Consider the following 72,089-nt stretch of genomic DNA (forward strand, 5'->3'; position numbering starts at 1 on the left):
TGCACTAAAGGATTGTGACACGGGCTGACTTTGTGATGCCAGAGTCTTCTGTGCCATCACAGCGCAACTGTATGACATCCCAGAGTGATAGAGCAGCACTGGCTCTGTGACATCACAAGGGGGATTTGTGAGATCTCAGGGTGGGCTGTGACATCCCAGGAGGCAGTGTGACATCTCAGGGGCTCTGTGACCTTACTGGGGAGGTCACTTCAAGCCAGCTCCCACTCACAGTTCCTCCCAGAGAAGTCCAAAGCTGCTCGTGCCCGGTGGCATCCCGTGTCCCTCTGGGTCCCCCTGCCCCTGGCGCTGCAGCCTCCCGCTGAGGATGTTCGAGGAGATCAAGCCCAGAGCCTGACACGGGGACAGGGGCTCAGGGCCGTCACAGTTGGAACAGGGAGACAGGGACCCCCTAGCAGCATCCCTGTGCCCCCAGGGCCAGAGCTTGGCCAGGGCTCCTTCACCCTCTTATGAAGGAGGGCTTGAGAGCACTTTAAAAATCCCCAGCAGGGGAGTAGCATAAAACAGCTTTAAGATTAAGTGACAGCACCACAGAGTTCCTTGGCAAGAGTCACTCTGCTCCTGACTGGACACTTCAGGAACACCAAGGAAACAAAGCAACAACAAAACCAAACAAAATCCAGGCAATCAAACCAAAAAGGAGTCAAGAACTGTCCCGGTGTCTGTGTGTCTCTGTGTGTTTGTGTGTGTGTGTGTGCATGTGGGTGTGTGTGTGTGTGTGTGTGTGTGACGAAAGGACAGTGAGGGCAAGGATAAAAGGAATACAGCCTAAAAGCTAAACAGAGCTGTGGAATAACACTTAACAATATTCAACTTTGCTTATAACTTCTATTAAGCTTCACAAATTAGCAAAAGAACAACTCTTAGCAGCATTTAACTTTGCTTACAGCTTGTGACTTTGTCGCTATAAGACACGTGAAAGCACGACGCGAGCCACCTGCTATTTTCAAGGTAAAGAGAAAAGTTTATTCTCTGACTCAAACTTTTATACTTTCCCAAAGGTGACATTGGATTGGAGAATGAATGGGCCACCTGTCCAAAGACATTGGACAAAGCACTAGTACATCAAGTTTGTCCAGCCCCATAAAAGATTGTAAACAATATGTTGTTGACAGAAATTGTGTGGGAAGGTTCTCCAACAGAATGGAAACTCAGAAGGCTTTAGAAAATCTTAAGAATCAGGGTGACATGACTTAACCTTACTTCCAGGCCTGACTGGCTCAGCTATCCAAGGCAATCAAAGCCCTCAGAGAGCAGCATTTCTGCCACATTTCCCTGAGCACAGGCACTCCTGTGTGCACACAGACACAAAGAGTCACTACAAGGCACCTCTGAGAAATTCCCCTGAGCAAAGGGAAATGTTCCCTGTGGAGGCTTTGGCATCTCCCCAGGGGATGAAGGGTTGAGCCTGGAGCAGACAGTGTCTGTGATGAGCTCCAGAGGAGCTGAGCCCAGGGGCTGCTGGCCAAGGCCCTGGCCCAGTGAGCATTTCTCAGCTGGCAGGGCGGCCTGAGAAGGGAAGAGGGGAATGCACCAGACCAGGAACCATGGAACCAAGGGACCATTGTTACACTGTGGGGCCATGTGAGAAGAAGTGACCATTGGGACACTGTGGGGCCTTGTGAGACCAAGGGACCATTGGGACACTGTGGGACCATGTGAGATCAAGGGACCATTGGGATACTGTGAGTCCTCATGGATTCATGGACACCACTGTGACACTGCTGGGCCTCATGGAAGCAAGGGGACCCTAGTGACGCCGTGTGCCTCAGTGGAATGTAGGCGTCATTGTGACACTGTGAGGCCCCATCCAGCCAAGGCTCCATTGGGACACTGCGAGACCCCACGGAAACAAAGCTCCAGGGTAACACAGAGAGGCTGCCTGTAATCAGTGCTCCATTGTGACACTGTGGAGCCAAAGGAGAGCGTTGTGACACTGCAAAGCCCCATGGTCCATTGGTCCAAATGTCCATTGTGACATTGCAGGACTCATGGAACAGAGGAGTCACATGACACTGTGGGGCCTGTGGAACCATGGAGAACATTGTGACACTGCAAGGCCTCAAGGAATCATTAGGACTGTTATATGTCTATAGGATAATTCGTGCAAATAAAATTGTCGTCTCTTTTATAGTTATGTTCTGTTAAATTATACTCTTATAGGAAGTTTTTAAATCGCACAAGCCAGCAACAGCGACTGCAACACCATGTCAAAGCCACCTGGACGAGAGAGGGAGGACTTTATTTACAAGCGAACGAAAGTGGCCAGCCCAGAGAGGGATCATGCATCAAGGTTGTCCGAGAAACACCCGGACGATAAATACACGATAAATATCCGAGACCGAGATAGTCAGAGCCATCAGGGAGGTACATCTCAAATCCAAATTCCGGGACTGCAAACACAGGTGTTCATCACTCTCCGGACACGTATTGTTCAACTTGCCACAGAGAAAAGAACTCCACATGAATACATGCACTTTGAAAAGGAAGAAAGGGGACTCTGGCTCAGGCAAGGAAAATCGTATAAAAATGGGTCAGACAGGACGGTCGGTGTGAAGCATAGAGGACCCTCTGCTGCAGCTGTCCAACCTGTGTCTCACCCGGTGGCAATCCCGGGCTCCACATTGACCTTTTTTTATAGTGGCTTTTTTTCATTTTTCTCAAAGTTTATATTTGGTACACTTAATAACTTTTATTAAATTAATAATGAATAACTTGGAGCCTTGCATTTCTAACATGTTTATCACATTCGGTTTCTCATGATAAGCCTATCTACTTCTGCTAATTCTGAGATGGGGAAAATGAACTGTCATGATTCCCGCTTCCACTAGAGGATTGTGACACGGGCTGACTTTGTGATGCCAGAGTCTTCTGTGCCATCACAGCGCAACTGTATGACATCCCAGAGTGCTAGAGCAGCACTGGCTCTGTGACATCACAAGGGGGATTTGTGAGATCTCAGGGTGGGCTGTGACATCCCAGGAGGCAGTGTGACATCTCAGGGGCTCTGTGACCTTACTGGGGAGGTCACTTCAAGCCAGCTCCCACTCACAGTTCCTCCCAGAGAAGTCCAAAGCTGCTCGTGCCCGGTGGCATCCCGTGTCCCTCTGGGTCCCCCTGCCCCTGGCGCTGCAGCCTCCCGCTGAGGATGTTCGAGGAGATCAAGCCCAGAGCCTGACACGGGGACAGGGGCTCAGGGCCGTCACAGTTGGAACAGGGAGACAGGGACCCCCTAGCAGCATCCCTGTGCCCCCAGGGCCAGAGCTTGGCCAGGGCTCCTTCACCCTCTTATGAAGGAGGGCTTGAGAGCACTTTAAAAATCCCCAGCAGGGGAGTAGCATAAAACAGCTTTAATATTAAGTGACAGCACCACAGAGTTCCTTGGCAAGAGTCACTCTGCTCCTGACTGGACACTTCAGGCACACCAAGGAAACAAAGCAACAACAAAATCAAACAAAATCCAGGCAATCAAACCAAAAAGGAGTCAAGAACTGTCCCGGTGTCTGTGTGTCTCTGTGTGTTTGTGTGTGTGTGTGTGTGTGTGTGTGTGTGTGTGTGTGTGTGTGTGTGACGAAAGGACAGTGAGGGCAAGGATAAAAGGAATACAGCCTAAAAGCTAAACAGAGCTGTGGAATAACACTTAACAATATTCAACTTTGCTTATAACTTCTATTAAGCTTCACAAATTAGCAAAAGAACAACTCTTAGCAGCATTTAACTTTGCTTACAGCTTGTGACTTTGTCGCTATAAGACACGTGAAAGCACGACGCGAGCGACCTACTATTTTCAAGGTAAAGCGAAAAGTTTATTCTCCGACACCAACTTTTATACTTTCCCAAAGGTGACATTGGATTGGAGAGTGAATGGGCCACCTGTCCAAAGACATTGGACAAAGCACTAGTACATCAAGTTTTTCCAGCCCCATAAAAGATTGTAAACAATATGTTGTTGAGTGAAATTGTGTGGGAAGGTTCTCCAACAGAATGGAAACTCAGAAGGCTTTAGAAAATCTTAAGAATCAGGGTGACATGACTTAACCTTACTTCCAGGCCTGACTGGCTCAGCTATCCAAGGCAATCAAAGCCCTCAGAGAGCAGCATTTCTGCCACATTTCCCTGAGCACAGGCACTCCTGTGTGCACACAGACCCAAAGAGTCACTACAAGGCACCTGTGAGAAATTCCCCTGAGCAAAGGGAAATGTTCCCTGTGGAGGCTTTGGCATCTCCCCAGGAAATGAAGGGTTGAGCCTGGAGCAGACAGTGTCTGTGATGAGCTCCAGAGGAGCTGAGCCCAGGGGCTGCTGGCCAAGGCCCTGGCCCAGTGAGCATTTCTCAGCTGGCAGGGCAGCCTGAGAAGGGGAGAGGGGAATGCACCAGACCAGGAACCATGGAACCAAGGGACCATTGTTACACTGTGGGGCCATGTGAGAAGAAGTGACCATTGGGACACTGTGGGGCCTTGTGAGACCAAGGGACCATTGGGACACTGTGGGACCATGTGAGATCAAGAGACCATTGGGATACTGTGAGTCCTCATGGATTCATGGACACCACTGTGACATTGCTGGGCCTCATGGAAGCAAGGGGACCCTAGTGACGCCGTGTGCCTCAGTGGAATGTAGGCATCATTGTGACACTGTGAGGCCCCATCCAGCCAAGGCTCCATTGGGACACTGCGAGACCCCACGGAAACAAAGCTCCAGGGTAACACAGAGAGGCTGCCTGTAATCAGTGCTCCATTGTGACCCTGTGGAGCCAAAGGAGAGCATTGTGACACTGCAAAGCCCCATGGTTCATTGGTCCAAAGGTCCATTGTGACATTGCAGGACTCATGGAACAGAGGAGTCACATGACACTGTGGGGCCTGTGGAACCATGGAGAACATTGTGACACTGCAAGGCCTCAAGGAATCATTAGGACTGTTATATGTCTATAGGATAATTCGTGCAAATAAAATTGTCGTCTATTTTATAGTTATGTGCTGTTAAATTATACTCTTATAAGAAGTTTTTAAATCGCACAAGCCAGCAACAGCGACTGCAACACCATGTCAAAGCCACCTGGACGAGAGAGGGAGGACTTTATTTACAAGCGAACGAAAGTGGCCAGCCCAGAGAGGGATCATGCATCAAGGTTGTCCGAGAAACACCCGGACGATAAATACACGATAAATATCCGAGACCGAGATAGTCAGAGCCATCAGGGAGGTACATCTCAAATCCGAATTCCGGGACTGCAAACACAGGTGTTCATCACTCTCCGGACACGTATTGTTCAACTTGCCACAGAGAAAAGAACTCCACATGAATACATGCACTTTGAAAAGGAAGAAAGGGGACTCTGGCTCAGGCAAGGAAAATCGTATAAAAATGGGTCAGACAGGACGGTCGGTGTGAAGCATAGAGGACCCTCTGCTGCAGCTGTCCAACCTGTGTCTCACCCGGTGGCAATCCCGGGCTCCACATTGACCTCTTTTTATAGTGGCTTTTTTTCATTTTTCTCAAAGTTTATATTTGGTACACTTAATAACTTTTATTAAATTAAAAATTAATAACTTGGAACCTTGCATTTCTAACATGTTCATCACATTCGGTTTCTCATGATAAGCCTATCTACTTCTGCTAATTCTGAGATGGGGAAAATGAACTGTCATGATTCCCGCTTCCACTAGAGGATTGTGACATGGGCTGACTTTGTGATGCCAGAGTCTTCTGTGCCATCACAGCGCAACTGTATGACATCCCAGAGTGCTAGAGCAGCACTGGCTCTGTGACATCACAAGGGGGATTTGTGAGATCTCAGGGTGGGCTGTGACATCCCAGGAGGCAGTGTGACATCTCAGGGGCTCTGTGACCTTACTGTGGAGGTCACTTCAAGCCAGCTCCCACTCACAGTTCCTCCCAGAGAAGTCCAAAGCTGCTCGTGCCCGGTGGCATCCCGTGTCCCTCTGGGTCCCCCTGCCCCTGGCGCTGCAGCCTCCCCCTGAGGATGTTCAAGGAGATCAAGCCCAGAGCCTGACATGGGGACAGGGGCTCAGGGCCGTCAAAGTTGGAACAGGGAGACAGGGACCCCCTAGCAGCATCCCTGTGCCCCCAGGGCCAGAGCTTGGCCAGGGCTCCTTCACCCTCTTATGAAGGAGGGCTTGAGAGCACTTTAAAAATCCCCAGCAGGGGAGTAGCATAAAACAGCTTTAATATTAAGTGACAGCACCACAGAGTTCCTTGGCAAGAGTCACTCTGCTCCTGACTGGACACTTCAGGCACACCAAGGAAACAAAGCAACAACAAAACCAAACAAAATCCAGGCAATCAAACCAAAAAGGAGTCAAGAACTGTCCCGGTGTCTGTGTGTCTCTGTGTGTTTGTGTGTGTGTGGGGGTGTGGGTGTGGGTGTGTGTGTGTGTGTGTGTGTGACGAAAGGACAGTGAGGGCAAGGATAAAAGGAATACAGCCTAAAAGCTAAAGAGAGCTGTGGAATAACACTTAACAATATTCAACTTTGCTTATAACTTCTATTAAGCTTCACAAATTAGCAAAAGAACAACTCTTAGCAGCATTTAACTTTGCTTACAGCTTGTGACTTTGTCGCTATAAGACACGTGAAAGCACGATGCGAGCCACCTGCTATTTTCAAGGTAAAGCGAAAACTTTATTCTCTGACTCCAACTTTTATACTTTCCCAAAGGTGACATTGGATTGGAGAGTGAATGGGCCACCTGTCCAAAGACATTGGACAAAGCACTAGTACATCAAGTTTTTCCAGCCCCATAAAAGATTGTAAACAATATGTTGTTGAGTGAAATTGTGTGGGAAGGTTCTCCAACAGAATGGAAACTCAGAAGGCTTTAGAAAATCTTAAGAATCAGGGTGACATGACTTAACCTTACTTCCAGGCCTGACTGGCTCAGCTATCCAAGGCAATCAAAGCCCTCAGAGAGCAGCATTTCTGCCACATTTCCCTGAGCACAGGCACTCCTGTGTGCACACAGACACAAAGAGTCACTACAAGGCACCTGTGAGAAATTCCCCTGAGCAAAGGGAAATGTTCCCTGTGGAGGCTTTGGCATCTCCCCAGGAAATGAAGGGTTGAGCCTGGAGCAGACAGTGTCTGTGATGAGCTCCAGAGGAGCTGAGCCCAGGGGCTGCTGGCCAAGGCCCTGGCCCAGTGAGCATTTCTCAGCTGGCAGGGCGGCCTGAGAAGGGGAAAGGGGAATGCACCAGACCAGGAACCATGGAACCAAGGGACCATTGTTACACTGTGGGGCCATGTGAGAAGAAGTGACCATTGGGACACTGTGGGGCCTTGTGAGACCAAGGGACCATTGGGACACTGTGGGACCATGTGAGATCAAGGGACCATTGGGATACTGTGAGTCCTCATGGATTCATGGACACCACTGTGACATTGCTGGGCCTCATGGAAGCAAGGGGACCCTAGTGACGCCGTGTGCCTCAGTGGAATGTAGGCATCATTGTGACACTGTGAGGCCCCATCCAACCAAGGCTCCATTGGGACACTGCGAGACCCCACGGAAACAAAGCTCCAGGGTAACACAGAGAGGCTGCCTGTAATCAGTGCTCCATTGTGACACTGTGGAGCCAAAGGAGAGCGTTGTGACACTGCAAAGCCCCATGGTCCATTGGTCCAAAGGTCCACTCTGACATTGCAGGACTCATGGAACAGAGGAGTCACATGACACTGTGGGGTCTGTGGAACCATGGAGAACATTGTGACACTGCAAGGCCTCAAGGAATCATTAGGACTGTTATATGTCTATAGGATAATTCGTGCAAATAAAATTGTCGTCTCTTTTATAGTTATGTGCTGTTAAATTATACTCTTATAAGAAGTTTTTAAATCGCACAAGCCAGCAACAGCGACTGCAACACCATGTCAAAGCCACCTGGACGAGAGAGGGAGGACTTTATTTACAAGCGAACGAAAGTGGCCAGCCCAGAGAGGGATCATGCATCAAGGTTGTCCGAGAAACACCCGGACGATAAATACACGATAAATATCCGAGACCGAGATAGTCAGAGCCATCAGGGAGGTACATCTCAAATCCGAATTCCGGGACTGCAAACACAGGTGTTCATCACTCTCCGGACACGTATTGTTCAACTTGCCACAGAGAAAAGAACTCCACATGAATACATGCACTTTGAAAAGGAAGAAAGGGGACTCTGGCTCAGGCAAGGAAAATCGTATAAAAATGGGTCAGACAGGACGGTCGGTGTGAAGCATAGAGGACCCTCTGCTGCAGCTGTCAAACCTGTGTCTCACCTGGTGGCAATCCCGGGCTCCACATTGACCTTTTTTTATAGTGGCTTTTTTTCATTTTTCTCAAAGTTTATATTTGGTACACTTAATAACTTTTATTAAATTAAAAATTAATAACTTGGAACCTTGCATTTCTAACATGTTCATCACATTCGGTTTCTCATGATAAGCCTATCTACTTCTGCTAATTCTGAGATGGGGAAAATGAACTGTCATGATTCCCGCTTCCACTAGAGGATTGTGACATGGGCTGACTTTGTGATGCCAGAGTCTTCTGTGCCATCACAGCGCAACTGTATGACATCCCAGAGTGCTAGAGCAGCACTGGCTCTGTGACATCACAAGGGGGATTTGTGAGATCTCAGGGTGGGCTGTGACATCCCAGGAGGCAGTGTGACATCTCAGGGGCTCTGTGACCTTACTGGGGAGGTCACTTCAAGCCAGCTCCCACTCACAGTTCCTCCCAGAGAAGTCCAAAGCTGCTCGTGCCCGGTGGCATCCCGTGTCCCTCTGGGTCCCCCTGCCCCTGGCGCTGCAGCCTCCCCCTGAGGATGTTCAAGGAGATCAAGCCCAGAGCCTGACATGGGGACAGGGGCTCAGGGCCGTCAAAGTTGGAACAGGGAGACAGGGACCCCCTAGCAGCATCCCTGTGCCCCCAGGGCCAGAGCTTGGCCAGGGCTCCTTCACCCTCTTATGAAGGAGGGCTTGAGAGCACTTTAAAAATCCCCAGCAGGGGAGTAGCATAAAACAGCTTTAATATTAAGTGACAGCACCACAGAGTTCCTTGGCAAGAGTCACTCTGCTCCTGACTGGACACTTCAGGCACACCAAGGAAACAAAGCAACAACAAAACCAAACAAAATCCAGGCAATCAAACCAAAAAGGAGTCAAGAACTGTCCCGGTGTCTGTGTGTCTCTGTGTGTTTGTCTGTGTGTGGGGGTGTGGGTGTGGGTGTGTGTGTGTGTGTGTGTGTGACGAAAGGACAGTGAGGGCAAGGATAAAAGGAATACAGCCTAAAAGCTAAAGAGAGCTGTGGAATAACACTTAACAATATTCAACTTTGCTTATAACTTCTATTAAGCTTCACAAATTAGCAAAGAACAACTCTTAGCAGCATTTAACTTTGCTTACAGCTTGTGACTTTGTCGCTATAAGACACGTGAAAGCACGATGCGAGCCACCTGCTATTTTCAAGGTAAAGCGAAAAGTTTATTCTCTGACTCCAACTTTTATACTTTCCCAAAGGTGACATTGGATTGGAGAGTGAATGGGCCACCTGTCCAAAGACATTGGACAAAGCACTAGTACATCAAGTTTTTCCAGCCCCATAAAAGATTGTAAACAATATGTTGTTGAGTGAAATTGTGTGGGAAGGTTCTCCAACAGAATGGAAACTCAGAAGGCTTTAGAAAATCTTAAGAATCAGGGTGACATGACTTAACCTTACTTCCAGGCCTGACTGGCTCAGCTATCCAAGGCAATCAAAGCCCTCAGAGAGCAGCATTTCTGCCACATTTCCCTGAGCACAGGCACTCCTGTGTGCACACAGACACAAAGAGTCACTACAAGGCACCTGTGAGAAATTCCCCTGAGCAAAGGGAAATGTTCCCTGTGGAGGCTTTGGCATCTCCCCAGGGGATGAAGGGTTGAGCCTGGAGCAGACAGTGTCTGTGATGAGCTCCAGAGGAGCTGAGCCCAGGGGCTGCTGGCCAAGGCCCTGGCCCAGTGAGCATTTCTCAGCTGGCAGGGCGGCCTGAGAAGGGGAAAGGGGAATGCACCAGACCAGGAACCATGGAACCAAGGGACCATTGTTACACTGTGGGGCCATGTGAGAAGAAGTGACCATTGGGACACTGTGGGGCCTTGTGAGACCAAGGGACCATTGGGACACTGTGGGACCATGTGAGATCAAGGGACCATTGGGATACTGTGAGTCCTCATGGATTCATGGACACCACTGTGACATTGCTGGGCCTCATGGAAGCAAGGGGACCCAGGTGACGCCGTGTGCCTCAGTGGAATGTAGGCATCATTGTGACACTGTGAGGCCCCATCCAACCAAGGCTCCATTGGGACACTGCGAGACCCCACGGAAACAAAGCTCCAGGGTAACACAGAGAGGCTGCCTGTAATCAGTGCTCCATTGTGACCCTGTGGAGCCAAAGGAGAGCGTTGTGACACTGCAAAGCCCCATGGTCCATTGGTCCAAATGTCCATTGTGACATTGCAGGACTCATGGAACAGAGGAATCACATGACACTGTGGGGCCTGTGGAACCATGGAGAACATTGTGACACTGCAAGGCCTCAAGGAATCATTAGGACTGTTATATGTCTATAGGATAATTCGTGCAAATAAAATTGTCGTCTCTTTTATAGTTATGTTCTGTTAAATTATACTCTTATAAGAAGTTTTTAAATCGCACAAGCCAGCAACAGCGACTGCAACACCATGTCAAAGCCACCTGGACGAGAGAGGGAGGACTTTATTTACAAGCGAACGAAAGTGGCCAGCCCAGAGAGGGATCATGCATCAAGGTTGTCCGAGAAACACCCGGACGATAAATACACAATAAATATCCGAGACCGAGATAGTCAGAGCCATCAGGGAGGTACATCTCAAATCCGAATTCCGGGACTGCAAACACAGGTGTTCACCACTCTCCGGACACGTATTGTTCAACTTGCCACAGAGAAAAGAACTCCACATGAATACATGCACTTTGAAAAGGAAGAAAGGGGACTCTGGCTCAGGCAAGGAAAATCGTATAAAAATGGGTCAGACAGGACGGTCGGTGTGAAGCATAGAGGACCCTCTGCTGCAGCTGTCCAACCTGTGTCTCACCCGGTGGCAATCCCGGGCTCCACATTGACTTTTTTTTATAGTGGCTTTTTTTCATTTTTCTCAAAGTTTATATTTGGTACACTTAATAACTTTTATTAAATTAATAATTAATATCTTGGAGCCTTGCATTTGTAACATGTTTATCACATTCGGTTTCTCATGATAAGCCTATCTACTTCTGCTAATTCTGAGATGGGGAAAATGAACTGTCATGATTCCCGCTTCCACTAGAGGATTGTGACACGGGCTGACTTTGTGATGCCAGAGTCTTCTGTGCCATCACAGCGCAACTGTATGACATCCCAGAGTGATAGAGCAGCACTGGCTCTGTGACATCACAAGGGGGATTTGTGAGATCTCAGGGTGGGCTGTGACATCCCAGGAGGCAGTGTGACATCTCAGGGGCTCTGTGACCTTACTGGGGAGGTCACTTCAAGCCAGCTCCCACTCACAGTTCCTCCCAGAGAAGTCCAAAGCTGCTCGTGCCCGGTGGCATCCCGTGTCCCTCTGGGTCCCCCTGCCCCTGGCGCTGCAGCCTCCCGCTGAGGATGTTCGAGGAGATCAAGCCCAGAGCCTGACACGGGGACAGGGGCTCAGGGCTGTCACAGTTGGAACAGGGAGACAGGGACCCCCTAGCAGCATCCCTGTGCCCCCAGGGCCAGAGCTTGGCCAGGGCTCCTTCACCCTCTTATGAAGGAGGGCTTGAGAGCACTTTAAAAATCCCCAGCAGGGGAGTAGCATAAAACAGCTTTAAGATTAAGTGACAGCACCACAGAGTTCCTTGGCAAGAGTCACTCTGCTCCTGACTGGACACTTCAGGCACACCAAGGAAACAAAGCAACAACAAAACCAAACAAAATCCAGGCAATCAAACCAAAAAGGAGTCAAGAACTGTCCCGGTGTCTGTGTGCCTCTGTGTGTTTGTCTGTGTGTGTGTGTGTGTGTGTGTGTGTGTGACGAAAGGACAGTGAGGGCAAGGATAAAAGGAATACAGCCTAAAAGCTAAACAGAGCTGTGGAATAACACTTAACAATATTCAACTTTGCTTATAACTTCTATTAAGCTTCACAAATTAGCAAAAGAACAACTCTTAGCAGCATTTAACTTTGCTTACAGCTTGTGACTTTGTCGCTATAAGACACGTGAAAGCACGACGCGAGCCACCTGCTATTTTCAAGGTAAAGAGAAAAGTTTATTCTCCAACTTTTATACTTTCCCAAAGGTGACATTGGATTGGAGAGTGAATGGACCACCTGTCCAAAGACATTGGACAAAGCACTAGTACATCAAGTTTGTCCAGCCCCATAAAAGATTGTAAACAATATGTTGTTGACAGAAATTGTGTGGGAAGGTTCTCCAACAGAATGGAAACTCAGAAGGCTTTAGAAAATCTTAAGAATCAGGGTGACATGACTTAACCTTACTTCCAGGCCTGACTGGCTCAGCTATCCAAGGCAATCAAAGCCCTCAGAGAGCAGCATTTCTGCCACATTTCCCTGAGCACAGGCACTCCTGTGTGCACACAGACACAAAGAGTCACTACAAGGCACCTGTGAGAAATTCCCCTGAGCAAAGGGAAATGTTCCCTGTGGAGGCTTTGGCATCTCCCCAGGGGATGAAGGGTTGAGCCTGGAGCAGACAGCGTCTGTGATGAGCTCCAGAGGAGCTGAGCCCAGGGGCTGCTGGCCAAGGCCCTGGCCCAGTGAGCATTTCTCAGCTGGCAGGGCGGCCTGAGAAGGGGAAAGGGGAATGCACCAGACCAGGAACCATGGAACCAAGGGACCATTGTTACACTGTGGGGCCATGTGAGAAGAAGTGACCATTGGGACACTGTGGGGCCTTGTGAGACCAAGGGACCATTGGGACACTGTGGGACCATGTGAGATCAAGGGACCATTGGGATACTGTGAGTCCTCATGGATTCATGGACACCACTGTGACATTGCTGGGCCTCATGGAAGCAAGGGGACCCTGGTGACGCTGTGTGCCTCAGTGGAATGTAGGCATCATTGTGACACTGTGAGGCCCCATCCAGCCAAGGCTCCATTGGGACACTGCGAGACCCCACGGAAACAAAGCTCCAGGGTAACACAGAGAGGCTGCCTGTAATCAGTGCTCCATTGTGACCCTGTGGAGCCAAAGGAGAGCGTTGTGACACTGCAAAGCCCCATGGTCCATTGGTCCAAAGGTCCATTGTGACATTGCAGGACTCATGGAACAGAGGAGTCACATGACACTGTGGGGCCTGTGGAACCATGGAGAACATTGTGACACTGCAAGGCCTCAAGGAATCATTAGGACTGTTATATGTCTATAGGATAATTCGTGCAAATAAAATTGTCGTCTATTTTATAGTTATGTGCTGTTAAATTATACTCTTATAAGAAGTTTTTAAATCGCACAAGCCAGCAACAGTGACTGCAACACCATGTCAAAGCCACCTGGACGAGAGAGGGAGGACTTTATTTACAAGCGAACGAAAGAGGCCAGCCCAGAGAGGGATCATGCATCAAGGTTGTCCGAGAAACACCCGGACGATAAATACACGATAAATATCCGAGACCGAGATAGTCAGAGCCATCAGGGAGGTACATCTCAAATCCGAATTCCGGGACTGCAAACACAGGTGTTCATCACTCTCCGGACACGTATTGTTCAACTTGCCACAGAGAAAAGAACTCCACATGAATACATGCACTTTGAAAAGGAAGAAAGGGGACTCTGGCTCAGGCAAGGAAAATCGTATAAAAATGGGTCAGACAGGACGGTCGGTGTGAAGCATAGAGGACCCTCTGCTGCAGCTGTCAAACCTGTGTCTCACCCGGTGGCAATCCCGGGCTCCACATTGACCTTTTTTTATAGTGGCTTTTTTTCATTTTTCTCAAAGTTTATATTTGGTACACTTAATAACTTTTATTAAATTAAAAATTAATAACTTGGAGCCTTGCATTTCTAAGATGTTTATCACGTTCGGTTTCTCATGATAAGCCTATCTACTTCTGCTAATTCTGAGATGGGGAAAATGAACTGTCATGATTCCCGCTTGCACTAAAGGATTGTGACACGGGCTGACTTTGTGATGCCAGAGTCTTCTGTGCCATCACAGCGCAACTGTATGACATCCCAGAGTGCTAGAGCAGCACTGGCTCTGTGACATCACAAGGGGGATTTGTGAGATCTCAGGGTGGGCTGTGACATCCCAGGAGGCAGTGTGACATCTCAGGGGCTCTGTGACCTTACTGGGGAGGTCACTTCAAGCCAGCTCCCACTCACAGTTCCTCCCAGAGAAGTCCAAAGCTGCTCGTGCCCGGTGGCATCCCGTGTCCCTCTGGGTCCCCCTGCCCCTGGCGCTGCAGCCTCCCGCTGAGGATGTTCGAGGAGATCAAGCCCAGAGCCTGACACGGGGACAGGGGCTCAGGGCCGTCACAGTTGGAACAGGGAGACAGGGACCCCCTAGCAGCATCCCTGTGCCCCCAGGGCCAGAGCTTGGCCAGGGCTCCTTCACCCTCTTATGAAGGAGGGCTTGAGAGCACTTTAAAAATCCCCAGCAGGGGAGTAGCATAAAACAGCTTTAATATTAAGTGACAGCACCACAGAGTTCCTTGGCAAGAGTCACTCTGCTCCTGACTGGACACTTCAGGCACACCAAGGAAACAAAGCAACAACAAAACCAAACAAAATCCAGGCAATCAAACCAAAAAGGAGTCAAGAACTGTCCCGGTGTCTGTGTGTCTCTGTGTGTTTGTCTGTGTGTGTGTGTGTGTGTGTGTGTGTGTGTGACGAAAGGACAGTGAGGGCAAGGATAAAAGGAATACAGCCTAAAAGCTAAACAGAGCTGTGGAATAACACTTAACAATATTCAACTTTGCTTATAACTTCTATTAAGCTTCACAAATTAGCAAAAGAGCAACTCTTAGCAGCATTTAACTTTGCTTACAGCTTGTGACTTTGTCGCTATAAGACACGTGAAAGCACGACGCGAGCCACCTGCTATTTTCAAGGTAAAGAGAAAAGTTTATTCTCCAACTTTTATACTTTCCCAAAGGTGACATTGGATTGGAGAGTGAATGGACCACCTGTCCAAAGACATTGGACAAACCACTAGTACATCAAGTTTGTCCAGCCCCATAAAAGATTGTAAACAATATGTTGTTGACAGAAATTGTGTGGGAAGGTTCTCCAACAGAATGGAAACTCAGAAGGCTTTAGAAAATCTTAAGAATCAGGGTGACATGACTTAACCTTACTTCCAGGCCTGACTGGCTCAGCTATCCAAGGCAATCAAAGCCCTCAGAGAGCAGCATTTCTGCCACATTTCCCTGAGCACAGCCACTCCTGTGTGCACACAGACACAAAGAGTCACTACAAGGCACCTGTGAGAAATTCCCCTGAGCAAAGGGAAATGTTCCCTGTGGAGGCTTTGGCATCTCCCCAGGGGATGAAGGGTTGAGCCTGGAGCAGACAGTGTCTGTGATGAGCTCCAGAGGAGCTGAGCCCAGGGGCTGCTGGCCAAGGCCCTGGCCCAGTGAGCATTTCTCAGCTGGCAGGGCGGCCTGAGAAGGGGAGAGGGGAATGCACCAGACCAGGAACCATGGAACCAAGGGACCATTGTTACACTGTGGGGCCATGTGAGAAGAAGTGACCATTGGGACACTGTGGGGCCTTGTGAGACCAAGGGACCATTGGGACACTGTGGGACCATGTGAGATCAAGAGACCATTGGGATACTGTGAGTCCTCATGGATTCATGGACACCACTGTGACATTGCTGGGCCTCATGGAAGCAAGGGGACCCTAGTGACGCCGTGTGCCTCAGTGGAATGTAGGCATCATTGTGACACTGTGAGGCCCCATCCAACCAAGGCTCCATTGGGACACTGCGAGACCCCACGGAAACAAAGCTCCAGGGTAACACAGAGAGGCTGCCTGTAATCAGTGCTCCATTGTGACCCTGTGGAGCCAAAGGAGAGCATTGTGACACTGCAAAGCCCCATGGTCCATTGGTCCAAAGGTCCATTGTGACATTGCAGGACTCATGGAACAGAGGAGTCACATGACACTGTGGGGCCTGTGGAACCATGGAGAACATTGTGACACTGCAAGGCCTCAAGGAATCATTAGGACTGTTATATGTCTATAGGATAATTCGTGCAAATAAAATTGTCGTCTATTTTATAGTTATGTGCTGTTAAATTATACTCTTATAGGAAGTTTTTAAATCGCACAAGCCAGCAACAGCGATTGCAACACCATGTCAAAGCCACCTGGACGAGAGAGGGAGGACTTTATTTACAAGCGAACGAAAGTGGCCAGCCCAGAGAGGGATCATGCATCAAGGTTGTCCGAGAAACACCCGGACGATAAATACACGATAAATATCCGAGACCGAGATAGTCAGAGCCATCAGGGAGGTACATCTCAAATCCGAATTCCGGGACTGCAAACACAGGTGTTCATCACTCTCCGGACACGTATTGTTCAACTTGCCACAGAGAAAAGAACTCCACATGAATACATGCACTTTGAAAAGGAAGAAAGGGGACTCTGGCTCAGGCAAGGAAAATCGTATAAAAATGGGTCAGACAGGACGGTCGGTGTGAAGCATAGAGGACCCTCTGCTGCAGCTGTCAAACCTGTGTCTCACCCGGTGGCAATCCCGGGCTCCACATTGACTTTTTTTTATAGTGGCTTTTTTTCATTTTTCTCAAAGTTTATATTTGGTACACTTAATAACTTTTATTAAATTAAAAATTAATAACTTGGAGCCTTGCATTTCTAAGATGTTTATCACGTTCGGTTTCTCATGATAAGCCTATCTACTTCTGCTAATTCTGAGATGGGGAAAATGAACTGTCATGATTCCCGCTTGCACTAAAGGATTGTGACACGGGCTGACTTTGTGATGCCAGAGTCTTCTGTGCCATCACAGCGCAACTGTATGACATCCCAGAGTGCTAGAGCAGCACTGGCTCTGTGACATCACAAGGGGGATTTGTGAGATCTCAGGGTGGGCTGTGACATCCCAGGAGGCAGTGTGACATCTCAGGGGCTCTGTGACCTTACTGGGGAGGTCACTTCAAGCCAGCTCCCACTCACAGTTCCTCCCAGAGAAGTCCAAAGCTGCTCGTGCCCGGTGGCATCCCGTGTCCCTCTGGGTCCCCCTGCCCCTGGCGCTGCAGCCTCCCGCTGAGGATGTTCGAGGAGATCAAGCCCAGAGCCTGACACGGGGACAGGGGCTCAGGGCCGTCACAGTTGGAACAGGGAGACAGGGACCCCCTAGCAGCATCCCTGTGCCCCCAGGGCCAGAGCTTGGCCAGGGCTCCTTCACCCTCTTATGAAGGAGGGCTTGAGAGCACTTTAAAAATCCCCAGCAGGGGAGTAGCATAAAACAGCTTTAATATTAAGTGACAGCACCACAGAGTTCCTTGGCAAGAGTCACTCTGCTCCTGACTGGACACTTCAGGCACACCAAGGAAACAAAGCAACAACAAAACCAAACAAAATCCAGGCAATCAAACCAAAAAGGAGTCAAGAACTGTCCCGGTGTCTGTGTGTCTCTGAGTGTTTGTGTGTGTGTGTGTGTGTGTGTGTGTGTTTGTGTGTGTGTGTGTGTGTGACGAAAGGACAGTGAGGGCAAGGATAAAAGGAATACAGCCTAAAAGCTAAAGAGAGCTGTGGAATAACACTTAACAATATTCAACTTTGCTTATAACTTCTATTAAGCTTCACAAATTAGCAAAGAACAACTCTTAGCAGCATTTAACTTTGCTTACAGCTTGTGACTTTGTCGCTATAAGACACGTGAAAGCACGACGCGAGCCACCTGCTATTTTAAAGGTAAAGCTAAAAGTTTATTCTCCAACTTTTATACTTTCCCAAAGGTGACATTGGATTGGAGAGTGAATGGACCACCTGTCCAAAGACATTGGACAAAGCACTAGTACATCAAGTTTGTCCAGCCCCATAAAAGATTGTAAACAATATGTTGTTGACAGAAATTGTGTGGGAAGGTTCTCCAACAGAATGGAAACTCAGAAGGCTTTAGAAAATCTTAAGAATCAGGGTGACATGACTTAACCTTACTTCCAGGCCTGACTGGCTCAGCTATCCAAGGCAATCAAAGCCCTCAGAGAGCAGCATTTCTGCCACATTTCCCTGAGCACAGGCACTCCTGTGTGCACACAGACACAAAGAGTCACTACAAGGCACCTGTGAGAAATTCCCCTGAGCAAAGGGAAATGTTCCCTGTGGAGGCTTTGGCATCTCCCCAGGGGATGAAGGGTTGAGCCTGGAGCAGACAGTGTCTGTGATGAGCTCCAGAGGAGCTGAGCCCAGGGGCTGCTGGCCAAGGCCCTGGCCCAGTGAGCATTTCTCAGCTGGCAGGGCGGCCTGAGAAGGGGAGAGGGGAATGCACCAGACCAGGAACCATGGAACCAAGGGACCATTGTTACACTGTGGGGCCATGTGAGAAGAAGTGACCATTGGGACACTGTGGGGCCTTGTGAGACCAAGGGACCATTGGGACACTGTGGGACCATGTGAGATCAAGGGACCATTGGGATACTGTGAGTCCTCATGGATTCATGGACACCACTGTGACATTGCTGGGCCTCATGGAAGCAAGGGGACCCTAGTGACGCCGTGTGCCTCAGTGGAATGTAGGCATCATTGTGACACTGTGAGGCCCCATCCAGCCAAGGCTCCATTGGGACACTGCGAGACCCCACGGAAACAAAGCTCCAGGGTAACACAGAGAGGCTGCCTGTAATCAGTGCTCCATTGTGACCCTGTGGAGCCAAAGGAGACCGTTGTGACACTGCAAAGCCCCATGGTTCATTGGTCCAAAGGTCCATTGTGACATTGCAGGACTCATGGAACAGAGGAGTCACATGACACTGTGGGGCCTGTGGAACCATGGAGACCATTGTGACACTGCAAGGCCTCAAGGAATCATTAGGACTGTTATATGTCTATAGGATAATTCGTGCAAATAAAATTGTCGTCTATTTTATAGTTATGTGCTGTTAAATTATACTCTTATAAGAAGTTTTTAAATCGCACAAGCCAGCAACAGCGACTGCAACACCATGTCAAAGCCACCTGGACGAGAGAGGGAGGACTTTATTTACAAGCGAACGAAAGTGGCCAGCCCAGAGAGGGATCATGCATCAAGGTTGTCCGAGAAACACCCGGACGATAAATACACGATAAATATCCGAGACCGAGATAGTCAGAGCCATCAGGGAGGTACATCTCAAATCCGAATTCCGGGACTGCAAACACAGGTGTTCATCACTCTCCAGACACGTATTGTTCAACTTGCCACAGAGAAAAGAACTCCACATGAATACATGCACTTTGAAAAGGAAGAAAGGGGACTCTGGCTCAGGCAAGGAAAATCGTATAAAAATGGGTCAGACAGGACGGTCGGTGTGAAGCATAGAGGACCCTCTGCTGCAGCTGTCCAACCTGTGTCTCACCCGGTGGCAATCCCGGGCTCCACATTGACCTTTTTTTATAGTGGCTTTTTTTCATTTTTCTCAAAGTTTATATTTGGTACACTTAATAACTTTTATTAAATTAAAAATTAATAACTTGGAGCCTTGCATTTCTAACATGTTCATCACATTCGATTTCTCATGATAAGCCTATCTACTTCTGCTAATTCTGAGATGGGGAAAATGAACTGTCATGATTCCCGCTTGCACTAAAGGATTGTGACACGGGCTGACTTTGTGATGCCAGAGTCTTCTGTGCCATCACAGCGCAACTGTATGACATCCCAGAGTGATAGAGCAGCACTGGCTCTGTGACATCACAAGGGGGATTTGTGAGATCTCAGGGTGGGCTGTGACATCCCAGGAGGCAGTGTGACATCTCAGGGGCTCTGTGACCTTACTGGGGAGGTCACTTCAAGCCAGCTCCCACTCACAGTTCCTCCCAGAGAAGTCCAAAGCTGCTCGTGCCCGGTGGCATCCCGTGTCCCTCTGGGTCCCCCTGCCCCTGGCGCTGCAGCCTCCCGCTGAGGATGTTCGAGGAGATCAAGCCCAGAGCCTGACACGGGGACAGGGGCTCAGGGCCGTCACAGTTGGAACAGGGAGACAGGGACCCCCTAGCAGCATCCCTGTGCCCCCAGGGCCAGAGCTTGGCCAGGGCTCCTTCACCCTCTTATGAAGGAGGGCTTGAGAGCACTTTAAAAATCCCCAGCAGGGGAGTAGCATAAAACAGCATTAAGATTAAGTGACAGCACCACAGAGTTCCTTGGCAAGAGTCACTCTGCTCCTGACTGGACACTTCAGGCACACCAAGGAAACAAAGCAACAACAAAACCAAACAAAATCCAGGCAATCAAACCAAAAAGGAGTCAAGAACTGTCCCGGTGTCTGTGTGTCTCTGTGTGTTTGTCTGTGTGTGTGTGTGTGTGTGTGTGTGTGTGTGTGTGTGTGACGAAAGGACAGTGAGGGCAAGGATAAAAGGAATACAGCCTAAAAGCTAAACAGAGCTGTGGAATAACACTTAACAATATTCAACTTTGCTTATAACTTCTATTAAGCTTCACAAATTAGCAAAAGAGCAACTCTTAGCAGCATTTAACTTTGCTTACAGCTTGTGACTTTGTCGCTATAAGACACGTGAAAGCACGACGCGAGCCACCTGCTATTTTCAAGGTAAAGAGAAAAGTTTATTCTCTGACTCCAACTTTTATACTTTCCCAAAGGTGACATTGGATTGGAGAGTGAATGGACCACCTGTCCAAAGACATTGGACAAAGCACTAGTACATCAAGTTTGTCCAGCCCCATAAAAGATTGTAAACAATATGTTGTTGACAGAAATTGTGTGGGAAGGTTCTCCAACAGAATGGAAACTCAGAAGGCTTTAGAAAATCTTAAGAATCAGGGTGACATGACTTAACCTTACTTCCAGGCCTGACTGGCTCAGCTATCCAAGGCAATCAAAGCCCTCAGAGAGCAGCATTTCTGCCACATTTCCCTGAGCACAGGCACTCCTGTGTGCACACAGACACAAAGAGTCACTACAAGGCACCTGTGAGAAATTCCCCTGAGCAAAGGGAAATGTTCCCTGTGGAGGCTTTGGCATCTCCCCAGGGGATGAAGGGTTGAGCCTGGAGCAGACAGTGTCTGTGATGAGCTCCAGAGGAGCTGAGCCCAGGGGCTGCTGGCCAAGGCCCTGGCCCAGTGAGCATTTCTCAGCTGGCAGGGCGGCCTGAGAAGGGGAGAGGGGAATGCACCAGACCAGGAACCATGGAACCAAGGGACCATTGTTACACTGTGGGGCCATGTGAGAAGAAGTGACCATTGGGACACTGTGGGGCCTTGTGAGACCAAGGGACCATTGGGACACTGTGGGACCATGTGAGATCAAGGGACCATTGGGATACTGTGAGTCCTCATGGATTCATGGACACCACTGTGACATTGCTGGGCCTCATGGAAGCAAGGGGACCCTAGTGACGCCGTGTGCCTCAGTGGAATGTAGGCATCATTGTGACACTGTGAGGCCCCATCCAGCCAAGGCTCCATTGGGACACTGCGAGACCCCACGGAAACAAAGCTCCAGGGTAACACAGAGAGGCTGCCTGTAATCAGTGCTCCATTGTGACCCTGTGGAGCCAAAGGAGAGCGTTGTGACACTGCAAAGCCCCATGGTCCATTGGTCCAAAGGTCCATTGTGACATTGCAGGACTCATGGAACAGAGGAGTCACATGACACTGTGGGGCCTGTGGAACCATGGAGAACATTGTGACACTGCAAGGCCTCAAGGAATCATTAGGACTGTGATATGTCTATAGGATAATTCGTGCAAATAAAATTGTCGTCTATTTTATAGTTATGTGCTGTTAAATTATACTCTTATAAGAAGTTTTTAAATTGCACAAGCCAGCAACAGCGACTGCAACACCATGTCAAAGCCACCTGGACGAGAGAGGGAGGACTTTATTTACAAGCGAACGAAAGTGGCCAGCCCAGAGAGGGATCATGCATCAAGGTTGTCCGAGAAACACCCGGACGATAAATACACGATAAATATCCGAGACCGAGATAGTCAGAGCCATCAGGGAGGTACATCTCAAATCCGAATTCCGGGACTGCAAACACAGGTGTTCATCACTCTCCGGACACGTATTGTTCAACTTGCCACAGAGAAAAGAACTCCACATGAATACATGCACTTTGAAAAGGAAGAAAGGGGACTCTGGCTCAGGCAAGGAAAATCGTATAAAAATGGGTCAGACAGGACGGTCGGTGTGAAGCATAGAGGACCCTCTGCTGCAGCTGTCAAACCTGTGTCTCACCCGGTGGCAATCCCGGGCTCCACATTGACCTTTTTTTATAGTGGCTTTTTTTCATTTTTCTCAAAGTTTATATTTGGTACACTTAATAACTTTTATTAAATTAAAAATTAATAACTTGGAGCCTTGCATTTCTAAGATGTTTATCACATTCGGTTTCTCATGATAAGCCTATCTACTTCTGCTAATTCTGAGATGGGGAAAATGAACTGTCATGATTCCCGCTTGCACTAAAGGATTGTGACACGGGCTGACTTTGTGATGCCAGAGTCTTCTGTGCCATCACAGCGCAACTGTATGACATCCCAGAGTGCTAGAGCAGCACTGGCTCTGTGACATCACAAGGGGGATTTGTGAGATCTCAGGGTGGGCTGTGACATCCCAGGAGGCAGTGTGACATCTCAGGGGCTCTGTGACCTTACTGGGGAGGTCACTTCAAGCCAGCTCCCACTCACAGTTCCTCCCAGAGAAGTCCAAAGCTGCTCGTGCCCGGTGGCATCCCGTGTCCCTCTGGGTCCCCCTGCCCCTGGCGCTGCAGCCTCCCGCTGAGGATGTTCGAGGAGATCAAGCCCAGAGCCTGACACGGGGACAGGGGCTCAGGGCCGTCACAGTTGGAACAGGGAGACAGGGACCCCCTAGCAGCATCCCTGTGCCCCCAGGGCCAGAGCTTGGCCAAGGCTCCTTCACCCTCTTATGAAGGAGGGCTTGAGAGCACTTTAAAAATCCCCAGCAGGGGAGTAGCATAAAACAGCATTAAGATTAAGTGACAGCACCACAGAGTTCCTTGGCAAGAGTCACTCTGCTCCTGACTGGACACTTCAGGCACACCAAGGAAACAAAGCAACAACAAAACCAAACAAAATCCAGGCAATCAAACCAAAAAGGAGTCAAGAACTGTCCCGGTGTCTGTGTGTCTCTGTGTGTTTGTCTGTGTGTGTGTGTGTGTGTGTGTGTGTGTGTGTGTGTGTGTGACGAAAGGACAGTGAGGGCAAGGATAAAAGGAATACAGCCTAAAAGCTAAACAGAGCTGTGGAATAACACTTAACAATATTCAACTTTGCTTATAACTTCTATTAAGCTTCACAAATTAGCAAAAGAGCAACTCTTAGCAGCATTTAACTTTGCTTACAGCTTGTGACTTTGTCGCTATAAGACACGTGAAAGCACGACGCGAGCCACCTGCTATTTTCAAGGTAAAGAGAAAAGTTTATTCTCCAACTTTTATACTTTCCCAAAGGTGACATTGGATTGGAGAGTGAATGGACCACCTGTCCAAAGACATTGGACAAAGCACTAGTACATCAAGTTTGTCCAGCCCCATAAAAGATTGTAAACAATATGTTGTTGACAGAAATTGTGTGGGAAGGTTCTCCAACAGAATGGAAACTCAGAAGGCTTTAGAAAATCTTAAGAATCAGGGTGACATGACTTAACCTTACTTCCAGGCCTGACTGGCTCAGCTATCCAAGGCAATCAAAGCCCTCAGAGAGCAGCATTTCTGCCACATTTCCCTGAGCACAGGCACTCCTGTGTGCACACAGACACAAAGAGTCACTACAAGGCACCTGTGAGAAATTCCCCTGAGCAAAGGGAAATGTTCCCTGTGGAGGCTTTGGCATCTCCCCAGGGGATGAAGGGTTGAGCCTGGAGCAGACAGTGTCTGTGATGAGCTCCAGAGGAGCTGAGCCCAGGGGCTGCTGGCCAAGGCCCTGGCCCAGTGAGCATTTCTCAGCTGGCAGGGCGGCCTGAGAAGGGGAGAGGGGAATGCACCAGACCAGGAACCATGGAACCAAGGGACCATTGTTACACTGTGGGGCCATGTGAGAAGAAGTGACCATTGGGACACTGTGGGACCATGTGAGATCAAGGGACCATTGGGATACTGTGAGTCCTCATGGATTCATGGACACCACTGTGACATTGCTGGGCCTCATGGAAGCAAGGGGACCCTAGTGACGCCGTGTGCCTCAGTGGAATGTAGGCATCATTGTGACACTGTGAGGCCCCATCCAGCCAAGGCTCCATTGGGACACTGCGAGACCCCACGGAAACAAAGCTCCAGGGTAACACAGAGAGGCTGCCTGTAATCAGTGCTCCATTGTGACCCTGTGGAGCCAAAGGAGACCGTTGTGACACTGCAAAGCCCCATGGTCCATTGGTCCAAAGGTCCATTGTGACATTGCAGGACTCATGGAACAGAGGAGTCACATGACACTGTGGGGCCTGTGGAACCATGGAGAACATTGTGACACTGCAAGGCCTCAAGGAATCATTAGGACTGTTATATGTCTATAGGATAATTCGTGCAAATAAAATTGTCGTCTATTTTATAGTTATGTGCTGTTAAATTATACTCTTATAAGAAGTTTTTAAATCGCACAAGCCAGCAACAGCGACTGCAACACCATGTCAAAGCCACCTGGACGAGAGAGGGAGGACTTTATTTACAAGCGAACGAAAGTGGCCAGCCCAGAGAGGGATCATGCATCAAGGTTGTCCGAGAAACACCCGGACGATAAATACACGATAAATATCCGAGACCGAGATAGTCAGAGCCATCAGGGAGGTACATCTCAAATCCGAATTCCGGGACTGCAAACACAGGTGTTCATCACTCTCCGGACACGTATTGTTCAACTTGCCACAGAGAAAAGAACTCCACATGAATACATGCACTTTGAAAAGGAAGAAAGGGGACTCTGGCTCAGGCAAGGAAAATCGTATAAAAATGGGTCAGACAGGACGGTCGGTGTGAAGCATAGAGGACCCTCTGCTGCAGCTGTCCAACCTGTGTCTCACCCGGTGGCAATCCCGGGCTCCACATTGACCTTTTTTTATAGTGGCTTTTTTTCATTTTTCTCAAAGTTTATATTTGGTACACTTAATAACTTTTATTAAATTAAAAATTAATAACTTGGAGCCTTGCATTTCTAAGATGTTTATCACGTTCGGTTTCTCATGATAAGCCTATCTACTTCTGCTAATTCTGAGATGGGGAAAATGAACTGTCATGATTCCCGCTTGCACTAAAGGATTGTGACACGGGCTGACTTTGTGATGCCAGAGTCTTCTGTGCCATCACAGCGCAACTGTATGACATCCCAGAGTGCTAGAGCAGCACTGGCTCTGTGACATCACAAGGGGGATTTGTGAGATCTCAGGGTGGGCTGTGACATCCCAGGAGGCAGTGTGACATCTCAGGGGCTCTGTGACCTTACTGGGGAGGTCACTTCAAGCCAGCTCCCACTCACAGTTCCTCCCAGAGAAGTCCAAAGCTGCTCGTGCCCGGTGGCATCCCGTGTCCCTCTGGGTCCCCCTGCCCCTGGCGCTGCAGCCTCCCGCTGAGGATGTTCGAGGAGATCAAGCCCAGAGCCTGACACGGGGACAGGGGCTCAGGGCCGTCACAGTTGGAACAGGGAGACAGGGACCCCCTAGCAGCATCCCTGTGCCCCCAGGGCCAGAGCTTGGCCAGGGCTCCTTCACCCTCTTATGAAGGAGGGCTTGAGAGCACTTTAAAAATCCCCAGCAGGGGAGTAGCATAAAACAGCATTAAGATTAAGTGACAGCACCACAGAGTTCCTTGGCAAGAGTCACTCTGCTCCTGACTGGACACTTCAGGCACACCAAGGAAACAAAGCAACAACAAAACCAAACAAAATCCAGGCAATCAAACCAAAAAGGAGTCAAGAACTGTCCCGGTGTCTGTGTGTCTCTGTGTGTTTGTCTGTGTGTGTGTGTGGGTGTGTGTGGGTGTGTGTGTGTGTGTGTGTGACGAAAGGACAGTGAGGGCAAGGATAAAAGGAATACAGCCTAAAAGCTAAACAGAGCTGTGGAATAACACTTAACAATATTCAACTTTGCTTATAACTTCTATTAAGCTTCACAAATTAGCAAAAGAACAACTCTTAGCAGCATTTAACTTTGCTTACAGCTTGTGACTTTGTCGCTATAAGACACGTGAAAGCACGACGCGAGCCACCTGCTATTTTCAAGGTAAAGAGAAAAGTTTATTCTCCAACTTTTATACTTTCCCAAAGGTGACATTGGATTGGAGAGTGAATGGACCACCTGTCCAAAGACATTGGACAAAGCACTAGTACATCAAGTTTGTCCAGCCCCATAAAAGATTGTAAACAATATGTTGTTGACAGAAATTGTGTGGGAAGGTTCTCCAACAGAATGGAAACTCAGAAGGCTTTAGAAAATCTTAAGAATCAGGGTGACATGACTTAACCTTACTTCCAGGCCTGACTGGCTCAGCTATCCAAGGCAATCAAAGCCCTCAGAGAGCAGCATTTCTGCCACATTTCCCTGAGCACAGGCACTCCTGTGTGCACACAGACACAAAGAGTCACTACAAGGCACCTGTGAGAAATTCCCCTGAGCAAAGGGAAATGTTCCCTGTGGAGGCTTTGGCATCTCCCCAGGGGATGAAGGGTTGAGCCTGGAGCAGACAGTGTCTGTGATGAGCTCCAGAGGAGCTGAGCCCAGGGGCTGCTGGCCAAGGCCCTGGCCCAGTGAGCATTTCTCAGCTGGCAGGGCGGCCTGAGAAGGGGAGAGGGGAATGCACCAGACCAGGAACCATGGAACCAAGGGACCATTGTTACACTGTGGGGCCATGTGAGAAGAAGTGACCATTGGGACACTGTGGGGCCTTGTGAGACCAAGGGACCATTGGGACACTGTGGGACCATGTGAGATCAAGGGACCATTGGGATACTGTGAGTCCTCATGGATTCATGGACACCACTGTGACATTGCTGGGCCTCATGGAAGCAAGGGGACCCTAGTGACGCCGTGTGCCTCAGTGGAATGTAGGCATCATTGTGACACTGTGAGGCCCCATCCAGCCAAGGCTCCATTGGGACACTGCGAGACCCCACGGAAACAAAGCTCCAGGGTAACACAGAGAGGCTGCCTGTAATCAGTGCTCCATTGTGACCCTGTGGAGCCAAAGGAGACCGTTGTGACACTGCAAAGCCCCATGGTCCATTGGTCCAAAGGTCCACTCTGACATTGCAGGACTCATGGAACAGAGGAGTCACATGACACTGTGGGGCCTGTGGAACCATGGAGAACATTGTGACACTGCAAGGCCTCAAGGAATCATTAGGACTGTGATATGTCTATAGGATAATTCGTGCAAATAAAATTGTCGTCTATTTTATAGTTATGTGCTGTTAAATTATACTCTTATAAGAAGTTTTTAAATTGCACAAGCCAGCAACAGCGACTGCAACACCATGTCAAAGCCACCTGGACGAGAGAGGGAGGACTTTATTTACAAGCGAACGAAAGTGGCCAGCCCAGAGAGGGATCATGCATCAAGGTTGTCCGAGAAACACCCGGACGATAAATACACGATAAATATCCGAGACCGAGATAGTCAGAGCCATCAGGGAGGTACATCTCAAATCCGAATTCCGGGACTGCAAACACAGGTGTTCATCACTCTCCGGACACGTATTGTTCAACTTGCCACAGAGAAAAGAACTCCACATGAATACATGCACTTTGAAAAGGAAGAAAGGGGACTCTGGCTCAGGCAAGGAAAATCGTATAAAAATGGGTCAGACAGGACGGTCGGTGTGAAGCATAGAGGACCCTCTGCTGCAGCTGTCCAACCTGTGTCTCACCCGGTGGCAATCCCGGGCTCCACATTGACCTTTTTTTATAGTGGCTTTTTTTCATTTTTCTCAAAGTTTATATTTGGTACACTTAATAACTTTTATTAAATTAAAAATTAATAACTTGGAGCCTTGCATTTCTAAGATGTTTATCACGTTCGGTTTCTCATGATAAGCCTATCTACTTCTGCTAATTCTGAGATGGGGAAAATGAACTGTCATGATTCCCGCTTGCACTAAAGGATTGTGACACGGGCTGACTTTGTGATGCCAGAGTCTTCTGTGCCATCACAGCGCAACTGTATGACATCCCAGAGTGCTAGAGCAGCACTGGCTCTGTGACATCACAAGGGGGATTTGTGAGATCTCAGGGTGGGCTGTGACATCCCAGGAGGCAGTGTGACATCTCAGGGGCTCTGTGACCTTACTGGGGAGGTCACTTCAAGCCAGCTCCCACTCACAGTTCCTCCCAGAGAAGTCCAAAGCTGCTCGTGCCCGGTGGCATCCCGTGTCCCTCTGGGTCCCCCTGCCCCTGGCGCTGCAGCCTCCCGCTGAGGATGTTCGAGGAGATCAAGCCCAGAGCCTGACACGGGGACAGGGGCTCAGGGCCGTCACAGTTGGAACAGGGAGACAGGGACCCCCTAGCAGCATCCCTGTGCCCCCAGGGCCAGAGCTTGGCCAGGGCTCCTTCACCCTCTTATGAAGGAGGGCTTGAGAGCACTTTAAAAATCCCCAGCAGGGGAGTAGCATAAAACAGCATTAAGATTAAGTGACAGCACCACAGAGTTCCTTGGCAAGAGTCACTCTGCTCCTGACTGGACACTTCAGGCACACCAAGGAAACAAAGCAACAACAAAACCAAACAAAATCCAGGCAATCAAACCAAAAAGGAGTCAAGAACTGTCCCGGTGTCTGTGTGTCTCTGTGTGTTTGTCTGTGTGTGTGTGTGGGTGTGTGTGGGTGTGTGTGTGTGTGTGTGTGACGAAAGGACAGTGAGGGCAAGGATAAAAGGAATACAGCCTAAAAGCTAAACAGAGCTGTGGAATAACACTTAACAATATTCAACTTTGCTTATAACTTCTATTAAGCTTCACAAATTAGCAAAAGAACAACTCTTAGCAGCATTTAACTTTGCTTACAGCTTGTGACTTTGTCGCTATAAGACACGTGAAAGCACGACGCGAGCCACCTGCTATTTTCAAGGTAAAGAGAAAAGTTTATTCTCCAACTTTTATACTTTCCCAAAGGTGACATTGGATTGGAGAGTGAATGGACCACCTGTCCAAAGACATTGGACAAAGCACTAGTACATCAAGTTTGTCCAGCCCCATAAAAGATTGTAAACAATATGTTGTTGACAGAAATTGTGTGGGAAGGTTCTCCAACAGAATGGAAACTCAGAAGGCTTTAGAAAATCTTAAGAATCAGGGTGACATGACTTAACCTTACTTCCAGGCCTGACTGGCTCAGCTATCCAAGGCAATCAAAGCCCTCAGAGAGCAGCATTTCTGCCACATTTCCCTGAGCACAGGCACTCCTGTGTGCACACAGACACAAAGAGTCACTACAAGGCACCTGTGAGAAATTCCCCTGAGCAAAGGGAAATGTTCCCTGTGGAGGCTTTGGCATCTCCCCAGGGGATGAAGGGTTGAGCCTGGAGCAGACAGTGTCTGTGATGAGCTCCAGAGGAGCTGAGCCCAGGGGCTGCTGGCCAAGGCCCTGGCCCAGTGAGCATTTCTCAGCTGGCAGGGCGGCCTGAGAAGGGGAGAGGGGAATGCACCAGACCAGGAACCATGGAACCAAGGGACCATTGTTACACTGTGGGGCCATGTGAGAAGAAGTGACCATTGGGACACTGTGGGGCCTTGTGAGACCAAGGGACCATTGGGACACTGTGGGACCATGTGAGATCAAGGGACCATTGGGATACTGTGAGTCCTCATGGATTCATGGACACCACTGTGACATTGCTGGGCCTCATGGAAGCAAGGGGACCCTAGTGACGCCGTGTGCCTCAGTGGAATGTAGGCATCATTGTGACACTGTGAGGCCCCATCCAGCCAAGGCTCCATTGGGACACTGCGAGACCCCACGGAAACAAAGCTCCAGGGTAACACAGAGAGGCTGCCTGTAATCAGTGCTCCATTGTGACCCTGTGGAGCCAAAGGAGACCGTTGTGACACTGCAAAGCCCCATGGTCCATTGGTCCAAAGGTCCATTGTGACATTGCAGGACTCATGGAACAGAGGAGTCACATGACACTGTGGGGCCTGTGGAACCATGGAGAACATTGTGACACTGCAAGGCCTCAAGGAATCATTAGGACTGTTATATGTCTATAGGATAATTCGTGCAAATAAAATTGTCGTCTATTTTATAGTTATGTGCTGTTAAATTATACTCTTATAAGAAGTTTTTAAATCGCACAAGCCAGCAACAGCGACTGCAACACCATGTCAAAGCCACCTGGACGAGAGAGGGAGGACTTTATTTACAAGCGAACGAAAGTGGCCAGCCCAGAGAGGGATCATGCATCAAGGTTGTCCGAGAAACACCCGGACGATAAATACACGATAAATATCCGAGACCGAGATAGTCAGAGCCATCAGGGAGGTACATCTCAAATCCGAATTCCGGGACTGCAAACACAGGTGTTCATCACTCTCCGGACACGTATTGTTCAACTTGCCACAGAGAAAAGAACTCCACATGAATACATGCACTTTGAAAAGGAAGAAAGGGGACTCTGGCTCAGGCAAGGAAAATCGTATAAAAATGGGTCAGACAGGACGGTCGGTGTGAAGCATAGAGGACCCTCTGCTGCAGCTGTCAAACCTGTGTCTCACCTGGTGGCAATCCCGGGCTCCACATTGACCTTTTTTTATAGTGGCTTTTTTTCATTTTTCTCAAAGTTTATATTTGGTACACTTAATAACTTTTATTAAATTAAAAATTAATAACTTGGAGCCTTGCATTTCTAAGATGTTTATCACGTTCGGTTTCTCATGATAAGCCTATCTACTTCTGCTAATTCTGAGATGGGGAAAATGAACTGTCATGATTCCCGCTTGCACTAAAGGATTGTGACACGGGCTGACTTTGTGATGCCAGAGTCTTCTGTGCCATCACAGCGCAACTGTATGACATCCCAGAGTGCTAGAGCAGCACTGGCTCTGTGACATCACAAGGGGGATTTGTGAGATCTCAGGGTGGGCTGTGACATCCCAGGAGGCAGTGTGACATCTCAGGGGCTCTGTGACCTTACTGGGGAGGTCACTTCAAGCCAGCCCCCACTCACAGTTCCTCCCAGAGAAGTCCAAAGCTGCTCGTGCCTGGTGGCATCCCGTGTCCCTCTGGGTCCCCCTGCCCCTGGCGCTGCAGCCTCCCGCTGAGGATGTTCGAGGAGATCAAGCCCAGAGCCTGACACGGGGACAGGGGCTCAGGGCCGTCACAGTTGGAACAGGGAGACAGGGACCCCCTAGCAGCATCCCTGTGCCCCCAGGGCCAGAGCTTGGCCAGGGCTCCTTCACCCTCTTATGAAGGAGGGCTTGAGAGCACTTTAAAAATCCCCAGCAGGGGAGTAGCATAAAACAGCATTAAGATTAAGTGACAGCACCACAGAGTTCCTTGGCAAGAGTCACTCTGCTCCTGACTGGACACTTCAGGCACACCAAGGAAACAAAGCAACAACAAAACCAAACAAAATCCAGGCAATCAAACCAAAAAGGAGTCAAGAACTGTCCCGGTGTCTCTGTGTCTCTGTGTGTTTGTCTGTGTGTGTGTGTGTGTGTGTGTGTGTGTGTGACGAAAGGACAGTGAGGGCAAGGATAAAAGGAATACAGCCTAAAAGCTAAACAGAGCTGTGGAATAACACTTAACAATATTCAACTTTGCTTATAACTTCTATTAAGCTTCACAAATTAGCAAAAGAACAACTCTTAGCAGCATTTAACTTTGCTTACAGCTTGTGACTTTGTCGCTATAAGACACGTGAAAGCACGACGCAAGCCACCTGCTATTTTCAAGGTAAAGAGAAAAGTTTATTCTCCAACTTTTATACTTTCCCAAAGGTGACATTGGATTGGAGAGTGAATGGACCACCTGTCCAAAGACATTGGACAAAGCACTAGTACATCAAGTTTGTCCAGCCCCATAAAAGATTGTAAACAATATGTTGTTGACAGAAATTGTGTGGGAAGGTTCTCCAACAGAATGGAAACTCAGAAGGCTTTAGAAAATCTTAAGAATCAGGGTGACATGACTTAACCTTACTTCCAGGCCTGACTGGCTCAGCTATCCAAGGCAATCAAAGCCCTCAGAGAGCAGCATTTCTGCCACATTTCCCTGAGCACAGGCACTCCTGTGTGCACACAGACACAAAGAGTCACTACAAGGCACCTGTGAGAAATTCCCCTGAGCACAGGGAAATGTTCCCTGTGGAGGCTTTGGCATCTCCCCAGGGGATGAAGGGTTGAGCCTGGAGCAGACAGTGTCTGTGATGAGCTCCAGAGGAGCTGAGCCCAGGGGCTGCTGGCCAAGGCCCTGGCCCAGTGAGCATTTCTCAGCTGGCAGGGCGGCCTGAGAAGGGGAAAGGGGAATGCACCAGACCAGGAACCATGGAACCAAGGGACCATTGTTACACTGTGGGGCCATGTGAGAAGAAGTGACCATTGGGACACTGTGGGGCCTTGTGAGACCAAGGGACCATTGGGACACTGTGGGACCATGTGAGATCAAGAGACCATTGGGATACTGTGAGTCCTCATGGATTCATGGACACCACTGTGACATTGCTGGGCCTCATGGAAGCAAGGGGACCCTAGTGACGCCGTGTGCCTCAGTGGAATGTAGGCATCATTGTGACACTGTGAGGCCCCATCCAGCCAAGGCTCCATTGGGACACTCTGAGACCCCACGGAAACAAAGCTCCAGGGTAACACAGAGAGGCTGCCTGTAATCAGTGCTCCATTGTGACCCTGTGGAGCCAAAGGAGACCATTGTGACACTGCAAAGCCCCATGGTCCATTGGTCCAAAGGTCCATTGTGACATTGCAGGACTCATGGAACAGAGGAGTCACATGACACTGTGGGGCCTGTGGAACCATGGAGAACATTGTGACACTGCAAGGCCTCAAGGAATCATTAGGACTGTTATATGTCTATAGGATAATTCGTGCAAATAAAATTGTCGTCTTATTTATAGTTATGTGCTGTTAAATTATACTCTTATAAGAAGTTTTTAAATCGCACAAGCCAGCAACAGCGACTGCAACACCATGTCAAAGCCACCTGGACGAGAGAGGGAGGACTTTATTTACAAGCGAACGAAAGTGGCCAGCCCAGAGAGGGATCATGCATCAAGGTTGTCCGAGAAACACCCGGACGATAAATACACGATAAATATCCGAGACCGAGATAGTCAGAGCCATCAGGGAGGTACATCTCAAATCCGAATTCCGGGACTGCAAACACAGGTGTTCATCACTCTCCGGACACGTATTGTTCAACTTGCCACAGAGAAAAGAACTCCACATGAATACATGCACTTTGAAAAGGAAGAAAGGGGACTCTGGCTCAGGCAAGGAAAATCGTATAAAAATGGGTCAGACAGGACGGTCGGTGTGAAGCATAGAGGACCCTCTGCTGCAGCTGTCCAACCTGTGTCTCACCCGGTGGCAATCCCGGGCTCCACATTGACCTTTTTTTATAGTGGCTTTTTTTCATTTTTCTCAAAGTTTATATTTGGTACACTTAATAACTTTTATTAAATTAAAAATTAATAACTTGGAGCCTTGCATTTCTAACATGTTTATCACGTTCGGTTTCTCATGATAAGCCTATCTACTTCTGCTAATTCTGAGATGGGGAAAATGAACTGTCATGATTCCCGCTTGCACTAAAGGATTGTGACACGGGCTGACTTTGTGATGCCAGAGTCTTCTGTGCCATCACAGCGCAACTGTATGACATCCCAGAGTGATAGAGCAGCACTGGCTCTGTGACATCACAAGGGGGATTTGTGAGATCTCAGGGTGGGCTGTGACATCCCAGGAGGCAGTGTGACATCTCAGGGGCTCTGTGACCTTACTGGGGAGGTCACTTCAAGCCAGCTCCCACTCACAGTTCCTCCCAGAGAAGTCCAAAGCTGCTCGTGCCCGGTGGCATCCCGTGTCCCTCTGGGTCCCCCTGCCCCTGGCGCTGCAGCCTCCCGCTGAGGATGTTCGAGGAGATCAAGCCCAGAGCCTGACACGGGGACAGGGGCTCAGGGCCGTCACAGTTGGAACAGGGAGACAGGGACCCCCTAGCAGCATCCCTGTGCCCCCAGGGCCAGAGCTTGGCCAGGGCTCCTTCACCCTCTTATGAAGGAGGGCTTGAGAGCACTTTAAAAATCCCCAGCAGGGGAGTAGCATAAAACAGCTTTAAGATTAAGTGACAGCACCACAGAGTTCCTTGGCAAGAGTCACTCTGCTCCTGACTGGACACTTCAGGCACACCAAGGAAACAAAGCAACAACAAAACCAAACAAAATCCAGGCAATCAAACCAAAAAGGAGTCAAGAACTGTCCCGGTGTCTCTGTGTCTCTGTGTGTTTGTCTGTGTGTGTGTGTGTGTGTGTGTGTGTGTGACGAAAGGACAGTGAGGGCAAGGATAAAAGGAATACAGCCTAAAAGCTAAACAGAGCTGTGGAATAACACTTAACAATATTCAACTTTGCTTATAACTTCTATTAAGCTTCACAAATTAGCAAAAGAACAACTCTTAGCAGCATTTAACTTTGCTTACAGCTTGTGACTTTGTCGCTATAAGACACGTGAAAGCACGACGCAAGCCACCTGCTATTTTCAAGGTAAAGAGAAAAGTTTATTCTCTGACTCCAACTTTTATACTTTCCCAAAGGTGACATTGGATTGGAGAGTGAATGGACCACCTGTCCAAAGACATTGGACAAAGCACTAGTACATCAAGTTTGTCCAGCCCCATAAAAGATTGTAAACAATATGTTGTTGACAGAAATTGTGTGGGAAGGTTCTCCAACAGAATGGAAACTCAGAAGGCTTTAGAAAATCTTAAGAATCAGGGTGACATGACTTAACCTTACTTACAGGCCTGACTGGCTCAGCTATCCAAGGCAATCAAAGCCCTCAGAGAGCAGCATTTCTGCCACATTTCCCTGAGCACAGGCACTCCTGTGTGCACACAGACACAAAGAGTCACTACAAGGCACCTGTGAGAAATTCCCCTGAGCAAAGGGAAATGCTCCCTGTGGAGGCTTTGGCATCTCCCCAGGGGATGAAGGGTTGAGCCTGGAGCAGACAGTGTCTGTGATGAGCTCCAGAGGAGCTGAGCCCAGGGGCTGCTGGCCAAGGCCCTGGCCCAGTGAGCATTTCTCAGCTGGCAGGGCGGCCTGAGAAGGGGAGAGGGGAATGCACCAGACCAGGAACCATGGAACCAAGGGACCATTGTTACACTGTGGGGCCATGTGAGAAGAAGTGACCATTGGGACACTGTGGGGCCTTGTGAGACCAAGGGACCATTGGGACACTGTGGGACCATGTGAGATCAAGGGACCATTGGGATACTGTGAGTCCTCATGGATTCATGGACACCACTGTGACATTGCTGGGCCTCATGGAAGCAAGGGGACCCTAGTGACGCCGTGTGCCTCAGTGGAATGTAGGCATCATTGTGACACTGTGAGGCCCCATCCAGCCAAGGCTCCATTGGGACACTGCGAGACCCCACGGAAACAAAGCTCCAGGGTAACACAGAGAGGCTGCCTGTAATCAGTGCTCCATTGTGACCCTGTGGAGCCAAAGGAGACCGTTGTGACACTGCAAAGCCCCATGGTCCATTGGTCCAAAGGTCCATTGTGACATTGCAGGACTCATGGAACAGAGGAGTCACATGACACTGTGGGGCCTGTGGAACCATGGAGAACATTGTGACACTGCAAGGCCTCAAGGAATCATTAGGACTGTTATATGTCTATAGGATAATTCGTGCAAATAAAATTGTCGTCTATTTTATAGTTATGTGCTGTTAAATTATACTCTTATAAGAAGTTTTTAAATCGCACAAGCCAGCAACAGCGACTGCAACACCATGTCAAAGCCACCTGGACGAGAGAGGGAGGACTTTATTTACAAGCGAACGAAAGTGGCCAGCCCAGAGAGGGATCATGCATCAAGGTTGTCCGAGAAACACCCGGACGATAAATACACGATAAATATCCGAGACCGAGATAGTCAGAGCCATCAGGGAGGTACATCTCAAATCCGAATTCCGGGACTGCAAACACAGGTGTTCATCACTCTCCGGACACGTATTGTTCAACTTGCCACAGAGAAAAGAACTCCACATGAATACATGCACTTTGAAAAGGAAGAAAGGGGACTCTGGCTCAGGCAAGGAAAATCGTATAAAAATGGGTCAGACAGGACGGTCGGTGTGAAGCATAGAGGACCCTCTGCTGCAGCTGTCCAACCTGTGTCTCACCCGGTGGCAATCCCGGGCTCCACATTGACCTTTTTTTATAGTGGCTTTTTTTCATTTTTCTCAAAGTTTATATTTGGTACACTTAATAACTTTTATTAAATTAAAAATTAATAACTTGGAGCCTTGCATTTCTAACATGTTTATCACGTTCGGTTTCTCATGATAAGCCTATCTACTTCTGCTAATTCTGAGATGGGGAAAATGAACTGTCATGATTCCCGCTTGCACTAAAGGATTGTGACACGGGCTGACTTTGTGATGCCAGAGTCTTCTGTGCCATCACAGCGCAACTGTATGACATCCCAGAGTGATAGAGCAGCACTGGCTCTGTGACATCACAAGGGGGATTTGTGAGATCTCAGGGTGGGCTGTGACATCCCAGGAGGCAGTGTGACATCTCAGGGGCTCTGTGACCTTACTGGGGAGGTCACTTCAAGCCAGCTCCCACTCACAGTTCCTCCCAGAGAAGTCCAAAGCTGCTCGTGCCCGGTGGCATCCCGTGTCCCTCTGGGTCCCCCTGCCCCTGGCGCTGCAGCCTCCCGCTGAGGATGTTCGAGGAGATCAAGCCCAGAGCCTGACACGGGGACAGGGGCTCAGGGCCGTCACAGTTGGAACAGGGAGACAGGGACCCCCTAGCAGCATCCCTGTGCCCCCAGGGCCAGAGCTTGGCCAGGGCTCCTTCACCCTCTTATGAAGGAGGGCTTGAGAGCACTTTAAAAATCCCCAGCAGGGGAGTAGCATAAAACAGCTTTAATATTAAGTGACAGCACCACAGAGTTCCTTGGCAAGAGTCACTCTGCTCCTGACTGGACACTTCAGGCACACCAAGGAAACAAAGCAACAACAAAACCAAACAAAATCCAGGCAATCAAACCAAAAAGGAGTCAAGAACTGTCCCGGTGTCTGTGTGTCTCTGTGTGTTTGTCTGTGTGTGTGTGTGTGTGTGTGTGTGTGTGACGAAAGGACAGTGAGGGCAAGGATAAAAGGAATACAGCCTAAAAGCTAAACAGAGCTGTGGAATAACACTTAACAATATTCAACTTTGCTTATAACTTCTATTAAGCTTCACAAATTAGCAAAAGAACAACTCTTAGCAGCATTTAACTTTGCTTACAGCTTGTGACTTTGTCGCTATAAGACACGTGAAAGCACGACGCAAGCCACCTGCTATTTTCAAGGTAAAGAGAAAAGTTTATTCTCTGACTCCAACTTTTATACTTTCCCAAAGGTGACATTGGATTGGAGAGTGAATGGACCACCTGTCCAAAGACATTGGACAAAGCACTAGTACATCAAGTTTGTCCAGCCCCATAAAAGATTGTAAACAATATGTTGTTGACAGAAATTGTGTGGGAAGGTTCTCCAACAGAATGGAAACTCAGAAGGCTTTAGAAAATCTTAAGAATCAGGGTGACATGACTTAACCTTACTTCCAGGCCTGACTGGCTCAGCTATCCAAGGCAATCAAAGCCCTCAGAGAGCAGCATTTCTGCCACATTTCCCTGAGCACAGGCACTCCTGTGTGCACACAGACACAAAGAGTCACTACAAGGCACCTGTGAGAAATTCCCCTGAGCAAAGGGAAATGCTCCCTGTGGAGGCTTTGGCATCTCCCCAGGGGATGAAGGGTTGAGCCTGGAGCAGACAGTGTCTGTGATGAGCTCCAGAGGAGCTGAGCCCAGGGGCTGCTGGCCAAGGCCCTGGCCCAGTGAGCATTTCTCAGCTGGCAGGGCGGCCTGAGAAGGGGAGAGGGGAATGCACCAGACCAGGAACCATGGAACCAAGGGACCATTGTTACACTGTGGGGCCATGTGAGAAGAAGTGACCATTGGGACACTGTGGGGCCTTGTGAGACCAAGGGACCATTGGGACACTGTGGGACCATGTGAGATCAAGGGACCATTGGGATACTGTGAGTCCTCATGGATTCATGGACACCACTGTGACATTGCTGGGCCTCATGGAAGCAAGGGGACCCTAGTGACGCCGTGTGCCTCAGTGGAATGTAGGCATCATTGTGACACTGTGAGGCCCCATCCAGCCAAGGCTCCATTGGGACACTGCGAGACCCCACGGAAACAAAGCTCCAGGGTAACACAGAGAGGCTGCCTGTAATCAGTGCTCCATTGTGACCCTGTGGAGCCAAAGGAGAGCGTTGTGACACTGCAAAGCCCCATGGTCCATTGGTCCAAAGGTCCATTGTGACATTGCAGGACTCATGGAACAGAGGAGTCACATGACACTGTGGGGCCTGTGGAACCATGGAGAACATTGTGACACTGCAAGGCCTCAAGGAATCATTAGGACTGTGATATGTCTATAGGATAATTCGTGCAAATAAAATTGTCGTCTATTTTATAGTTATGTGCTGTTAAATTATACTCTTATAAGAAGTTTTTAAATCGCACAAGCCAGCAACAGCGACTGCAACACCATGTCAAAGCCACCTGGACGAGAGAGGGAGGACTTTATTTACAAGCGAACGAAAGTGGCCAGCCCAGAGAGGGATCATGCATCAAGGTTGTCCGAGAAACACCCGGACGATAAATACACGATAAATATCCGAGACCGAGATAGTCAGAGCCATCAGGGAGGTACATCTCAAATCCGAATTCCGGGACTGCAAACACAGGTGTTCATCACTCTCCGGACACGTATTGTTCAACTTGCCACAGAGAAAAGAACTCCACATGAATACATGCACTTTGAAAAGGAAGAAAGGGGACTCTGGCTCAGGCAAGGAAAATCGTATAAAAATGGGTCAGACAGGACGGTCGGTGTGAAGCATAGAGGACCCTCTGCTGCAGCTGTCCAACCTGTGTCTCACCCGGTGGCAATCCCGGGCTCCACATTGACCTTTTTTTATAGTGGCTTTTTTTCATTTTTCTCAAAGTTTATATTTGGTACACTTAATAACTTTTATTAAATTAAAAATTAATAACTTGGAGCCTTGCATTTCTAAGATGTTTATCACGTTCGGTTTCTCATGATAAGCCTATCTACTTCTGCTAATTCTGAGATGGGGAAAATGAACTGTCATGATTCCCGCTTGCACTAAAGGATTGTGACACGGGCTGACTTTGTGATGCCAGAGTCTTCTGTGCCATCACAGCGCAACTGTATGACATCCCAGAGTGCTAGAGCAGCACTGGCTCTGTGACATCACAAGGGGGATTTGTGAGATCTCAGGGTGGGCTGTGACATCCCAGGAGGCAGTGTGACATCTCAGGGGCTCTGTGACCTTACTGGGGAGGTCACTTCAAGCCAGCTCCCACTCACAGTTCCTCCCAGAGAAGTCCAAAGCTGCTCGTGCCCGGTGGCATCCCGTGTCCCTCTGGGTCCCCCTGCCCCTGGCGCTGCAGCCTCCCGCTGAGGATGTTCGAGGAGATCAAGCCCAGAGCCTGACACGGGGACAGGGGCTCAGGGCCGTCACAGTTGGAACAGGGAGACAGGGACCCCCTAGCAGCATCCCTGTGCCCCCAGGGCCAGAGCTTGGCCAGGGCTCCTTCACCCTCTTATGAAGGAGGGCTTGAGAGCACTTTAAAAATCCCCAGCAGGGGAGTAGCATAAAACAGCATTAAGATTAAGTGACAGCACCACAGAGTTCCTTGGCAAGAGTCACTCTGCTCCTGACTGGACACTTCAGGCACACCAAGGAAACAAAGCAACAACAAAACCAAACAAAATCCAGGCAATCAAACCAAAAAGGAGTCAAGAACTGTCCCGGTGTCTCTGTGTCTCTGTGTGTTTGTCTGTGTGTGTGTGTGTGTGTGTGTGTGTGTGTGACGAAAGGACAGTGAGGGCAAGGATAAAAGGAATACAGCCTAAAAGCTAAACAGAGCTGTGGAATAACACTTAACAATATTCAACTTTGCTTATAACTTCTATTAAGCTTCACAAATTAGCAAAAGAACAACTCTTAGCAGCATTTAACTTTGCTTACAGCTTGTGACTTTGTCGCTATAAGACACGTGAAAGCACGACGCAAGCCACCTGCTATTTTCAAGGTAAAGAGAAAAGTTTATTCTCCAACTTTTATACTTTCCCAAAGGTGACATTGGATTGGAGAGTGAATGGACCACCTGTCCAAAGACATTGGACAAAGCACTAGTACATCAAGTTTGTCCAGCCCCATAAAAGATTGTAAACAATATGTTGTTGACAGAAATTGTGTGGGAAGGTTCTCCAACAGAATGGAAACTCAGAAGGCTTTAGAAAATCTTAAGAATCAGGGTGACATGACTTAACCTTACTTCCAGGCCTGACTGGCTCAGCTATCCAAGGCAATCAAAGCCCTCAGAGAGCAGCATTTCTGCCACATTTCCCTGAGCACAGGCACTCCTGTGTGCACACAGACACAAAGAGTCACTACAAGGCACCTGTGAGAAATTCCCCTGAGCAAAGGGAAATGTTCCCTGTGGAGGCTTTGGCATCTCCCCAGGGGATGAAGGGTTGAGCCTGGAGCAGACAGTGTCTGTGATGAGCTCCAGAGGAGCTGAGCCCAGGGGCTGCTGGCCAAGGCCCTGGCCCAGTGAGCATTTCTCAGCTGGCAGGGCGGCCTGAGAAGGGGAAAGGGGAATGCACCAGACCAGGAACCATGGAACCAAGGGACCATTGTTACACTGTGGGGCCATGTGAGAAGAAGTGACCATTGGGACACTGTGGGGCCTTGTGAGACCAAGGGACCATTGGGACACTGTGGGACCATGTGAGATCAAGAGACCATTGGGATACTGTGAGTCCTCATGGATTCATGGACACCACTGTGACATTGCTGGGCCTCATGGAAGCAAGGGGACCCTAGTGACGCCGTGTGCCTCAGTGGAATGTAGGCATCATTGTGACACTGTGAGGCCCCATCCAGCCAAGGCTCCATTGGGACACTGCGAGACCCCACGGAAACAAAGCTCCAGGGTAACACAGAGAGGCTGCCTGTAATCAGTGCTCCATTGTGACCCTGTGGAGCCAAAGGAGACCATTGTGACACTGCAAAGCCCCATGGTCCATTGGTCCAAAGGTCCATTGTGACATTGCAGGACTCATGGAACAGAGGAGTCACATGACACTGTGGGGCCTGTGGAACCATGGAGAACATTGTGACACTGCAAGGCCTCAAGGAATCATTAGGACTGTTATATGTCTATAGGATAATTCGTGCAAATAAAATTGTCGTCTTATTTATAGTTATGTGCTGTTAAATTATACTCTTATAAGAAGTTTTTAAATCGCACAAGCCAGCAACAGCGACTGCAACACCATGTCAAAGCCACCTGGACGAGAGAGGGAGGACTTTATTTACAAGCGAACGAAAGTGGCCAGCCCAGAGAGGGATCATGCATCAAGGTTGTCCGAGAAACACCCGGACGATAAATACACGATAAATATCCGAGACCGAGATAGTCAGAGCCATCAGGGAGGTACATCTCAAATCCGAATTCCGGGACTGCAAACACAGGTGTTCATCACTCTCCGGACACGTATTGTTCAACTTGCCACAGAGAAAAGAACTCCACATGAATACATGCACTTTGAAAAGGAAGAAAGGGGACTCTGGCTCAGGCAAGGAAAATCGTATAAAAATGGGTCAGACAGGACGGTCGGTGTGAAGCATAGAGGACCCTCTGCTGCAGCTGTCAAACCTGTGTCTCACCTGGTGGCAATCCCGGGCTCCACATTGACCTTTTTTTATAGTGGCTTTTTTTCATTTTTCTCAAAGTTTATATTTGGTACACTTAATAACTTTTATTAAATTAAAAATTAATAACTTGGAGCCTTGCATTTCTAAGATGTTTATCACGTTCGGTTTCTCATGATAAGCCTATCTACTTCTGCTAATTCTGAGATGGGGAAAATGAACTGTCATGATTCCCGCTTGCACTAAAGGATTGTGACACGGGCTGACTTTGTGATGCCAGAGTCTTCTGTGCCATCACAGCGCAACTGTATGACATCCCAGAGTGCTAGAGCAGCACTGGCTCTGTGACATCACAAGGGGGATTTGTGAGATCTCAGGGTGGGCTGTGACATCCCAGGAGGCAGTGTGACATCTCAGGGGCTCTGTGACCTTACTGGGGAGGTCACTTCAAGCCAGCCCCCACTCACAGTTCCTCCCAGAGAAGTCCAAAGCTGCTCGTGCCTGGTGGCATCCCGTGTCCCTCTGGGTCCCCCTGCCCCTGGCGCTGCAGCCTCCCGCTGAGGATGTTCGAGGAGATCAAGCCCAGAGCCTGACACGGGGACAGGGGCTCAGGGCCGTCACAGTTGGAACAGGGAGACAGGGACCCCCTAGCAGCATCCCTGTGCCCCCAGGGCCAGAGCTTGGCCAGGGCTCCTTCACCCTCTTATGAAGGAGGGCTTGAGAGCACTTTAAAAATCCCCAGCAGGGGAGTAGCATAAAACAGCATTAAGATTAAGTGACAGCACCACAGAGTTCCTTGGCAAGAGTCACTCTGCTCCTGACTGGACACTTCAGGCACACCAAGGAAACAAAGCAACAACAAAACCAAACAAAATCCAGGCAATCAAACCAAAAAGGAGTCAAGAACTGTCCCGGTGTCTCTGTGTCTCTGTGTGTTTGTCTGTGTGTGTGTGTGTGTGTGTGTGTGTGTGTGACGAAAGGACAGTGAGGGCAAGGATAAAAGGAATACAGCCTAAAAGCTAAACAGAGCTGTGGAATAACACTTAACAATATTCAACTTTGCTTATAACTTCTATTAAGCTTCACAAATTAGCAAAAGAACAACTCTTAGCAGCATTTAACTTTGCTTACAGCTTGTGACTTTGTCGCTATAAGACACGTGAAAGCACGACGCAAGCCACCTGCTATTTTCAAGGTAAAGAGAAAAGTTTATTCTCCAACTTTTATACTTTCCCAAAGGTGACATTGGATTGGAGAGTGAATGGACCACCTGTCCAAAGACATTGGACAAAGCACTAGTACATCAAGTTTGTCCAGCCCCATAAAAGATTGTAAACAATATGTTGTTGACAGAAATTGTGTGGGAAGGTTCTCCAACAGAATGGAAACTCAGAAGGCTTTAGAAAATCTTAAGAATCAGGGTGACATGACTTAACCTTACTTCCAGGCCTGACTGGCTCAGCTATCCAAGGCAATCAAAGCCCTCAGAGAGCAGCATTTCTGCCACATTTCCCTGAGCACAGGCACTCCTGTGTGCACACAGACACAAAGAGTCACTACAAGGCACCTGTGAGAAATTCCCCTGAGCAAAGGGAAATGTTCCCTGTGGAGGCTTTGGCATCTCCCCAGGGGATGAAGGGTTGAGCCTGGAGCAGACAGTGTCTGTGATGAGCTCCAGAGGAGCTGAGCCCAGGGGCTGCTGGCCAAGGCCCTGGCCCAGTGAGCATTTCTCAGCTGGCAGGGCGGCCTGAGAAGGGGAAAGGGGAATGCACCAGACCAGGAACCATGGAACCAAGGGACCATTGTTACACTGTGGGGCCATGTGAGAAGAAGTGACCATTGGGACACTGTGGGGCCTTGTGAGACCAAGGGACCATTGGGACACTGTGGGACCATGTGAGATCAAGAGACCATTGGGATACTGTGAGTCCTCATGGATTCATGGACACCACTGTGACATTGCTGGGCCTCATGGAAGCAAGGGGACCCTAGTGACGCCGTGTGCCTCAGTGGAATGTAGGCATCATTGTGACACTGTGAGGCCCCATCCAGCCAAGGCTCCATTGGGACACTCTGAGACCCCACGGAAACAAAGCTCCAGGGTAACACAGAGAGGCTGCCTGTAATCAGTGCTCCATTGTGACCCTGTGGAGCCAAAGGAGACCATTGTGACACTGCAAAGCCCCATGGTCCATTGGTCCAAAGGTCCATTGTGACATTGCAGGACTCATGGAACAGAGGAGTCACATGACACTGTGGGGCCTGTGGAACCATGGAGAACATTGTGACACTGCAAGGCCTCAAGGAATCATTAGGACTGTTATATGTCTATAGGATAATTCGTGCAAATAAAATTGTCGTCTTATTTATAGTTATGTGCTGTTAAATTATACTCTTATAAGAAGTTTTTAAATCGCACAAGCCAGCAACAGCGACTGCAACACCATGTCAAAGCCACCTGGACGAGAGAGGGAGGACTTTATTTACAAGCGAACGAAAGTGGCCAGCCCAGAGAGGGATCATGCATCAAGGTTGTCCGAGAAACACCCGGACGATAAATACACGATAAATATCCGAGACCGAGATAGTCAGAGCCATCAGGGAGGTACATCTCAAATCCGAATTCCGGGACTGCAAACACAGGTGTTCATCACTCTCCGGACACGTATTGTTCAACTTGCCACAGAGAAAAGAACTCCACATGAATACATGCACTTTGAAAAGGAAGAAAGGGGACTCTGGCTCAGGCAAGGAAAATCGTATAAAAATGGGTCAGACAGGACGGTCGGTGTGAAGCATAGAGGACCCTCTGCTGCAGCTGTCAAACCTGTGTCTCACCCGGTGGCAATCCCGGGCTCCACATTGACCTTTTTTTATAGTGGCTTTTTTTCATTTTTCTCAAAGTTTATATTTGGTACACTTAATAACTTTTATTAAATTAAAAATTAATAACTTGGAGCCTTGCATTTCTAACATGTTTATCATGTTCGGTTTCTCATGATAAGCCTATCTACTTCTGCTAATTCTGAGATGGGGAAAATGAACTGTCATGATTCCCGCTTGCACTAAAGGATTGTGACACGGGCTGACTTTGTGATGCCAGAGTCTTCTGTGCCATCACAGCGCAACTGTATGACATCCCAGAGTGATAGAGCAGCACTGGCTCTGTGACATCACAAGGGGGATTTGTGAGATCTCAGGGTGGGCTGTGACATCCCAGGAGGCAGTGTGACATCTCAGGGGCTCTGTGACCTTACTGGGGAGGTCACTTCAAGCCAGCTCCCACTCACAGTTCCTCCCAGAGAAGTCCAAAGCTGCTCGTGCCCGGTGGCATCCCGTGTCCCTCTGGGTCCCCCTGCCCCTGGCGCTGCAGCCTCCCGCTGAGGATGTTCGAGGAGATCAAGCCCAGAGCCTGACACGGGGACAGGGGCTCAGGGCCGTCACAGTTGGAACAGGGAGACAGGGACCCCCTAGCAGCATCCCTGTGCCCCCAGGGCCAGAGCTTGGCCAGGGCTCCTTCACCCTCTTATGAAGGAGGGCTTGAGAGCACTTTAAAAATCCCCAGCAGGGGAGTAGCATAAAACAGCTTTAAGATTAAGTGACAGCACCACAGAGTTCCTTGGCAAGAGTCACTCTGCTCCTGACTGGACACTTCAGGCACACCAAGGAAACAAAGCAACAACAAAACCAAACAAAATCCAGGCAATCAAACCAAAAAGGAGTCAAGAACTGTCCCGGTGTCTCTGTGTCTCTGTGTGTTTGTCTGTGTGTGTGTGTGTGTGTGTGTGTGTGTGTGTGACGAAAGGACAGTGAGGGCAAGGATAAAAGGAATACAGCCTAAAAGCTAAACAGAGCTGTGGAATAACACTTAACAATATTCAACTTTGCTTATAACTTCTATTAAGCTTCACAAATTAGCAAAAGAACAACTCTTAGCAGCATTTAACTTTGCTTACAGCTTGTGACTTTGTCGCTATAAGACACGTGAAAGCACGACGCAAGCCACCTGCTATTTTCAAGGTAAAGAGAAAAGTTTATTCTCTGACTCCAACTTTTATACTTTCCCAAAGGTGACATTGGATTGGAGAGTGAATGGACCACCTGTCCAAAGACATTGGACAAAGCACTAGTACATCAAGTTTGTCCAGCCCCATAAAAGATTGTAAACAATATGTTGTTGACAGAAATTGTGTGGGAAGGTTCTCCAACAGAATGGAAACTCAGAAGGCTTTAGAAAATCTTAAGAATCAGGGTGACATGACTTAACCTTACTTACAGGCCTGACTGGCTCAGCTATCCAAGGCAATCAAAGCCCTCAGAGAGCAGCATTTCTGCCACATTTCCCTGAGCACAGGCACTCCTGTGTGCACACAGACACAAAGAGTCACTACAAGGCACCTGTGAGAAATTCCCCTGAGCAAAGGGAAATGCTCCCTGTGGAGGCTTTGGCATCTCCCCAGGGGATGAAGGGTTGAGCCTGGAGCAGACAGTGTCTGTGATGAGCTCCAGAGGAGCTGAGCCCAGGGGCTGCTGGCCAAGGCCCTGGCCCAGTGAGCATTTCTCAGCTGGCAGGGCGGCCTGAGAAGGGGAGAGGGGAATGCACCAGACCAGGAACCATGGAACCAAGGGACCATTGTTACACTGTGGGGCCATGTGAGAAGAAGTGACCATTGGGACACTGTGGGGCCTTGTGAGACCAAGGGACCATTGGGACACTGTGGGACCATGTGAGATCAAGGGACCATTGGGATACTGTGAGTCCTCATGGATTCATGGACACCACTGTGACATTGCTGGGCCTCATGGAAGCAAGGGGACCCTAGTGACGCCGTGTGCCTCAGTGGAATGTAGGCATCATTGTGACACTGTGAGGCCCCATCCAGCCAAGGCTCCATTGGGACACTGCGAGACCCCACGGAAACAAAGCTCCAGGGTAACACAGAGAGGCTGCCTGTAATCAGTGCTCCATTGTGACCCTGTGGAGCCAAAGGAGACCGTTGTGACACTGCAAAGCCCCATGGTCCATTGGTCCAAAGGTCCATTGTGACATTGCAGGACTCATGGAACAGAGGAGTCACATGACACTGTGGGGCCTGTGGAACCATGGAGAACATTGTGACACTGCAAGGCCTCAAGGAATCATTAGGACTGTGATATGTCTATAGGATAATTCGTGCAAATAAAATTGTCGTCTATTTTATAGTTATGTGCTGTTAAATTATACTCTTATAAGAAGTTTTTAAATCGCACAAGCCAGCAACAGCGACTGCAACACCATGTCAAAGCCACCTGGACGAGAGAGGGAGGACTTTATTTACAAGCGAACGAAAGTGGCCAGCCCAGAGAGGGATCATGCATCAAGGTTGTCCGAGAAACACCCGGACGATAAATACACGATAAATATCCGAGACCGAGATAGTCAGAGCCATCAGGGAGGTACATCTCAAATCCGAATTCCGGGACTGCAAACACAGGTGTTCATCACTCTCCGGACACGTATTGTTCAACTTGCCACAGAGAAAAGAACTCCACATGAATACATGCACTTTGAAAAGGAAGAAAGGGGACTCTGGCTCAGGCAAGGAAAATCGTATAAAAATGGGTCAGACAGGACGGTCGGTGTGAAGCATAGAGGACCCTCTGCTGCAGCTGTCCAACCTGTGTCTCACCCGGTGGCAATCCCGGGCTCCACATTGACCTTTTTTTATAGTGGCTTTTTTTCATTTTTCTCAAAGTTTATATTTGGTACACTTAATAACTTTTATTAAATTAAAAATTAATAACTTGGAGCCTTGCATTTCTAACATGTTTATCACGTTCGGTTTCTCATGATAAGCCTATCTACTTCTGCTAATTCTGAGATGGGGAAAATGAACTGTCATGATTCCCGCTTGCACTAAAGGATTGTGACACGGGCTGACTTTGTGATGCCAGAGTCTTCTGTGCCATCACAGCGCAACTGTATGACATCCCAGAGTGATAGAGCAGCACTGGCTCTGTGACATCACAAGGGGGATTTGTGAGATCTCAGGGTGGGCTGTGACATCCCAGGAGGCAGTGTGACATCTCAGGGGCTCTGTGACCTTACTGGGGAGGTCACTTCAAGCCAGCTCCCACTCACAGTTCCTCCCAGAGAAGTCCAAAGCTGCTCGTGCCCGGTGGCATCCCGTGTCCCTCTGGGTCCCCCTGCCCCTGGCGCTGCAGCCTCCCGCTGAGGATGTTCGAGGAGATCAAGCCCAGAGCCTGACACGGGGACAGGGGCTCAGGGCCGTCACAGTTGGAACAGGGAGACAGGGACCCCCTAGCAGCATCCCTGTGCCCCCAGGGCCAGAGCTTGGCCAGGGCTCCTTCACCCTCTTATGAAGGAGGGCTTGAGAGCACTTTAAAAATCCCCAGCAGGGGAGTAGCATAAAACAGCTTTAATATTAAGTGACAGCACCACAGAGTTCCTTGGCAAGAGTCACTCTGCTCCTGACTGGACACTTCAGGCACACCAAGGAAACAAAGCAACAACAAAACCAAACAAAATCCAGGCAATCAAACCAAAAAGGAGTCAAGAACTGTCCCGGTGTCTGTGTGTCTCTGTGTGTTTGTCTGTGTGTGTGTGTGTGTGTGTGTGTGTGTGACGAAAGGACAGTGAGGGCAAGGATAAAAGGAATACAGCCTAAAAGCTAAACAGAGCTGTGGAATAACACTTAACAATATTCAACTTTGCTTATAACTTCTATTAAGCTTCACAAATTAGCAAAAGAACAACTCTTAGCAGCATTTAACTTTGCTTACAGCTTGTGACTTTGTCGCTATAAGACACGTGAAAGCACGACGCAAGCCACCTGCTATTTTCAAGGTAAAGAGAAAAGTTTATTCTCTGACTCCAACTTTTATACTTTCCCAAAGGTGACATTGGATTGGAGAGTGAATGGACCACCTGTCCAAAGACATTGGACAAAGCACTAGTACATCAAGTTTGTCCAGCCCCATAAAAGATTGTAAACAATATGTTGTTGACAGAAATTGTGTGGGAAGGTTCTCCAACAGAATGGAAACTCAGAAGGCTTTAGAAAATCTTAAGAATCAGGGTGACATGACTTAACCTTACTTCCAGGCCTGACTGGCTCAGCTATCCAAGGCAATCAAAGCCCTCAGAGAGCAGCATTTCTGCCACATTTCCCTGAGCACAGGCACTCCTGTGTGCACACAGACACAAAGAGTCACTACAAGGCACCTGTGAGAAATTCCCCTGAGCAAAGGGAAATGCTCCCTGTGGAGGCTTTGGCATCTCCCCAGGGGATGAAGGGTTGAGCCTGGAGCAGACAGTGTCTGTGATGAGCTCCAGAGGAGCTGAGCCCAGGGGCTGCTGGCCAAGGCCCTGGCCCAGTGAGCATTTCTCAGCTGGCAGGGCGGCCTGAGAAGGGGAGAGGGGAATGCACCAGACCAGGAACCATGGAACCAAGGGACCATTGTTACACTGTGGGGCCATGTGAGAAGAAGTGACCATTGGGACACTGTGGGGCCTTGTGAGACCAAGGGACCATTGGGACACTGTGGGACCATGTGAGATCAAGGGACCATTGGGATACTGTGAGTCCTCATGGATTCATGGACACCACTGTGACATTGCTGGGCCTCATGGAAGCAAGGGGACCCTAGTGACGCCGTGTGCCTCAGTGGAATGTAGGCATCATTGTGACACTGTGAGGCCCCATCCAGCCAAGGCTCCATTGGGACACTGCGAGACCCCACGGAAACAAAGCTCCAGGGTAACACAGAGAGGCTGCCTGTAATCAGTGCTCCATTGTGACCCTGTGGAGCCAAAGGAGACCGTTGTGACACTGCAAAGCCCCATGGTCCATTGGTCCAAAGGTCCATTGTGACATTGCAGGACTCATGGAACAGAGGAGTCACATGACACTGTGGGGCCTGTGGAACCATGGAGAACATTGTGACACTGCAAGGCCTCAAGGAATCATTAGGACTGTTATATGTCTATAGGATAATTCGTGCAAATAAAATTGTCGTCTATTTTATAGTTATGTGCTGTTAAATTATACTCTTATAAGAAGTTTTTAAATCGCACAAGCCAGCAACAGCGACTGCAACACCATGTCAAAGCCACCTGGACGAGAGAGGGAGGACTTTATTTACAAGCGAACGAAAGTGGCCAGCCCAGAGAGGGATCATGCATCAAGGTTGTCCGAGAAACACCCGGACGATAAATACACGATAAATATCCGAGACCGAGATAGTCAGAGCCATCAGGGAGGTACATCTCAAATCCGAATTCCGGGACTGCAAACACAGGTGTTCATCACTCTCCGGACACGTATTGTTCAACTTGCCACAGAGAAAAGAACTCCACATGAATACATGCACTTTGAAAAGGAAGAAAGGGGACTCTGGCTCAGGCAAGGAAAATCGTATAAAAATGGGTCAGACAGGACGGTCGGTGTGAAGCATAGAGGACCCTCTGCTGCAGCTGTCCAACCTGTGTCTCACCCGGTGGCAATCCCGGGCTCCACATTGACCTTTTTTTATAGTGGCTTTTTTTCATTTTTCTCAAAGTTTATATTTGGTACACTTAATAACTTTTATTAAATTAAAAATTAATAACTTGGAGCCTTGCATTTCTAACATGTTTATCACGTTCGGTTTCTCATGATAAGCCTATCTACTTCTGCTAATTCTGAGATGGGGAAAATGAACTGTCATGATTCCCGCTTGCACTAAAGGATTGTGACACGGGCTGACTTTGTGATGCCAGAGTCTTCTGTGCCATCACAGCGCAACTGTATGACATCCCAGAGTGATAGAGCAGCACTGGCTCTGTGACATCACAAGGGGGATTTGTGAGATCTCAGGGTGGGCTGTGACATCCCAGGAGGCAGTGTGACATCTCAGGGGCTCTGTGACCTTACTGGGGAGGTCACTTCAAGCCAGCTCCCACTCACAGTTCCTCCCAGAGAAGTCCAAAGCTGCTCGTGCCCGGTGGCATCCCGTGTCCCTCTGGGTCCCCCTGCCCCTGGCGCTGCAGCCTCCCGCTGAGGATGTTCGAGGAGATCAAGCCCAGAGCCTGACACGGGGACAGGGGCTCAGGGCCGTCACAGTTGGAACAGGGAGACAGGGACCCCCTAGCAGCATCCCTGTGCCCCCAGGGCCAGAGCTTGGCCAGGGCTCCTTCACCCTCTTATGAAGGAGGGCTTGAGAGCACTTTAAAAATCCCCAGCAGGGGAGTAGCATAAAACAGCTTTAATATTAAGTGACAGCACCACAGAGTTCCTTGGCAAGAGTCACTCTGCTCCTGACTGGACACTTCAGGCACACCAAGGAAACAAAGCAACAACAAAACCAAACAAAATCCAGGCAATCAAACCAAAAAGGAGTCAAGAACTGTCCCGGTGTCTGTGTGTCTCTGTGTGTTTGTCTGTGTGTGTGTGTGTGTGTGTGTGTGTGTGACGAAAGGACAGTGAGGGCAAGGATAAAAGGAATACAGCCTAAAAGCTAAACAGAGCTGTGGAATAACACTTAACAATATTCAACTTTGCTTATAACTTCTATTAAGCTTCACAAATTAGCAAAAGAACAACTCTTAGCAGCATTTAACTTTGCTTACAGCTTGTGACTTTGTCGCTATAAGACACGTGAAAGCACGACGCAAGCCACCTGCTATTTTCAAGGTAAAGAGAAAAGTTTATTCTCTGACTCCAACTTTTATACTTTCCCAAAGGTGACATTGGATTGGAGAGTGAATGGACCACCTGTCCAAAGACATTGGACAAAGCACTAGTACATCAAGTTTGTCCAGCCCCATAAAAGATTGTAAACAATATGTTGTTGACAGAAATTGTGTGGGAAGGTTCTCCAACAGAATGGAAACTCAGAAGGCTTTAGAAAATCTTAAGAATCAGGGTGACATGACTTAACCTTACTTCCAGGCCTGACTGGCTCAGCTATCCAAGGCAATCAAAGCCCTCAGAGAGCAGCATTTCTGCCACATTTCCCTGAGCACAGGCACTCCTGTGTGCACACAGACACAAAGAGTCACTACAAGGCACCTGTGAGAAATTCCCCTGAGCAAAGGGAAATGCTCCCTGTGGAGGCTTTGGCATCTCCCCAGGGGATGAAGGGTTGAGCCTGGAGCAGACAGTGTCTGTGATGAGCTCCAGAGGAGCTGAGCCCAGGGGCTGCTGGCCAAGGCCCTGGCCCAGTGAGCATTTCTCAGCTGGCAGGGCGGCCTGAGAAGGGGAGAGGGGAATGCACCAGACCAGGAACCATGGAACCAAGGGACCATTGTTACACTGTGGGGCCATGTGAGAAGAAGTGACCATTGGGACACTGTGGGGCCTTGTGAGACCAAGGGACCATTGGGACACTGTGGGACCATGTGAGATCAAGGGACCATTGGGATACTGTGAGTCCTCATGGATTCATGGACACCACTGTGACATTGCTGGGCCTCATGGAAGCAAGGGGACCCTAGTGACGCCGTGTGCCTCAGTGGAATGTAGGCATCATTGTGACACTGTGAGGCCCCATCCAGCCAAGGCTCCATTGGGACACTGCGAGACCCCACGGAAACAAAGCTCCAGGGTAACACAGAGAGGCTGCCTGTAATCAGTGCTCCATTGTGACCCTGTGGAGCCAAAGGAGAGCGTTGTGACACTGCAAAGCCCCATGGTCCATTGGTCCAAAGGTCCATTGTGACATTGCAGGACTCATGGAACAGAGGAGTCACATGACACTGTGGGGCCTGTGGAACCATGGAGAACATTGTGACACTGCAAGGCCTCAAGGAATCATTAGGACTGTGATATGTCTATAGGATAATTCGTGCAAATAAAATTGTCGTCTATTTTATAGTTATGTGCTGTTAAATTATACTCTTATAAGAAGTTTTTAAATCGCACAAGCCAGCAACAGCGACTGCAACACCATGTCAAAGCCACCTGGACGAGAGAGGGAGGACTTTATTTACAAGCGAACGAAAGTGGCCAGCCCAGAGAGGGATCATGCATCAAGGTTGTCCGAGAAACACCCGGACGATAAATACACGATAAATATCCGAGACCGAGATAGTCAGAGCCATCAGGGAGGTACATCTCAAATCCGAATTCCGGGACTGCAAACACAGGTGTTCATCACTCTCCGGACACGTATTGTTCAACTTGCCACAGAGAAAAGAACTCCACATGAATACATGCACTTTGAAAAGGAAGAAAGGGGACTCTGGCTCAGGCAAGGAAAATCGTATAAAAATGGGTCAGACAGGACGGTCGGTGTGAAGCATAGAGGACCCTCTGCTGCAGCTGTCCAACCTGTGTCTCACCCGGTGGCAATCCCGGGCTCCACATTGACCTTTTTTTATAGTGGCTTTTTTTCATTTTTCTCAAAGTTTATATTTGGTACACTTAATAACTTTTATTAAATTAAAAATTAATAACTTGGAGCCTTGCATTTCTAAGATGTTTATCACGTTCGGTTTCTCATGATAAGCCTATCTACTTCTGCTAATTCTGAGATGGGGAAAATGAACTGTCATGATTCCCGCTTGCACTAAAGGATTGTGACACGGGCTGACTTTGTGATGCCAGAGTCTTCTGTGCCATCACAGCGCAACTGTATGACATCCCAGAGTGCTAGAGCAGCACTGGCTCTGTGACATCACAAGGGGGATTTGTGAGATCTCAGGGTGGGCTGTGACATCCCAGGAGGCAGTGTGACATCTCAGGGGCTCTGTGACCTTACTGGGGAGGTCACTTCAAGCCAGCTCCCACTCACAGTTCCTCCCAGAGAAGTCCAAAGCTGCTCGTGCCCGGTGGCATCCCGTGTCCCTCTGGGTCCCCCTGCCCCTGGCGCTGCAGCCTCCCGCTGAGGATGTTCGAGGAGATCAAGCCCAGAGCCTGACACGGGGACAGGGGCTCAGGGCCGTCACAGTTGGAACAGGGAGACAGGGACCCCCTAGCAGCATCCCTGTGCCCCCAGGGCCAGAGCTTGGCCAGGGCTCCTTCACCCTCTTATGAAGGAGGGCTTGAGAGCACTTTAAAAATCCCCAGCAGGGGAGTAGCATAAAACAGCTTTAAGATTAAGTGACAGCACCACAGAGTTCCTTGGCAAGAGTCACTCTGCTCCTGACTGGACACTTCAGGCACACCAAGGAAACAAAGCAACAACAAAACCAAACAAAATCCAGGCAATCAAACCAAAAAGGAGTCAAGAACTGTCCCGGTGTCTCTGTGTCTCTGTGTGTTTGTCTGTGTGTGTGTGTGTGTGTGTGTGTGTGTGTGACGAAAGGACAGTGAGGGCAAGGATAAAAGGAATACAGCCTAAAAGCTAAACAGAGCTGTGGAATAACACTTAACAATATTCAACTTTGCTTATAACTTCTATTAAGCTTCACAAATTAGCAAAAGAACAACTCTTAGCAGCATTTAACTTTGCTTACAGCTTGTGACTTTGTCGCTATAAGACACGTGAAAGCACGACGCAAGCCACCTGCTATTTTCAAGGTAAAGAGAAAAGTTTATTCTCCAACTTTTATACTTTCCCAAAGGTGACATTGGATTGGAGAGTGAATGGACCACCTGTCCAAAGACATTGGACAAAGCACTAGTACATCAAGTTTGTCCAGCCCCATAAAAGATTGTAAACAATATGTTGTTGACAGAAATTGTGTGGGAAGGTTCTCCAACAGAATGGAAACTCAGAAGGCTTTAGAAAATCTTAAGAATCAGGGTGACATGACTTAACCTTACTTCCAGGCCTGACTGGCTCAGCTATCCAAGGCAATCAAAGCCCTCAGAGAGCAGCATTTCTGCCACATTTCCCTGAGCACAGGCACTCCTGTGTGCACACAGACACAAAGAGTCACTACAAGGCACCTGTGAGAAATTCCCCTGAGCAAAGGGAAATGTTCCCTGTGGAGGCTTTGGCATCTCCCCAGGGGATGAAGGGTTGAGCCTGGAGCAGACAGTGTCTGTGATGAGCTCCAGAGGAGCTGAGCCCAGGGGCTGCTGGCCAAGGCCCTGGCCCAGTGAGCATTTCTCAGCTGGCAGGGCGGCCTGAGAAGGGGAAAGGGGAATGCACCAGACCAGGAACCATGGAACCAAGGGACCATTGTTACACTGTGGGGCCATGTGAGAAGAAGTGACCATTGGGACACTGTGGGGCCTTGTGAGACCAAGGGACCATTGGGACACTGTGGGACCATGTGAGATCAAGAGACCATTGGGATACTGTGAGTCCTCATGGATTCATGGACACCACTGTGACATTGCTGGGCCTCATGGAAGCAAGGGGACCCTAGTGACGCCGTGTGCCTCAGTGGAATGTAGGCATCATTGTGACACTGTGAGGCCCCATCCAGCCAAGGCTCCATTGGGACACTGCGAGACCCCACGGAAACAAAGCTCCAGGGTAACACAGAGAGGCTGCCTGTAATCAGTGCTCCATTGTGACCCTGTGGAGCCAAAGGAGACCATTGTGACACTGCAAAGCCCCATGGTCCATTGGTCCAAAGGTCCATTGTGACATTGCAGGACTCATGGAACAGAGGAGTCACATGACACTGTGGGGCCTGTGGAACCATGGAGAACATTGTGACACTGCAAGGCCTCAAGGAATCATTAGGACTGTTATATGTCTATAGGATAATTCGTGCAAATAAAATTGTCGTCTTATTTATAGTTATGTGCTGTTAAATTATACTCTTATAAGAAGTTTTTAAATCGCACAAGCCAGCAACAGCGACTGCAACACCATGTCAAAGCCACCTGGACGAGAGAGGGAGGACTTTATTTACAAGCGAACGAAAGTGGCCAGCCCAGAGAGGGATCATGCATCAAGGTTGTCCGAGAAACACCCGGACGATAAATACACGATAAATATCCGAGACCGAGATAGTCAGAGCCATCAGGGAGGTACATCTCAAATCCGAATTCCGGGACTGCAAACACAGGTGTTCATCACTCTCCGGACACGTATTGTTCAACTTGCCACAGAGAAAAGAACTCCACATGAATACATGCACTTTGAAAAGGAAGAAAGGGGACTCTGGCTCAGGCAAGGAAAATCGTATAAAAATGGGTCAGACAGGACGGTCGGTGTGAAGCATAGAGGACCCTCTGCTGCAGCTGTCCAACCTGTGTCTCACCCGGTGGCAATCCCGGGCTCCACATTGACCTTTTTTTATAGTGGCTTTTTTTCATTTTTCTCAAAGTTTATATTTGGTACACTTAATAACTTTTATTAAATTAAAAATTAATAACTTGGAGCCTTGCATTTCTAAGATGTTTATCACGTTCGGTTTCTCATGATAAGCCTATCTACTTCTGCTAATTCTGAGATGGGGAAAATGAACTGTCATGATTCCCGCTTGCACTAAAGGATTGTGACACGGGCTGACTTTGTGATGCCAGAGTCTTCTGTGCCATCACAGCGCAACTGTATGACATCCCAGAGTGCTAGAGCAGCACTGGCTCTGTGACATCACAAGGGGGATTTGTGAGATCTCAGGGTGGGCTGTGACATCCCAGGAGGCAGTGTGACATCTCAGGGGCTCTGTGACCTTACTGGGGAGGTCACTTCAAGCCAGCTCCCACTCACAGTTCCTCCCAGAGAAGTCCAAAGCTGCTCGTGCCCGGTGGCATCCCGTGTCCCTCTGGGTCCCCCTGCCCCTGGCGCTGCAGCCTCCCGCTGAGGATGTTCGAGGAGATCAAGCCCAGAGCCTGACACGGGGACAGGGGCTCAGGGCCGTCACAGTTGGAACAGGGAGACAGGGACCCCCTAGCAGCATCCCTGTGCCCCCAGGGCCAGAGCTTGGCCAGGGCTCCTTCACCCTCTTATGAAGGAGGGCTTGAGAGCACTTTAAAAATCCCCAGCAGGGGAGTAGCATAAAACAGCATTAAGATTAAGTGACAGCACCACAGAGTTCCTTGGCAAGAGTCACTCTGCTCCTGACTGGACACTTCAGGCACACCAAGGAAACAAAGCAACAACAAAACCAAACAAAATCCAGGCAATCAAACCAAAAAGGAGTCAAGAACTGTCCCGGTGTCTCTGTGTCTCTGTGTGTTTGTCTGTGTGTGTGTGTGTGTGTGTGTGTGTGTGTGACGAAAGGACAGTGAGGGCAAGGATAAAAGGAATACAGCCTAAAAGCTAAACAGAGCTGTGGAATAACACTTAACAATATTCAACTTTGCTTATAACTTCTATTAAGCTTCACAAATTAGCAAAAGAACAACTCTTAGCAGCATTTAACTTTGCTTACAGCTTGTGACTTTGTCGCTATAAGACACGTGAAAGCACGACGCAAGCCACCTGCTATTTTCAAGGTAAAGAGAAAAGTTTATTCTCTGACTCCAACTTTTATACTTTCCCAAAGGTGACATTGGATTGGAGAGTGAATGGACCACCTGTCCAAAGACATTGGACAAAGCACTAGTACATCAAGTTTGTCCAGCCCCATAAAAGATTGTAAACAATATGTTGTTGACAGAAATTGTGTGGGAAGGTTCTCCAACAGAATGGAAACTCAGAAGGCTTTAGAAAATCTTAAGAATCAGGGTGACATGACTTAACCTTACTTCCAGGCCTGACTGGCTCAGCTATCCAAGGCAATCAAAGCCCTCAGAGAGCAGCATTTCTGCCACATTTCCCTGAGCACAGGCACTCCTGTGTGCACACAGACACAAAGAGTCACTACAAGGCACCTGTGAGAAATTCCCCTGAGCAAAGGGAAATGCTCCCTGTGGAGGCTTTGGCATCTCCCCAGGGGATGAAGGGTTGAGCCTGGAGCAGACAGTGTCTGTGATGAGCTCCAGAGGAGCTGAGCCCAGGGGCTGCTGGCCAAGGCCCTGGCCCAGTGAGCATTTCTCAGCTGGCAGGGCGGCCTGAGAAGGGGAGAGGGGAATGCACCAGACCAGGAACCATGGAACCAAGGGACCATTGTTACACTGTGGGGCCATGTGAGAAGAAGTGACCATTGGGACACTGTGGGGCCTTGTGAGACCAAGGGACCATTGGGACACTGTGGGACCATGTGAGATCAAGGGACCATTGGGATACTGTGAGTCCTCATGGATTCATGGACACCACTGTGACATTGCTGGGCCTCATGGAAGCAAGGGGACCCTAGTGACGCCGTGTGCCTCAGTGGAATGTAGGCATCATTGTGACACTGTGAGGCCCCATCCAGCCAAGGCTCCATTGGGACACTGCGAGACCCCACGGAAACAAAGCTCCAGGGTAACACAGAGAGGCTGCCTGTAATCAGTGCTCCATTGTGACCCTGTGGAGCCAAAGGAGACCGTTGTGACACTGCAAAGCCCCATGGTCCATTGGTCCAAAGGTCCATTGTGACATTGCAGGACTCATGGAACAGAGGAGTCACATGACACTGTGGGGCCTGTGGAACCATGGAGAACATTGTGACACTGCAAGGCCTCAAGGAATCATTAGGACTGTGATATGTCTATAGGATAATTCGTGCAAATAAAATTGTCGTCTATTTTATAGTTATGTGCTGTTAAATTATACTCTTATAAGAAGTTTTTAAATCGCACAAGCCAGCAACAGCGACTGCAACACCATGTCAAAGCCACCTGGACGAGAGAGGGAGGACTTTATTTACAAGCGAACGAAAGTGGCCAGCCCAGAGAGGGATCATGCATCAAGGTTGTCCGAGAAACACCCGGACGATAAATACACGATAAATATCCGAGACCGAGATAGTCAGAGCCATCAGGGAGGTACATCTCAAATCCGAATTCCGGGACTGCAAACACAGGTGTTCATCACTCTCCGGACACGTATTGTTCAACTTGCCACAGAGAAAAGAACTCCACATGAATACATGCACTTTGAAAAGGAAGAAAGGGGACTCTGGCTCAGGCAAGGAAAATCGTATAAAAATGGGTCAGACAGGACGGTCGGTGTGAAGCATAGAGGACCCTCTGCTGCAGCTGTCCAACCTGTGTCTCACCCGGTGGCAATCCCGGGCTCCACATTGACCTTTTTTTATAGTGGCTTTTTTTCATTTTTCTCAAAGTTTATATTTGGTACACTTAATAACTTTTATTAAATTAAAAATTAATAACTTGGAGCCTTGCATTTCTAACATGTTTATCACGTTCGGTTTCTCATGATAAGCCTATCTACTTCTGCTAATTCTGAGATGGGGAAAATGAACTGTCATGATTCCCGCTTGCACTAAAGGATTGTGACACGGGCTGACTTTGTGATGCCAGAGTCTTCTGTGCCATCACAGCGCAACTGTATGACATCCCAGAGTGCTAGAGCAGCACTGGCTCTGTGACATCACAAGGGGGATTTGTGAGATCTCAGGGTGGGCTGTGACATCCCAGGAGGCAGTGTGACATCTCAGGGGCTCTGTGACCTTACTGGGGAGGTCACTTCAAGCCAGCTCCCACTCACAGTTCCTCCCAGAGAAGTCCAAAGCTGCTCGTGCCCGGTGGCATCCCGTGTCCCTCTGGGTCCCCCTGCCCCTGGCGCTGCAGCCTCCCGCTGAGGATGTTCGAGGAGATCAAGCCCAGAGCCTGACACGGGGACAGGGGCTCAGGGCCGTCACAGTTGGAACAGGGAGACAGGGACCCCCTAGCAGCATCCCTGTGCCCCCAGGGCCAGAGCTTGGCCAGGGCTCCTTCACCCTCTTATGAAGGAGGGCTTGAGAGCACTTTAAAAATCCCCAGCAGGGGAGTAGCATAAAACAGCTTTAATATTAAGTGACAGCACCACAGAGTTCCTTGGCAAGAGTCACTCTGCTCCTGACTGGACACTTCAGGCACACCAAGGAAACAAAGCAACAACAAAACCAAACAAAATCCAGGCAATCAAACCAAAAAGGAGTCAAGAACTGTCCCGGTGTCTGTGTGTCTCTGTGTGTTTGTCTGTGTGTGTGTGTGTGTGTGTGTGTGTGTGACGAAAGGACAGTGAGGGCAAGGATAAAAGGAATACAGCCTAAAAGCTAAACAGAGCTGTGGAATAACACTTAACAATATTCAACTTTGCTTATAACTTCTATTAAGCTTCACAAATTAGCAAAAGAACAACTCTTAGCAGCATTTAACTTTGCTTACAGCTTGTGACTTTGTCGCTATAAGACACGTGAAAGCACGACGCAAGCCACCTGCTATTTTCAAGGTAAAGAGAAAAGTTTATTCTCTGACTCCAACTTTTATACTTTCCCAAAGGTGACATTGGATTGGAGAGTGAATGGACCACCTGTCCAAAGACATTGGACAAAGCACTAGTACATCAAGTTTGTCCAGCCCCATAAAAGATTGTAAACAATATGTTGTTGACAGAAATTGTGTGGGAAGGTTCTCCAACAGAATGGAAACTCAGAAGGCTTTAGAAAATCTTAAGAATCAGGGTGACATGACTTAACCTTACTTCCAGGCCTGACTGGCTCAGCTATCCAAGGCAATCAAAGCCCTCAGAGAGCAGCATTTCTGCCACATTTCCCTGAGCACAGGCACTCCTGTGTGCACACAGACACAAAGAGTCACTACAAGGCACCTGTGAGAAATTCCCCTGAGCAAAGGGAAATGTTCCCTGTGGAGGCTTTGGCATCTCCCCAGGGGATGAAGGGTTGAGCCTGGAGCAGACAGTGTCTGTGATGAGCTCCAGAGGAGCTGAGCCCAGGGGCTGCTGGCCAAGGCCCTGGCCCAGTGAGCATTTCTCAGCTGGCAGGGCGGCCTGAGAAGGGGAGAGGGGAATGCACCAGACCAGGAACCATGGAACCAAGGGACCATTGTTACACTGTGGGGCCATGTGAGAAGAAGTGACCATTGGGACACTGTGGGGCCTTGTGAGACCAAGGGACCATTGGGACACTGTGGGACCATGTGAGATCAAGGGACCATTGGGATACTGTGAGTCCTCATGGATTCATGGACACCACTGTGACATTGCTGGGCCTCATGGAAGCAAGGGGACCCTAGTGACGCCGTGTGCCTCAGTGGAATGTAGGCATCATTGTGACACTGTGAGGCCCCATCCAGCCAAGGCTCCATTGGGACACTGCGAGACCCCACGGAAACAAAGCTCCAGGGTAACACAGAGAGGCTGCCTGTAATCAGTGCTCCATTGTGACCCTGTGGAGCCAAAGGAGACCGTTGTGACACTGCAAAGCCCCATGGTCCATTGGTCCAAAGGTCCATTGTGACATTGCAGGACTCATGGAACAGAGGAGTCACATGACACTGTGGGGCCTGTGGAACCATGGAGAACATTGTGACACTGCAAGGCCTCAAGGAATCATTAGGACTGTGATATGTCTATAGGATAATTCGTGCAAATAAAATTGTCGTCTATTTTATAGTTATGTGCTGTTAAATTATACTCTTATAAGAAGTTTTTAAATCGCACAAGCCAGCAACAGCGACTGCAACACCATGTCAAAGCCACCTGGACGAGAGAGGGAGGACTTTATTTACAAGCGAACGAAAGTGGCCAGCCCAGAGAGGGATCATGCATCAAGGTTGTCCGAGAAACACCCGGACGATAAATACACGATAAATATCCGAGACCGAGATAGTCAGAGCCATCAGGGAGGTACATCTCAAATCCGAATTCCGGGACTGCAAACACAGGTGTTCATCACTCTCCGGACACGTATTGTTCAACTTGCCACAGAGAAAAGAACTCCACATGAATACATGCACTTTGAAAAGGAAGAAAGGGGACTCTGGCTCAGGCAAGGAAAATCGTATAAAAATGGGTCAGACAGGACGGTCGGTGTGAAGCATAGAGGACCCTCTGCTGCAGCTGTCCAACCTGTGTCTCACCCGGTGGCAATCCCGGGCTCCACATTGACCTTTTTTTATAGTGGCTTTTTTTCATTTTTCTCAAAGTTTATATTTGGTACACTTAATAACTTTTATTAAATTAAAAATTAATAACTTGGAGCCTTGCATTTCTAAGATGTTTATCACGTTCGGTTTCTCATGATAAGCCTATCTACTTCTGCTAATTCTGAGATGGGGAAAATGAACTGTCATGATTCCCGCTTGCACTAAAGGATTGTGACACGGGCTGACTTTGTGATGCCAGAGTCTTCTGTGCCATCACAGCGCAACTGTATGACATCCCAGAGTGCTAGAGCAGCACTGGCTCTGTGACATCACAAGGGGGATTTGTGAGATCTCAGGGTGGGCTGTGACATCCCAGGAGGCAGTGTGACATCTCAGGGGCTCTGTGACCTTACTGGGGAGGTCACTTCAAGCCAGCTCCCACTCACAGTTCCTCCCAGAGAAGTCCAAAGCTGCTCGTGCCCGGTGGCATCCCGTGTCCCTCTGGGTCCCCCTGCCCCTGGCGCTGCAGCCTCCCGCTGAGGATGTTCGAGGAGATCAAGCCCAGAGCCTGACACGGGGACAGGGGCTCAGGGCCGTAACAGTTGGAACAGGGAGACAGGGACCCCCTAGCAGCATCCCTGTGCCCCCAGGGCCAGAGCTTGGCCAGGGCTCCTTCACCCTCTTATGAAGGAGGGCTTGAGAGCACTTTAAAAATCCCCAGCAGGGGAGTAGCATAAAACAGCTTTAATATTAAGTGACAGCACCACAGAGTTCCTTGGCAAGAGTCACTCTGCTCCTGACTGGACACTTCAGGCACACCAAGGAAACAAAGCAACAACAAAACCAAACAAAATCCAGGCAATCAAACCAAAAAGGAGTCAAGAACTGTCCCGGTGTCTGTGTGTCTCTGTGTGTTTGTCTGTGTGTGTGTGTGTGGGTGTGTGTGTGTGTGTGTGTGTGTGTGTGTGACGAAAGGACAGTGAGGGCAAGGATAAAAGGAATACAGCCTAAAAGCTAAACAGAGCTGTGGAATAACACTTAACAATATTCAACTTTGCTTATAACTTCTATTAAGCTTCACAAATTAGCAAAAGAACAACTCTTAGCAGCATTTAACTTTGCTTACAGCTTGTGACTTTGTCGCTATAAGACACGTGAAAGCACGACGCGAGCCACCTGCTATTTTCAAGGTAAAGAGAAAAGTTTATTCTCTGACTCCAACTTTTATACTTTCCCAAAGGTGACATTGGATTGGAGAGTGAATGGACCACCTGTCCAAAGACATTGGACAAAGCACTAGTACATCAAGTTTGTCCAGCCCCATAAAAGATTGTAAACAATATGTTGTTGACAGAAATTGTGTGGGAAGGTTCTCCAACAGAATGGAAACTCAGAAGGCTTTAGAAAATCTTAAGAATCAGGGTGACATGACTTAACCTTACTTCCAGGCCTGACTGGCTCAGCTATCCAAGGCAATCAAAGCCCTCAGAGAGCAGCATTTCTGCCACATTTCCCTGAGCACAGGCACTCCTGTGTGCACACAGACACAAAGAGTCACTACAAGGCACCTGTGAGAAATTCCCCTGAGCAAAGGGAAATGTTCCCTGTGGAGGCTTTGGCATCTCCCCAGGGGATGAAGGGTTGAGCCTGGAGCAGACAGTGTCTGTGATGAGCTCCAGAGGAGCTGAGCCCAGGGGCTGCTGGCCAAGGCCCTGGCCCAGTGAGCATTTCTCAGCTGGCAGGGCGGCCTGAGAAGGGGAGAGGGGAATGCACCAGACCAGGAACCATGGAACCAAGGGACCATTGTTACACTGTGGGGCCATGTGAGAAGAAGTGACCATTGGGACACTGTGGGGCCTTGTGAGACCAAGGGACCATTGGGACACTGTGGGACCATGTGAGATCAAGGGACCATTGGGATACTGTGAGTCCTCATGGATTCATGGACACCACTGTGACATTGCTGGGCCTCATGGAAGCAAGGGGACCCTAGTGACGCCGTGTGCCTCAGTGGAATGTAGGCATCATTGTGACACTGTGAGGCCCCATCCAGCCAAGGCTCCATTGGGACACTGCGAGACCCCACGGAAACAAAGCTCCAGGGTAACACAGAGAGGCTGCCTGTAATCAGTGCTCCATTGTGACCCTGTGGAGCCAAAGGAGACCGTTGTGACACTGCAAAGCCCCATGGTCCATTGGTCCAAAGGTCCATTGTGACATTGCAGGACTCATGGAACAGAGGAGTCACATGACACTGTGGGGCCTGTGGAACCATGGAGAACATTGTGACACTGCAAGGCCTCAAGGAATCATTAGGACTGTGATATGTCTATAGGATAATTCGTGCAAATAAAATTGTCGTCTATTTTATAGTTATGTGCTGTTAAATTATACTCTTATAAGAAGTTTTTAAATCGCACAAACCAGCAACAGCGACTGCAACAACATGTCAAAGCCACCTGGACGAGAGAGGGAGGACTTTATTTACAAGCGAACGAAAGTGGCCAGCCCAGAGAGGGATCATGCATCAAGGTTGTCCGAGAAACACCCGGACGATAAATACACGATAAATATCCGAAACCGAGATAGTCAGAGCCATCAGGGAGGTACATCTCAAATCCGAATTCCGGGACTGCAAACACAGGTGTTCATCACTCTCCGGACACGTATTGTTCAACTTGCCACAGAGAAAAGAACTCCACATGAATACATGCACTTTGAAAAGGAAGAAAGGGGACTCTGGCTCAGGCAAGGAAAATCGTATAAAAATGGGTCAGACAGGACGGTCGGTGTGAAGCATAGAGGACCCTCTGCTGCAGCTGTCAAACCTGTGTCTCACCTGGTGGCAATCCCGGGCTCCACATTGACCTTTTTTTATAGTGGCTTTTTTTCATTTTTCTCAAAGTTTATATTTGGTACACTTAATAACTTTTATTAAATTAAAAATTAATAACTTGGAGCCTTGCATTTCTAACATGTTTATCACGTTCGGTTTCTCATGATAAGCCTATCTACTTCTGCTAATTCTGAGATGGGGAAAATGAACTGTCATGATTCCCGCTTGCACTAAAGGATTGTGACACGGGCTGACTTTGTGATGCCAGAGTCTTCTGTGCCATCACAGCGCAACTGTATGACATCCCAGAGTGCTAGAGCAGCACTGGCTCTGTGACATCACAAGGGGGATTTGTGAGATCTCAGGGTGGGCTGTGACATCCCAGGAGGCAGTGTGACATCTCAGGGGCTCTGTGACCTTACTGGGGAGGTCACTTCAAGCCAGCTCCCACTCACAGTTCCTCCCAGAGAAGTCCAAAGCTGCTCGTGCCCGGTGGCATCCCGTGTCCCTCTGGGTCCCCCTGCCCCTGGCGCTGCAGCCTCCCGCTGAGGATGTTCGAGGAGATCAAGCCCAGAGCCTGACACGGGGACAGGGGCTCAGGGCCGTCACAGTTGGAACAGGGAGACAGGGACCCCCTAGCAGCATCCCTGTGCCCCCAGGGCCAGAGCTTGGCCAGGGCTCCTTCACCCTCTTATGAAGGAGGGCTTGAGAGCACTTTAAAAATCCCCAGCAGGGGAGTAGCATAAAACAGCATTAAGATTAAGTGACAGCACCACAGAGTTCCTTGGCAAGAGTCACTCTGCTCCTGACTGGACACTTCAGGCACACCAAGGAAACAAAGCAACAACAAAACCAAACAAAATCCAGGCAATGAAACCAAAAAGGAGTCAAGAACTGTCCCGGTGTCTGTGTGTCTCTGTGTGTTTGTCTGTGTGTGTGTGTGCGTGTGTGTGTGTGTGTGTGTGTGACGAAAGGACAGTGAGGGCAAGGATAAAAGGAATACAGCCTAAAAGCTAAACAGAGCTGTGGAATAACACTTAACAATATTCAACTTTGCTTATAACTTCTATTAAGCTTCACAAATTAGCAAAAGAACAACTCTTAGCAGCATTTAACTTTGCTTACAGCTTGTGACTTTGTCGCTATAAGACACGTGAAAGCACGACGCGAGCCACCTGCTATTTTCAAGGTAAAGAGAAAAGTTTATTCTCTGACTCCAACTTTTATACTTTCCCAAAGGTGACATTGGATTGGAGAGTGAATGGACCACCTGTCCAAAGACATTGGACAAAGCACTAGTACATCAAGTTTGTCCAGCCCCATAAAAGATTGTAAACAATATGTTGTTGACAGAAATTGTGTGGGAAGGTTCTCCAACAGAATGGAAACTCAGAAGGCTTTAGAAAATCTTAAGAATCAGGGTGACATGACTTAACCTTACTTCCAGGCCTGACTGGCTCAGCTATCCAAGGCAATCAAAGCCCTCAGAGAGCAGCATTTCTGCCACATTTCCCTGAGCACAGGCACTCCTGTGTGCACACAGACACAAAGAGTCACTACAAGGCACCTGTGAGAAATTCCCCTGAGCAAAGGGAAATGTTCCCTGTGGAGGCTTTGGCATCTCCCCAGGGGATGAAGGGTTGAGCCTGGAGCAGACAGTGTCTGTGATGAGCTCCAGAGGAGCTGAGCCCAGGGGCTGCTGGCCAAGGCCCTGGCCCAGTGAGCATTTCTCAGCTGGCAGGGCGGCCTGAGAAGGGGAAAGGGGAATGCACCAGACCAGGAACCATGGAACCAAGGGACCATTGTTACACTGTGGGGCCATGTGAGAAGAAGTGACCATTGGGACACTGTGGGGCCTTGTGAGACCAAGGGACCATTGGGACACTGTGGGACCATGTGAGATCAAGGGACCATTGGGATACTGTGAGTCCTCATGGATTCATGGACACCACTGTGACATTGCTGGGCCTCATGGAAGCAAGGGGACCCTAGTGACGCCGTGTGCCTCAGTGGAATGTAGGCATCATTGTGACACTGTGAGGCCCCATCCAGCCAAGGCTCCATTGGGACACTGCGAGACCCCACGGAAACAAAGCTCCAGGGTAACACAGAGAGGCTGCCTGTAATCAGTGCTCCATTGTGACCCTGTGGAGCCAAAGGAGAGCGTTGTGACACTGCAAAGCCCCATGGTCCATTGGTCCAAAGGTCCATTGTGACATTGTAGGACTCATGGAACAGAGGAGTCACATGACACTGTGGGGCCTGTGGAACCATGGAGAACATTGTGACACTGCAAGGCCTCAAGGAATCATTAGGACTGTGATATGTCTATAGGATAATTCGTGCAAATAAAATTGTCGTCTATTTTATAGTTATGTGCTGTTAAATTATACTCTTATAAGAAGTTTTTAAATCGCACAAGCCAGCAACAGCGACTGCAACACCATGTCAAAGCCACCTGGACGAGAGAGGGAGGACTTTATTTACAAGCGAACGAAAGTGGCCAGCCCAGAGAGGGATCATGCATCAAGGTTGTCCGAGAAACACCCGGACGATAAATACACGATAAATATCCGAAACCGAGATAGTCAGAGCCATCAGGGAGGTACATCTCAAATCCGAATTCCGGGACTGCAAACACAGGTGTTCATCACTCTCCGGACACGTATTGTTCAACTTGCCACAGAGAAAAGAACTCCACATGAATACATGCACTTTGAAAAGGAAGAAAGGGGACTCTGGCTCAGGCAAGGAAAATCGTATAAAAATGGGTCAGACAGGACGGTCGGTGTGAAGCATAGAGGACCCTCTGCTGCAGCTGTCAAACCTGTGTCTCACCCGGTGGCAATCCCGGGCTCCACATTGACCTTTTTTTATAGTGGCTTTTTTTCATTTTTCTCAAAGTTTATATTTGGTACACTTAATAACTTTTATTAAATTAAAAATTAATAACTTGGAGCCTTGCATTTCTAACATGTTTATCACGTTCGGTTTCTCATGATAAGCCTATCTACTTCTGCTAATTCTGAGATGGGGAAAATGAACTGTCATGATTCCCGCTTGCACTAAAGGATTGTGACACGGGCTGACTTTGTGATGCCAGAGTCTTCTGTGCCATCACAGCGCAACTGTATGACATCCCAGAGTGCTAGAGCAGCACTGGCTCTGTGACATCACAAGGGGGATTTGTGAGATCTCAGGGTGGGCTGTGACATCCCAGGAGGCAGTGTGACATCTCAGGGGCTCTGTGACCTTACTGGGGAGGTCACTTCAAGCCAGCTCCCACTCACAGTTCCTCCCAGAGAAGTCCAAAGCTGCTCGTGCCCGGTGGCATCCCGTGTCCCTCTGGGTCCCCCTGCCCCTGGCGCTGCAGCCTCCCGCTGAGGATGTTCGAGGAGATCAAGCCCAGAGCCTGACACGGGGACAGGGGCTCAGGGCCGTCACAGTTGGAACAGGGAGACAGGGACCCCCTAGCAGCATCCCTGTGCCCCCAGGGCCAGAGCTTGGCCAGGGCTCCTTCACCCTCTTATGAAGGAGGGCTTGAGAGCACTTTAAAAATCCCCAGCAGGGGAGTAGCATAAAACAGCTTTAAGATTAAGTGACAGCACCACAGAGTTCCTTGGCAAGAGTCACTCTGCTCCTGACTGGACACTTCAGGCACACCAAGGAAACAAAGCAACAACAAAACCAAACAAAATCCAGGCAATCAAACCAAAAAGGAGTCAAGAACTGTCCCGGTGTCTGTGTGTCTCTGTGTGTTTGTCTGTGTGTGTGTGTGTGTGTGTGTGTGTGTGTGTGTGTGTGTGTGTGACGAAAGGACAGTGAGGGCAAGGATAAAAGGAATACAGCCTAAAAGCTAAACAGAGCTGTGGAATAACACTTAACAATATTCAACTTTGCTTATAACTTCTATTAAGCTTCACAAATTAGCAAAAGAACAACTCTTAGCAGCATTTAACTTTGCTTACAGCTTGTGACTTTGTCGCTATAAGACACGTGAAAGCACGACGCGAGCCACCTGCTATTTTCAAGGTAAAGACAAAAGTTTATTCTCTGACTCCAACTTTTATACTTTCCCAAAGGTGACATTGGATTGGAGAGTGAATGGACCACCTGTCCAAAGACATTGGACAAAGCACTAGTACATCAAGTTTGTCCAGCCCCATAAAAGATTGTAAACAATATGTTGTTGACAGAAATTGTGTGGGAAGGTTCTCCAACAGAATGGAAACTCAGAAGGCTTTAGAAAATCTTAAGAATCAGGGTGACATGACTTAACCTTACTTCCAGGCCTGACTGGCTCAGCTATCCAAGGCAATCAAAGCCCTCAGAGAGCAGCATTTCTGCCACATTTCCCTGAGCACAGGCACTCCTGTGTGCACACAGACACAAAGAGTCACTACAAGGCACCTGTGAGAAATTCCCCTGAGCAAAGGGAAATGCTCCCTGTGGAGGCTTTGGCATCTCCCCAGGAAATGAAGGGTTGAGCCTGGAGCAGACAGTGTCTGTGATGAGCTCCAGAGGAGCTGAGCCCAGGGGCTGCTGGCCAAGGCCCTGGCCCAGTGAGCATTTCTCAGCTGGCAGGGCGGCCTGAGAAGGGGAGAGGGGAATGCACCAGACCAGGAACCATGGAACCAAGGGACCATTGTTACACTGTGGGGCCATGTGAGAAGAAGTGACCATTGTTACACTGTGGGGCCATGTGAGAAGAAGTGACCATTGGGACACTGTGGGACCATGTGAGATCAAGGGACCATTGGGATACTGTGAGTCCTCATGGATTCATGGACACCACTGTGACATTGCTGGGCCTCATGGAAGCAAGGGGACCCTAGTGACGCCGTGTGCCTCAGTGGAATGTAGGCATCATTGTGACACTGTGAGGCCCCATCCAGCCAAGGCTCCATTGGGACACTGCGAGACCCCACGGAAACAAAGCTCCAGGGTAACACAGAGAGGCTGCCTGTAATCAGTGCTCCATTGTGACCCTGTGGAGCCAAAGGAGACCGTTGTGACACTGCAAAGCCCCATGGTCCATTGGTCCAAAGGTCCATTGTGACATTGCAGGACTCATGGAACAGAGGAGTCACATGACACTGTGGGGCCTGTGGAACCATGGAGAACATTGTGACACTGCAAGGCCTCAAGGAATCATTAGGACTGTTATATGTCTATAGGATAATTTGTGCAAATAAAATTGTCGTCTATTTTATAGTTATGTGCTGTTAAATTATACTCTTATAAGAAGTTTTAAATCGCACAAGCCAGCAACAGCGACTGCAACACCATGTCAAAGCCACCTGGACGAGAGAGGGAGGACTTTATTTACAAGCGAACGAAAGTGGCCAGCCCGGAGATGGATCATGCATCAAGGTTGTCCGAGAAACACCCGGACGATAAATACACGATAAATATCCGAGACCGAGATAGTCAGAGCCATCAGGGAGGTACATCTCAAATCCAAATTCCGGGACGGCAAACACAGGTGTTCATCACTCTCCGGACATGTATTGTTCAACTTGCCACAGAGAAAAGAACTCCACATGAATACATGCACTCCAAAAAGGAAGAAAAGGGACTCTGGCTCAGGCAAGGAAAATCGTATAAAAATGGGTCAGACAGGACGGTCGGTGTGAAGCATAGAGGACCCTCTGCTGCAGCTGTCAAACCTGTGTCTCACCCGGTGGCAATCCCGGGCTCCACACTGACTTTTTTTTATAGTGGCATGTTTTCATTTTTCTCAAAATTTATATTTGGTACACTTAATAACTTTTTTTAAAATAATAACTAATAACTTGGAGCCTTGCATTTCTAACATGTTTATCACATTCGGTTTCTCATGATAAGCCTATCTACTTCTGCTAATTCTGAGATGGGGAAAATGAACTGTCATGATTCCCGCTTGCACTAGAGGATTGTGACACAGGCTGACTTTGTGATGCCAGAGTCTTCTGTGCCATCACAGCGCAACTGTATGACATCCCAGAGTGCTAGAGCAGCACTGGCTCTGTGACATCACAAGGGGGATTTGTGAGATCCCAGGGTGGGCTGTGACATCCCAGGAGGCAGTGTGACATCTCAGGGGCTCTGTGACCTTACTGGGGAGGTCACTTCAAGCCAGCTCCCACTCACAGTTCCTCCCAGAGAAGTCCAAAGCTGCTCGTGCCCGGTGGCATCCTGTGTCCCTCTGGGTCCCCCTGCCCCTGGCGCTGCAGCCTCCCGCTGAGGATGTTCGAGGAGATCAAGCCCAGAGCCTGACACGGGGACAGGGGCTCAGGGCCGTCACAGTTGGAACAGGGAGACAGGGACCCCCTAGCAGCATCCCTGTGCCCCCAGGGCCAGAGCTTGGCCAGGGCTCCTTCACCCTCTTATGAAGGAGGGCTTGAGAGCACTTTAAAAATCCCCAGCAGGGGAGTAGCATAAAACAGCTTTAATATTAAGTGACAGCACCACAGAGTTCCTTGGCAAGAGTCACTCTGCTCCTGACTGGACACTTCAGGCACACCAAGGAAACAAAGCAACAACAAAACCAAACAAAATCCAGGCAATCAAACCAAAAATGGGTCAAGAACTGTCCCGGTGTCTGTGTGTCTCTGTGTGTGTGTGTGTGTTTGTGTGTGTGTGTGTTTGTGTGTGTGTGTGTGTGTGACAAAAGGACAGTGAGGGCAAGGAGAAAAGGAATACAGCCTAAAAGCTAAACAGAGCAGCTGCCTGGGCCAGTGGCTTTCTCCTTTCACTGCTGCACCCAGCCAAATCATTTTCCCTGCCCCTTTGCCAGAGCAATGCTCTGGGCCAGTTCTTCTGTGAAATACCCCAGAAATTGAAGCTCCCTTGATCCAAATCCTATCTCAGGGAACTTGGGCTCATTACAGTTAGAGTACATTTAAGATTCAGATGTTTTGTGTTCATTGTTTTCTCCTCTGTGCCTATATCCAGGGCCGTGCTGAGCATCCCCTCTGAGCAGGGATGGCACAAAGCCTTTTCCACCTCTCTCCCTCATCAGCCTCTGCTCTCCCTGTTTGTAACTGGCACAATGTCTGCCTGAAGCCCCTCTCCATCTCTTCACCATTCCTGGATCTGGGACTGTCAGTTCTGTATTCAGTGGTGACTCCAGCCCTGAACCCCCTCATCCACAGCCTAGGGAACCAGGAGCTCAAGGCTGCAGTGTGGACACTGATGACTGGATGATTTCAGGAACATTAAAGTGCCGGCAAATAAATTCTAATAAA

This window comes from Lonchura striata, chromosome 37, assembly GCF_050655825.1.
Source record: "Lonchura striata isolate lonStrDom1 chromosome 37, ASM5065582v1, whole genome shotgun sequence".
NCBI lineage: Eukaryota > Metazoa > Chordata > Aves > Passeriformes > Estrildidae > Lonchura > Lonchura striata.